This window comes from Dipteris shenzhenensis, chromosome 32 (assembly GCF_047967505.1).
Source record: "Dipteris shenzhenensis isolate YYH24624 ecotype China chromosome 32, Dip_SZ_1.0, whole genome shotgun sequence".
Classification (NCBI taxonomy): domain Eukaryota; kingdom Viridiplantae; phylum Streptophyta; class Polypodiopsida; order Gleicheniales; family Dipteridaceae; genus Dipteris; species Dipteris shenzhenensis.
Window position 1 is genome coordinate 40,051,384 of NC_141627.1, and position 72,089 is coordinate 40,123,472.

Here is a 72,089-nt window from a genome sequence, read left to right on the forward strand (position 1 = left end):
AGTTTACATAGACAATATTGTCACAAGCACTTTGAGTAAACTCGCACCATGTGTACATCTAGTAACCTCAATTTGGAGGCATATACTAAGACAAACAACTTCAACTATGATACATGAAAGTGTTAGATGAAGGCCATTCTTGTTTTGTGAGATAAGTGAGATTAAGTATATGGGTCTACATCTAGACACCATTTGGCAATCACGTAGTAGATCCTACCATTGCTTGAGCATAGGCAGAATGGGATAAGAAAGAAAAATATGACTATCACTTCATCAAGAAAATTGTTAAAAATGTCATGCTTCGCTAGCTGAAGATGATCAAGAATCCAAGGTAGCACAATATACGCTCTCAACTCTTTATGATATCCAAGAACACTTTCTAATTATGATCCTAAAAAATGAGATCAACTAGAGTTTTTATAACAAAAATGCATCCGGTCATGTCTATGTATGTAGAATCAAAGACATCAACATGATTAGGAAGCCAACATAAAAGGTTTAAGTCATCCTCAATGGGCTAGGTAAAGGATATGAGAATCTAATTCATATTAGTTCTATTCAAAACCAAGTCCCTCACTTGAAGAAATACAATCGATCTTACTTGGTGAGGAACTGAAGATGCAGTCCATTCAAGCAAGTAAAGGACAATCCAATGACCAAGCATTTCTAGTCTCAAATAGAGGTAAAGCCAGAGGTAGATAACCTCAAAGGAGTGAAAGGGAATCAAGTAGTTGAAAGAGCGATGAAAGAAGGAATTTTATTGAGAATGCTAGCTTTAGTAGCAAACTTGCATGCCATTGTATTTGAATATCAAGCGATGCCACTTTTTGAAATATGACATGAGATATGGACGCGTAAACTGCAAACGTTTGATGCCATTGAGAAATCATTATATGATGTTTGAAACTTCAAATTTCAAAGCTCCAATTTCCTAAAATAGTTGGTCAAGCATGTTGCTTTGGTAAACAATCACTAGCCAATTTTGGAAGAAGCACCTCTAATCTTGATTTGATTCATATAGATGTCTAGGATTATGCACAAAAACATAGCATAAATGGTTTAGTGTACTGCTTGACTTTCATAGACGATTACAACTAATATTGTTGGGTTTATTTTTAAAATTTTCTCAAATTTCAAGAATTCAAAGTCATGGTAGAGAACGAGACAAGCAGAAAGATCAAATTTCTCAAAACAAATAGACAAGGTGAATAGGGGTGTGATTTTTTGGTGAGCTTTTTGTCATAAGCTTTTTTTCAATTTTCATGAATATTGCGAGCTTTTCATTCACGAGAGAGAGAGAGAGAGAGAGAGAGAGAGAGAGAGAGGGGGGGGGGGGTTCATGGAGTAGGGTGGGTTGAAAATTTGGGTTGTGGTTGCAATTAAGACGAGAGAGGGGGGGAGGGGAGATAAAGGAAAGGGGGAGGGATGGGCACATGGATAAGGTGGCATGGAGAAGGGAGGGGAGGGGAGTTGAAACATATATTCATTATCATAGTGGAGAACGTAGAGGGGGAACTTATAAGGTATGCAAAGAGGAGTGTAAGGAGGAAAGAGAGGATGAGGAATGTGAAAGTTATGTTCATCTACTAAATGCAATGGGGAAGGGAGAGTATGTGGGAAATTTGTTCATTTTCAAAGTGTATAATTTGACAGGTTTGACCTCATATTTGGATTCCTCGTCGAATTCCGGTCATTTTGAGTACCAACATGACCATATTCCGATAAAAATTTAAAAAATGGTGTTTTTGTCACGAATTCAGTTTTGGCCTGGGCCTACTTTGAGTCTGCGCTAGCGCAGACTCAAAGTAGGCCCAAAACAGGCCAAAATGACAAATACACCATTTTTTCAATTTTTATCAGAATATGGTCATGTTGGTACTCAAAATGACCGGAATTCAACGAGGAATCCAAATGTGAGGTCAAAAGTTTCAAATTATACACTTTTAAAATAAACATATCTCCCATAGTTCCTCCCTTCTACTTTGAATATGGACATATCTTCCATAATTTTTTGCCTCCTACTGCCACTCATATTCGCCCCCCCTTGTGCATAGTATACATTCTTCCACCCCTCCCACATGCTATGAAAATGAACATATCCTATATCCTCTCCCCCTCTTTCTAACCTCCCCAGCTTTCTTATAATAAAAACACGTATGGATTTCTAAGAAAAGCTCGCAAAAACAAAGGAAATGGTAGAAAATCTCACCTTAAAAAGCTCACCAAAAGATTTTCCCCGGTGAATAGATGTCTTTTGCATTCATGAACTTTTGCAAGAATAATGGAATTCAAAGACAATTCACATGTGTAAATATTCATCAATGGAATATACTAAGTGAAAGCAAGAACATAACTTTAGTGCTAAAGCAATGCTTATTGAGAAGCAAATCATTAGGAATGAAGAAATGGATGCTTTATACATGGTTTCTGTGACTTGCTCCAAGGAAAGAAGGCAATTGAGAACAAGTGTGTTTACAAAATCAAGTACAATTAGATGGCAACATTTGAAAGGTACAAAACGAGTTCAAAAGGTTTTGCACAACAATAAATACACAATTATTATGAGACTTATGCACTAGTAAGCAAATATGGATTCCATAAGACTTAATATCTCTATCCACACTCAAAAAATAAAATATGTACCAAGTAGATGTTGAAAATGCTTTCTTAGACAAAGAGTCTACATGCAACAACCATTCGGGTATGTTAAAGTCTCTATGACTAAAAAAGACCTAAAAGTTGGTACAATAGAGTTTGACAAGTATTTTCTTGATTTGGGATACATAAATTTCAATATAGATTACAATCTCCACTACAAAGTTCAATGCATCAAGTCCAATGGAGATTACATTCTCTACTTTGAGGATGCAGTTGTTTGACAAGCTAGTATGGCAAACTATTATGAATGAAGAAATGGATACTTTGTAAAAGATTTTGTGACGTGCCACAAGAAAAGAAGCCAATTGAAAACAAGTGGGTTACAATGTCAAGTGCAATCTAGATGGAAACATTTGAAAGATACAAAGCTAGACTAGCTACAAAGGTTATGCACAATAGTACAGACATAATTATGATGAGACTTATGTATTGGTAGGGAATCATGGATTCCCTAGGACTTTTAATATCTTTGGCTACACTAAAAAATGGATTATGTACCAACTAGACGTTGAAAAATGCTTTTTCCAATAAATACTTAGACCAATCGGCTCAACAAGCCATAGCCAAGAATCCAATATATCATTCAAGGACAAAGCACATTATTGTGACAATAAACAGAATGTTGCAGACATCTAACAAACTACTTGGGAAAGAGCTTTTCAAGAAACATCGAGAACTCTTGGTTTCACTCAAAGAAAGGATATTCTTATTAAGGGGGTGTGATGAAATGTAATGTTCAAGTCCTCCTTCATTCTCCATAATCATCATCTTGGGGAAAGACCTTCTTCATGATGTGCACATATTTTACCTCTTGGGATCCTGGGTCACAGAAGATTTGAAAAAAGCTAGCAAGCAGACAAACAAGGACTAGTGGTTGAGATGTTGACATGGGGAGGAGGCAAGATAAAGGGAATGCTCATCACACTCACGAATACATTTTTAGAGGAGGGATTTCCTCTAAATGGCAGCTCAACAAGATTCTACTGATCCACAAAGGAGGGGACTTTAAGTTGGCAAAAAACTGAGGAATCATCGTAAGTAGGCAAATGGCCAAACTGTACACGACCATCGTTGAACAAAAATTCAACAGATGGGAAGAGGCACAAGGAATCAGGGCACCATCCCAGGAAAGTTTTCAGCAGTGGATCATTTAATCACTATAAGAGCAACAACAAAGGGAGCCAAGTTGCTTTGTAGACTTCAAGAAAGCTTTCCACATAGTTCCACATGTGAAAATCTATGGGAGAGACTAGAAAGGATCCAAGTCCCCCAACCACTCAAAAAGCCATTATCCGACTATATGAGAGGGTGTGGGTCTAGCGTAGCCACTAGTAAATGGGCCATGCTCCAAGGACAAGGTCATCATAAGTAATGGCATATGGGGGTTGTCTTGTCTCAAGAACTCTCTTTGTCCTATTCATTGACGAATTGGAGACTAGATGAGAGTACACAACAACCAGTGCTCATTTACATGATGGATGATGTCATCTTCTTTGCAAAAGACAAGAGGGTCATGCAAGCGCACTTGGATGCACTAGGCAAATTTTGCAGACACTCAGACATGCAAGTCAACATCGCCAAGACGAAAGAAATGGTAATCAAACCTCATTGGACTTCAGGGGAGCCTTTCGACACAACGACCTCATACAAATATCTCGGGTTGGAATTTGAAGTCAATTACAAGTGGAATGCATGTGTGGAAGGGAGAATACTCGAAGCTTTGAAAGATTTATACCAATTTCAAAATAAGTGCAGGCACACGTATGGAGCTACGAAAGGAGAATGGTCATGTACAACATGCTTGTGAAAATAGTGATCCTCGATGGATGTCCACCCGGGCACCCTGGCTCTCTAAAGATTATTGGAGAAGAATAAAAACATTACATAAACACGAGAACTAGGGGTCAAGGTACAAACACCTTTTCCTATCCTACTGGTTGAGACTGGTATGATACCTTTTGAAGGGGAAGCATCGTGCTAAGACATGGTCTACCTCAACAAGCTTGGATGTAGACAGGGTCCCATGCAAAGCAATGGAGGCTACAACACCACTGGATGGCACAAGGAGAGGGGGAAATGAATGAAATTATGGGGCATACAGGCTACTAATATCAGGGAAAATTTGGTCACACAAAAAATATTACACAAATTATGGAAGCTCATCGAGGACAAAATTATAGTTCTATAGTAGAGGAAATTAAAATAATGGATGGATATGAATTGCAGAAATACCTCGAGGAGGATATACCAATGTTCAAAAGGCATTTAGTTGCAACAAAAGGATGAGCTCCCATGACCTAGAGGTGGAAAGGGGTAGGTGTGTCATTTGTTCCCTTTTAGAAAATGCATGGTTGTCCCTCTTTTGCCCATATCTTTCATATAGATCCTTGACAAACTGTGTCATATCGTCCCAAAAGCTTTCTCCACCTAATATTTGCTACTGTGTAACTTCTAGAAAAACTGTTTGTGGTTCTTTTTAGCTCCCCAAAATTTTTAAGATGTTTGTTCTCGAGTAATCTTCTTTTTTTTCCCCTTACCACCCATTTGTATGCGCTAACTTTGTACTCTTTCTTAGCTATGTCTTCTATTTTCAAGTATTATTCGTTGTTTTGCACTCTTGATCATACTAATTGTTGCAAGGCATGCCTATGCTTCTCCCCTTTCTTTTTGTGAAGCATATACCAACAGTATTGTTTTCATACACTCATTCATAGATTGGCATGCATAAGGCATTTGACAAAGTGACATTGTTGTTTCTGGCTCCCTCTCATAGATGTGTGCCTCTTTCAATTCATTCTCATTCGAGGGCCTTGTCCTACTATTCCTTCTATTCTCTTAGTGCAAATGTTAGCTCATCCATTTTGCTATTGACTAAATCATCAACGGTGGTGCTAATATATGATTTTGTCATTTGTGGAGCCACTCCCCCCTGCACTATTTTCTCAAATATTTCTACTCTTTTTGTTCTTCCATGTTACTAACCTTGGGGAACCCATCTCCATCTTGTTTTCCATTGCTAGCATCTTTTGGGATAACTCTCTCCTGCTATTCTTCAATTGATTGACTTCTTTGACTAGCTCAGTGTTTTCATTCTACTATGTAACCATTGCAATATACATATGCCCTTCGAGAACTCGTAGAAATCGAGGTGCAAGGTTAAATTGCCCTTCAATTATTTCAGGGGTAAACATTTTCGAACCCCACAATTTGCTTGTCATGCTATGGGATGTGGCCTACAAAGAGCCGAGTTGTTTGAAATGGGTTGAGCTTAGGAGAGCAGAGAGAACCTATGAGACGAGCGACAAATACAACCTACACACAAATAGAGACAACCCAAGATACAAACGACAAGGGCAACCTATGACCCAAAAACCTATGACACACACAGAGACGGTAACGATTGATGCACCAAAGACTTATGACACACACACACACAACCAATGATGAACCAACATCATTTGCATAGCCCAAGGTGGGCATCAATGCATGCATATGTGTGTGCATGTGTGTGTGTGTGTGTGGTGTGTGTGTGTGAGAGAGAGAGAGAGAGAGAGAGAGAAGGGGGGGGGGGGAGGGACATCTGTGCACTATGTAAGGCATGGCATCATGCATGATACTTGCGGAATCTGGAGACCTGATATGTATAAAGTAGATTGTAGACAATACTATCCATTAAAATATAGTGTGCACATATATTCTATAGAATGTAAGCGTGTATGCATACATTTTTTACTTTCATATATATTATTGTATAATTATATACATAGACTAAGCACATAATGTTTCTCAACAAAACTCCTAAAACAGGTTTCACGAAATGTTTCTCAAAATGTTCTAGTAACTGCGTTCAACACAATGGAAAGAATTTACAGAAAGGATACAATAAGAACCGATAGATTGAGGGGCCCTTGGTTTAAAAGAATGATGAGCATCCAAACTTATCACGTGGATTTTAAGTCTATTACAGCTCAAAACTCAAGTGGTCTGATCCATGGAAAACTGGTAAGTCCTTAGGTTGAGAGCACTGCCTTGTTATTGGACTTACTGTTCTTAATTGAGATACGGAAGTGTCAGAAATTATATCTCCCTTCAGCATCTTTAGGAAAAAGCTATGCCTGCAAAACAGAGAATTGTTTAGTACTACAGGAGGATTAAAGATTCCAAAACTTGAAGGGGATGTCTGTGATGAAAATGATAGTATGGTAGGAAATGACATAATCACAAACAGCAATGGGATCATTACCATCGAGTATCTGATGTTAGCTCCGGGTGAAATGCAGTCCCTAACAGGTTTCCTTGCTTTACAGCAACGGTTACTTTCTGTGCTGCTATGTTTGGCGCCTACATTATAACAAGATTAATGAAGCATGTAAATGCAAAACAACTAGCTATAGTAGATGCCAATCAACAAACGAGCGACCACAAAATCAGGCCATTATCCACATGATTTCACATCTACAGCTTGACTTCATGTAAATTCCATCTGACAAAATTAAGACTGCCCCTTTGTATATTGTTTACGACCCATGCAAATAAATGGTAATGCTATCACAATCCGAAGAGACAAAACATGTACTACTAAGGCATACTTCAGCAGACACCAGCTAATTTGCAGTCCTACTCAAACTTTTAGTAGATAATTTTGATAAGGTAAAGGTGGATTTCCCGAGGCCACGTCCTTCGACCACAAAAGTCAATCTTAAGAATCCCATAGAATTTCAGCTAGAAATCTACTTGGTAGCATCCTCAAAAGAACTACAGTCTATAACTGACTTTACATGCAAAATAATACAGTAATCACTAGGGGGTAACCCTACAGCAACAGCAGCAGCAGCAGCTTCATTTGTCTGTTGAAGAGTATATAACAGCATGATAAAACATCAACAAGTTACAAGATACAACTAACAACTTACAACTATATTCACCAGTTATAACTTATAATTTGGACACATACAAGACACACATACAAGACAAAGGACGCAAACCATGGGGCTTGCATAAAAAAGCTGCACACTCTCCTGTCAAGAAATCATACAGCATACCGCAGTTTCTTTTATGCGTCCCCTCATAATATTAGAGTGTATCCGATCTTATAAGTTGAAATTAGAAAAACAGGATGGTAAAAACAGAAAGAGAGAGAGAGAGAGAGAGAGAGAGAGAGAGAGAAGACTTAAGCTTCAAAATTCTCTATGGATGATGCCTTGTGAAAAGATCTGCAACATTGTCATGTGTAGGACACTAGATCAGGTTGATCTCTCCTGCATGTAATCTCTCTTTGACATAGTGATAGTGTATCTCAATGTATTTCGTGTGAGGAAGACTTTCGTATCTCAATGTATTTCGTGCAAGGATGAAACACAGGATTGCGTGCTACGGCAACAGCACTCTAATTCTCAACAAGAATAAGATTGGGTGACTACAAACTTCCATGAAGCTCCCCCAAGAATATCCTAATCCATACACACTCAACTATGGTTGTGAATTTTTCCCTGTACTCAACCTCACATGACGACACCACCATATTGGGTTGCTTCTTGCTCAACAAAGATATGCATGAGCTGCCAAGAAAGAAACAGTTTCCACTTGTGGATTGACTACCATCATAGTCACCAACCGAATCCAAATCATTGAATGCGTGATTGAATGTCACCCCCCTAGGATAGAACAATCCAAGATGCGGGTCGCCCTACAAATATTGAACATGTGTTCCAATACCAGTGCTTGGTCTTAGGACTCTGCATATATCTGCTCACCTGTCACATCCGAAATCAAATGTCAAGAACATGTGTTTACTAGTAAATGAGACAGCTAACAGCCTGGCTGTATAGAGTGGGCATCAAAAGGTTCACTATCATACATTGATATCTTAAAAGCCTAGGCAACTGGAGTTGAAATCAGCTTATAATTCTGTATTCTTAACCTATGTAACAGCCCTTCTATATACTTGGACTATTTCATCAAATATGCCCTCGTTTGACTGCATAAACTGAATCCCCAAGTAATAGTGCTTACAGTCCCAAATCTGACATTACAAATGAGGATTCAAGATCAGTCTTAACTTCTGACCATACAATGCTTTACGCACCTTACACATTTACCTCCGTGTCCAAGAGTCACAAATCCAATGCGCTGACTCACATAGATTCCCTCATGCAAGTCCCAATATGGGAAAAAGGTCTTGATGCACTTTTAGACCAAAACGAGCAGCCAACACTCTAACAACCTGATGGTTATCATCCTGGAGGTGGAAGCATAGGTCTCATCATAATGTAACCCTTTTTGCTGGGAATAGCCCTCCGCAACTAGCCTTGCCTTGTACCTATCAATGGCACCATTATATATATTTTTTTATAAACCACTTTGTCCCAATTATGGGCAAGTCCACCAGATCCCATGTGTTGTTTTGTTGGATTGAATCCCATTCAGCTCGCATAGCTCTCATCTAATGCTCACTCTTTTGAACGTCCTCAAAGTTGCTCATCCAAGCAGCATCAATGTGCATCACCAGACCTTTTAGAACGAGCCCTCGTCTTGCTAGTGAGAGGAGCTGTAAGCCTGGAGAGTTTGAATCAGCCACCTGGGGACTGATCCAGCTTCCTGAGTTGTTGTTCTCTCTTCCTTATAATATGTTCCACATCATCCTGAATATTGGGTGGATTATTGATCTGATCTGGGGCATCCACATGCTGCTGTTTATGTTGCATTTGCTGATTTTCCACCTACTATTCTGAACTCTTCTCCACTGTCTGGGAGGAACCCATCAAACACATGATGTGAACCTGCTTGCAGCTTTTTTTCGAACTCAGTTCAACAAATACCACTGTCAAAAATCCTTTGTGTCAAAGGATTGTAGAGGAGAGGTTACTCTCATTGCTATAGCCAACAAAAAATGCACGTGACAGCTTCATCATCGAATTTGCCTCTCATCTGTTGAGGCACATGTGCATAGGCTAAGCATCCAAACACCCTTCATCAAGCACTTGTGTGTTAACCCCTTGCTTTGATCATGCATCTCACCATCTCAATCAAAATCTATTATCTCTCTCAGCCACACCATTTTGCCGAAGTGTGTAAGCCAATGTACACTAATGCTTGATGCCTTTCTCATCCACGTGCACTAAAAGCAGCAGACACATGTTCCCCCTTGGACTTGTACGAAGGGTTTGCACATTGCAACCTATTTCGTTTTCAAACCTTGGAACAAAAAGGTGAAAACACATCAATACCTCAAAGCTCACAAAATATCACTGATGGTGTCCTCATGGAACTACAGACATCACTTTGAAAGAGCTGTAATTTCCTCTCAGTTCTAACTATCCATTCTCAGGGGAAGCATTCCGATGCATTTGGCCCAAAATGCATCCCTCACATACATGTCCGGGAGGTGATTGTAGCAAAGGCATATTCATACCATTTTTCTCTGCAATAGTCGTAAATTTGCATAGTTTCCATGCCGAAATCTAGCATGCCATAACTCTGCCTCTTTCATGGCAGGAGTAGAGATTGTTGCCAAACAAGCATCATGCTTGTTGCTGTCAAATCTGTCTGGCTCGTATAACCCCTAATACAAAGTGCCACTCATGACCAAATATATGATAATCCTTTTCATGGTCCTTGACTACGCACTTATCATCCTCAAAGGTGACCAAATAACCTATTTTCCGAAAAGAGGAAACTGAAAGGAGATTCTTCTTAATCCTTGGCATAAGAGGTACATCTGGAAGAGACAAATCAATTCCATTAACTGATGACAACATTATCTTCCCAAGTCCTTGGATAGAATAAGAAGAATTGTTGGCACATGACACTTTCTTGCCCGGTAAAAATCTGCAAATAACTCCCTCTAATAAGAGGTAATGTTCCTTGATACACCATTATCGCAGTACCAAACATATCTAGATGAATCCAGTAACATGCCCAAACTAATCCTCGAAAAACACGACACAGTGTGCAGTTTCAATCCCATGACAATCACTCACGAGGTTGAAAACCATAACTCCATCATGCATAGCAGGGACTACCAAACTGCACCTGAAGTTTCAGCCACACTGAGTGATGCACAACCACCCCACTAATTCCTAGAATGTGAGTGGGTTAGGTTTACCCCTCAAAGACAAGTTGAGTAACGTGTCTACAGGGTGGCTCTACGAAGGAAGGGTGACAAAGCAGGCTGCACACAATATTGAGGTGATGGTAGGTCACGAGGATGAATGGAGCAACGGAGCATCTTGTGCAAAATACTGAGGCCAGGAAGGTCGTGAGAACAAATGGAGTGTTGGGGAGCTCTCAAATGAAGAAAATAAAAAGCAGGCTGCGCAAAATACTGAGGTGGTGGCAGGTTGCAAGGACAAATGGAGGATCTCTAAAACGACGGATAGAGCGAGGCATACTACACCAAGCGCTGTGGCGGAGGCTCCTCATTTATGTAAATCCTCACAAACCCTAACAAATGGTTGCATCAACAACTAGAGGCTACTCCCACCCTTCATCGCACATCGGGCCGTCTCCCATCTACACATGTCAAGCACTTTTCCTTGAAAGAAAGATGCTTTGCTGGAGAACCTTCTTCTGAGGCAAGATTAGCTTGAGCTGGTAGGGCTGTGATACCAAGTGTTGGGAATGGGGGTGAGAAGAAAGCACCAAAACGTGGAGATATATTAAGAATGCAAGAGATGTGCTTACAAAGAATGACCAAAACGAGAATTATATCCTCTGCAAAAAAAGCTAATCCTAATACCAACCCTAGCAGGGAAAATGTCCTAATTGAACGATTCTGGCTTCATGCAGGCCAGTTGCAGCCTGAATCCGAACTAAGGCCGAGTTTCTGAGGTTAGCTTGCCCGGTGGTGTTGCGACCCCTTGTCTTGGCCGTTGTAGCACGTGTCGCCTAGGGCATAAGGGGCATGCTGCTGACTTGACATCATCCTTAGTGGGAAAAGTGCCACCAAGGGTGTGTTCACACTAGAGTAATCATAATCCAACAAATGAAATCTCTATGCTTTCTTGTTCTTGCTGATGTTGCTTGTATATGAGACCTCAAAAAATAACTTCCAATACCTTTGGTGCACCCCTCCTGGATGAAATTGCAAAAACTATCATGAAGGGATATAATAATCATATATATTTTTCCCTCACTTGAGAGTACACCAGAGATTTTGTGAAAGTTTGGTGTTATGATTCCACCACTCCTTGATCACACATTTGCCAAGCCTTTCTTCGGAGAGGGGGGCAGGGGGTAGATGTCTGGGGGGGGAGAATTGGAAGGGCGGTCTTTAGAAGGACATGAAACAAACTAACGCTATAAAAGATATGATATCGACCAAAAAACAGTGCTCTACCAATTATTTGACCGTTTGCAACACACACACCTTCATACAAAAGTAGGCACTTGTGCATGAAACACACCTTTTCTACTAGTTCATTTGAAGGGACTGTATAATCTGCAAGCACTTCAACAGATGGTCCTGTTTCTAAGATGGCAGGAGCTCGTATGAAAACTGCACGGAAACTTGGAGGGCCCCCTTCTGCTGCAGCTAGTTCTGGCACAGGAAGCTCTGTTTCAAAACTATCGAGCTGCAGCAAGACATAAGAAAATTCAATTAAATCTCAAAAGATATTCCCACAACATTGGACACTGCAGGACAGAACTTCACCTCACAAGACGGCTAGGACTATAATCTCTATATCATGGAGCTGCAAGACACCATACAAAATGTGATAAACAAGGTATTGCCAAAACAGCATAGTGAATATAAAGCCCGAATCCAAAAGGAAGTGAAGATGCATGAATGTGTTCACACACAACATAACCTCATAAATAGCACCACCCAAATAGACATAATCTTGAGTATGTGGATTGAATTCAACCAAGACACATACATAACCTTTGCAAATGTATACGATTGCAAGAAAGAAACTTGCAAATTTGACACATTTGTAAGTTAATCACACTAAAATGTCTACCATGGTTTTGGAAACTCAAGAACTGCTGAGAAAAGATGGGGATCTAGTAAGAAGAACTCTAGGATCTAGTAATCACTGGTCACCAAAAGATGGCCTGCAAAAATAAAAAGGGCCAGACATCACTATGGGAATGGAAAGATGAGGAGAAAAGGGGAGACAGGGAAGAGAAAGAAGGCTGGGGAGGGACAGGTTGGAAGGAGAGGGAGAGGGAAAGACAAGGCAGGGGTCGCCAATGAGCCTTCCTTTTTAAAGAGACCTTCCGAAAAAAATAAGATCTTTTATTTCTTACAAGAGGAACAAGTGAGGATCTGTTATTCTTGCTAACAAATATTTGATGACAGATTTAATGCATATGACGTACATGGATAAAAAAGAATTCCAAAACAATTCCGCACCTCACACCCTCATGATCAATGTATACCAAAAATACTTATACACTCAAAACTAATGAATGAGAAAAACAACACATAAGCACAGCATAGTTCTTTCATAGGCACAACTGAGAAATAACTCTCGAACTGGTTGAACCACAACACTAGGGGTTCGGTCTTACCATCATACCAAAGAAAATTGAGCTTCACAGGGAATGAAGCTTTGACGGGGGCTGCAGAACCTTCTCCCTTTCCTCGTCTCCCTATGGGCGGAGTGGAGAAAAGAGGAGATCCCGATCCCATTCTTCCTTTGCCTCCCGCCGAGCTGTCCGCCCTCTAAGCTCCTCCTGAGCTGCTCTCTCGCGCTCCCTAGCGGCCTACTCACAATCATCCCACACCTCATGGAGCTGAAGGCATGCGTGCCGAAAGGCTTTCTGACTGCTGCATACAACCACCTGAGTCAGTGGGAATAACTCCTTGTGGCTCAAGATCCTGCATGAAAGCCTACCTCGATAAATAACTCCCTTCCCGTTGCACCTATCAGCAGGTCTCGCTGCCACAAATAAGCAAGCAATCTTCCATCTGGAACCGGAGAGGCTGCTGGCATCCCTATGCTACTAGAAGGCTGGAGTATACGTCGTCGTGGCAGTAGCAATGTTGGTCAACTGGTTACTGGGCCCATCAACATTCCTTTGGGGACACTACTGCCAACAATGACCTTTCTGGCCACATTAGTTACATGTACAGGATGCCTTGAGTGCTTCTCGTTCCTTGGCTGTCAACTGCTTTCTACCTTTTTGCTAAGCTGCCAAAGCCTCAGGCTGACTCTTATAGGTACGATCTACAAAGCGCTCCTCCTAGTCAAGCACCGTCGGGACCAATTCCTCCCAGGTCAACTCATTCATCCTACCACTTGTGATCAAGGACGAATAGAAGGCCCCATACTGAAGTTTCTGTAACTTGCTGATGTGGTCCCGCATCGAGGAAGACTTCTTGGGATCCAACAACCGCATCTGGACTTCTAGCGAAACCCTCTTCATGGGAAAGGTTCGATTATACATGGACACCCAATGCTCCCATATACTCTTGGCCACTGTCATATGCTTCACCCGATTAATCACCTGAGGAGTACAGTTAAGAAAAATGAACGATCTTACCCTTGCATTGACTCGGGCCCAAAGCTGAGACAGGGTCTCGGCCTCCTTTTGCTCTACGATGCCAAGGTCCTTCGCAAGGGGATCTGGTCTGGCAACACCTATCAATATGAAATCTGCCAGATCGTATGACTATAACACAGACTCCATCATCACCCGCCATACGCCATAATTGAGCCCATCCAACTGCCTGTCAACCGGGAACGTGGGCAACACTAGAATTCTAGTCTTGTTCTTTGCCATCTCGGACAAAGTCACCATATCGGGGAGAGCTGAATTGAACAAGAGGGTGGATGGGATAGACAGTGACAGAAGGTGGAAGAAACGAGAGGGCTGGAGAAGCGGATGAAGGGGCTGACAGCCCAATAATGTACCTTCATACCTCGCTCTCTGTCCCTCGGTAACACCTCCTCTCTGATCTGAAAACACCCTTCAAAGGCCCCCTTTGCTGGACCCTCTAATAGTCCACTCCTCGCACACGCTCCCCAAAGACACCTCCGAACAGCACCCTAAACCTCTCTCTGTGTGCTGGCTCAACACTCCCTCCACTCCTCAGGTCTCGAGCCAACCGTGGCTCTAATACCATGTGAGAAGTGCAGCGGAAATGAACAGAAGAGAGAGAGAGAGAGAGAGAGAGAGAGAGAGAGAGCACACCTCACACACGGAGAGGAAGGAACAAGAGAACTACAAGTGATCTCTACAAAAAGCCCGGCTATAACTGGGGAAAACCTCTGCACAAACAGGCTGCTCGAGAGCTCCACTGGACACCTCAACAACCTCACCAATTGGAAGCACAAAGCAGTGGATGAACTGCTCTACTACCCTGCCCTAGAACTGCTCTACAGGGATGGCTATGCTGCTCTACAAGGCACCATATGAGTGAAGAATGAGGGATGAGGGGGGCCTATAAATAGCCCCCAACATCTCCCTAGAAAACGGACCTACAGGGGGACAAATAGCCGACCCCTGCCCTAGATGGCCGACCCATCAGGCCATATGGCCCTGACTCAGCAAGAGAGGGTAGGCCGACGCACCTCTGCCCTATAAAAAGGACCTGGGAGCAGCCCTCCAAGGGGCTGCTCAGGGCGCCTCCATGGCCGACTGCCCCGCCTCCACACTGCCCTATAAAGGGTTCAAGGACAGCCCTAACGGGAGCCTCTCCTCCTGCCCCTCAACCCTGACCAGGTTGCCACTGCCTGCAGTCCTACACGAGGTTGCCCCGCTCCAAATATGGACAGACACATGGTGACCAGCCTACCCTAGACTACCCTCACCGGGGGCGGGCACACCCACAACACAGGCCCTCACTCATCTACACTAGCCTCACTCACTGGACGGGCACACCCACAAGCAAGGCCCTCTCTCTCTAGGTGACAACAGGAGATGTTGACCTCTAACACTTCCTCCACACTGGAATTGTTGTTACTAGCATCCATGGTGTCCTTTCCGGATCTTGTCTGTACCATAAAACGATGGTTGTTCCTGACTGAGCCTCACTATCTTAGGAAAAAACTGAAGTTCTGATACCAATGTAGCAGGGAAAAAGACTACTCACTCTCTCTCCTACTAACTTCGGACTGAATTGAGAGAATAATACACTCACAAACACAAGTGTGAGCTGTGAGGTGAGTGAGGCATCACATGGTGGCACAAGTGATAGAAGGGCCACTATGATGCAGACCTCGAGAAACCGCATTATGGGTGGACAGAATTTAGTGAAGGACTTCAGGACACGGTTCCTACCATCACAATACCTGGACAAATTGCAGAGTCAATTCTTTGAGATGCACCCGGGGGACACCGAGTCGGTGTACCATTATGGCAACAGATTTACCCAGGTGTCCATTCAGATGCAACAAAGAGAAGCTAGGTAAGTTTCTCCATGGGTTCCGTATAGATATCCAGTGGTATGTCAAAAGTTTCACGCCACGATTATGAGAGTGTTTACGAGCTTGCTGAGTACTTTGAGCTCATGCGTAAGGGTCAAGGATCCAAGGCAGCCCACAGCAAGAAGTCCCAAGACTCCACCATGCTAGGAGACGGTGGGAAGAAGTCTGGGAACAAGCAGAAGAAGAACTGGACCACAAAGGCAGCCCACAGCAAGAAGTCCCAAGACTCCACCACGCTAGGAGATGGTGGGAAGAAATCTGGGAATGGGCAGCAGAAGAACTGGATGACAAAGGATAGCAATGGCTATGGCAGTTTCTTGGATTCAGCAACCCGAGCGACCTCCGCCAAAGAGAACCGGTGTTTCCATTGTCATGTGCAGGGCCACAAGACGCGGGATTGCCTGCATGACAAGAAGCTCAAACCAGAAGCAGCCATGTCGACGACGACTCCTAAGACTGAAACAGCTGCCAATAGAAGTCCATAATCAGCTCAAGGATCCCCTGAGGGCCCGTGTGCACCTGTCCCTGCATGCCTCGCACTGCTGGAGCTGGGTCCCTACTGACCGTGGCCTAGTGGTCCGGAAGAACTACCTGGTCATCCTGTCCCCCTGCTACACCCATCTACCCTGGGAAGAGTGGTACAAGAATTCGGCCCAACGGACCTCTATAGCCTGCAAGTCGAGCCACACAGACTTGGATCCTGAGCCACTAGGAGCCTGGATCTTGTTCTCTAAGTCTCTCTATGGATGCTAGGTCGCAACGAAGTGCTATCTCCCGCCCCTAAAGAGCACGCCTCTGACTAAGGGCTTGAGAATGAAGCTCCTGGCTGCTCCACTGGATCGCATCTAAAACCCAAGAAGCCCAGCCCTCTTTGGGCCCCTCCTTTGGCTACCTCCGAATCTCCGCTATTGCCTGCTACACCTCTGTCTCCTGGAGAAGATCATCCAAGATGCGGACACCCTTTTGGGATAGTTTAAGGCAAGGCTGCTCTAGATGAATTACAACCGAAGAGTGATCTGACATCGTGGTGCCCCCTAGAATGCCAGTAGAGCCTCCTTTGTGCAGCGCGCCTCACTGATGATGCGCATGGTGGAGGCTAACCATGGCAAAGGTAGCATTCATTTTAATGCATCCGGGTGAGCCCAGAGAAATCCAGTGGATTGGATATAATCTTGGAGGAATTTGGCGATGTGATGCCAAAAGAACTTCCCAAAGGAATATCACCGCGGAGGCCTGTCAACTATAGAATTGAGTTCATTCTAGGTAGCACGCCACTAGCAAAGGTGCCATACCGAATGAACGATGAACAACTGAAGGAGTTGAAGAGGCAACTCAATGAGCTAGTTTAGAGTGAATTCTTCAAAACAAGTAAATCACCATATGGGGCTCCAGTCTTGTTCGTGACAAAAAAGATGGAAGTTCCAGATTATGTGTTGACTATAGAGCTCTCAACAAAATCACAATCAAGAAACAAGTATCTAATGCCACTATTGGATGACTTGATGGATCAGCTAGCTGGGGCTAAGTATTTTAGCCGTATCGATCTAAGATCTGGATACCACCAGATAAGGATTACAAATGAAGATGTTAAGAAAACGGCTTTCAGAACTAGGTATGGGAGCTATGATTTGTTAGTCATGTATTTTGGACTTACCAATGCTCCGGCCACGTTCTGTACCATGATGAATGACATTTTCAGGGAGCACCTAGATGACTTTGTCATTGTTTACATTGATGATATCTTGATTTTCAGCAAACAATGGAAGAACATCAAGAACATCTACATAAGGTGTTTACCAAACTTCGGGAGCACAAGCTGTTCGCCAAGCGTGAGAAGTGCGAGTTTGGGGTCAGTGAAATAAATTTCCTGGGGTTCGTGGTGGGAAAAGATGGGATCAAAATGGGCCCATCCAAATTGAGGCAGTTAAAGAATGGAAGTCATCAAGAACAGTACGTGGAGTACAAAGCTTCTTGGGATTCTCTAACTTCAATCAAACATTCATAAAGGAAAACAGTTGAGTTACAGCTCCTCTAAATTATCTACTACAAAAGGAGGAGAAGTTCGATTGAAATTATGAATGCAATAAGGCATTGGCCGAGATGAGGGAGATCATGATCTTGTCCCTTGTGTTGAAACTCCCGGAGTATGGCAAGCCATTTGAACTACACACAGATGCATCAAACTTTTTATGGGTGGGATGCTCATGCAGGATGGGCGCCTAGTGGCTTATGAGTCTCAAAAATTGGATGCAGCACAGCATCGGTAGACGACGCATGAGAAAGAAATGTTGATAGTAGTGGAATGTATTCGGAAATGGAAACACTACATGCAGGACAAGCACACAAAGGTGTTAACTGATAACATTTCGCTGAAGTCCTTCCAAACTCAACTAAAACTCTTTGCAAAACCAGCACAGAGGCAAGACTTCTTGGCAAAGTTTGATATTATGATTGAGCATAAGCCAAGCAAGGCGAATGCAATGCCAGATGCGTTGAGCAGGAAGGTTGAGCTAATGGCGATTAGCATTATAAAAGGGTCTCTCATGGAGCGGATCAATGAGGCCATGGAACGAGATGCGAAATCTCAAAAATTGCTTCAGGATGTGAAGCAGGGCGTAGTCCCTTGGGGGATGTACAATGAAGAAAATGGGTTGCTCTCTGTTTATGAGAACCGCTTGTACATCCTAGATGACTTGGATTTGAAGAAAGCTCTGTTATGGGAGTGCCATGACTGTAAACTTGCAGGCACACAAGGCAAAATACGACACTTCTCTCTCTCCTCAACCTCCTTCTCCTTCCTACTCTTCCCTTCTACTAGTTTAGTTCTGTTCCCCGAATGCCTTTCCCTCTCTTACAAAAATCCACATGTGAGGACATCCATTCGATAAAACAGAAAATTATCTCATTGCATCGGCCCTCTTTCACAACAGAGTTACATTCCAAAGATATTAATGAAGACAAGGAAGCAGTATAAGCAATTTTCCTCAGCCAGCCACAGAGACAATCATGCAATCTATTAACCTTGATGCAAATCTTTAATGAGACTCTACGGTTGACAAATAATAGTTCAGAGTACAAACACCACTACTAAGACTTTTAAAAATATCAGCACAAGAATAGAACTGAATAGCAAAGATTATACTCAGTAAGAAGGATTTACACCTGGCCACCAAAAAAATTACGATGTACAGTGCAATCTAGACCTCCTAGGAGCTCTTGTCCCCCTTTCTTTTGTCCTGCATAAACGATTTTCATTCGTCCAAATGCAGACAGGATTTCAGTTGAGCCCTCCAGATGCTCCCATTTATCATAATGAGATAGATAAAATTGCAATATTTGCGTCCACTAGCTTACCAACAACGTTGTCTGCTAAGAAGATGAGACCAGCACAAGTCCCCCATATTGGTTTCCCAGATATTCCAAAGTTTTTCAAAGCAGGAATCTGAAATTGAATACATTTAGATCGGTCATCAGAAACCTGATATAGAGAACATTAATGCCCCTGAGCTCTTAATAAATGGAGATGACCTCCTTGCTTGGCCACCCAGAAAAACTATACAAAAGGGCACTTGCGAAAATCCAATAAGAGCCATGATGCAAGATGAACAAATATGCTTTCCAATTCAAAAACAGAAATTTTCAAACTGTTCATCCAATAGTAATTGATTAGATCAAGTGAATATCAAGTATTAATCTAATAGTAATTATTTAGGTCAAAAGTAAGTGCTGAGATCACAGAGATATATTTTAGCATACAGTGTAATAACATTTCATCAATTCATAAAAGTGAATGCAGGTCGGGATAACACCAAACGTGTGAACTTCTGACAAATGCATTGTAACCTTTCACTTTTCCATTGTAGCGGCAGGTATGAGAGAAGACAACTCTCTCCCTCTCTCTCTCTCTCTCTCTCTCTCTCCACCCCTCAGCCCTCCTCGCCACCCGTCAGCCCACCCCACCACACCCCTCAGCCTACCACGCCCGTCTTGCTCCCCTGCCGTACACCTTTGCTCCTGTCACGCCGTACGCTGTTGCACCCGCCACCTTGCCTTGCCGCGGCTGCAACCTCTCCTGCCCATCGCGGGACTATCACGAGGGCATGAAATTCTAAGTACTTTAATGTACTACAAGACCGTGACAACTTTGGTTTTAAAAGTCTAAGCATGGTGACGTGGCATTTTTAATGGGCCCTATCATCTAGCTTCAACATGTATCCACTTGCTTGATACTATTTCTTTTTGTTTTTCAATAGTATGCTTATTAAGAAATGAAATGTTTTCCTACTGTTCAGTTACGGACAATGAGGACTAGGTCTAGCATTTGAGGGTGAACCCCCTTGCTTGGGGTTATGGGCATTAGTGACCCACAAGAGTGATTGCCTCTCTTTGAGAGGGACATCTTACAACCGTAATTGACGAAGGGTGATACAACAGCTATGGCTTATACAACCCAAACTGACGAAACAGCTTTGTCTTTATTTCCACAACGGAAATTAACTCTCCAAAGGCTCTCCCTCACTCTCTCTCTCTGAACATACACTAGGGCCCAGGACAATTTGTCGGGCTGGACCCCCCCGAAGGTCTTTATTCATTTCAGAAAATCTATTACAGAAGTTCAGCTTCAAGCTGTCTCGTAAGTCTCCCTCTCTTCAACGTGAAAAGAATTCTTCTTTTACAAGAGCTTCAAGCCCCATTCAAATTGGCAACATGCCACTTGTCTAAAATCTAGACTAAAACCTATTACAAGCCTCTAAGGGCCATTCTGGAGTCTTCAAAGCTCTCGGTCACACGAACCGCTTCCTGGATGCTTGTCAGGCTCCCATTTCGCTTAGGAAAAATAATCCTTCCTAGTACCTGCAACAATTAATTAAAGCGCACCACCATGGTACCCATTAATTGTTAGCACTTTGCATGCAAATAACACACTGTGGACTAATCCTAGTCACGGTGGGCGTCCCCACTGAACACATGTGCACATCTAAATAAATATATATACAAATAAATATATATATATTTTCTCTGGTTGACCGGAGTCAACACTCTTGATTATAATTAAAGAGCTTTGACTAAGGGTCAAGGCGCCTTAATTATAGCCAAGTCTCTCCAACCGGAGTTGGCACATCTTGGTTAACCGGGGTTAACCCTCTTGGCGCATGCCAAGTCTTGTTGACCGAAGTCAACACTCTCTGACCGCAGTCAGGTTTACTTGACTAGAGTCAAGTATCTTTGACCGTAGTCAATCCTTTGACCATTAAAATAACTCTTTGACCGTAATTAACACATATAAAACTCTTTAATTATGATCAAATAAATGGTCAACTGTACTTTGACTTAGGATATTTACATTGTGGTGACATCCCCTCGGCTTCTATTCAGTTGACCTCAACTGAAAAGCTTCCTTGTAAACATCCAAAAGCTGTGGATGATCGGATAACATGTCTTCGTCCATCCACTTGGCATCTAATGCCGTATAATTCTTGAATTTTACAAGATACCTGCAAAATTCCTTACCCTGAGGGCCTTTACGTACAGTATGGTACACAATTTGCTCTGGCTGAAGGACTTCCTCCAACTCATCCACTTCTGGTGGATCTTCTGATACTGGTTCTGTAGGCTCTGGTCCCTGAAATTTCTTTAGAAGACTCACATGGAATGCATTGTGAATCCTCCAATGCTCTGGCAATGCTAATCTGTATGCAACCTCATTTATTCTCTCTGTAACCCTGAAAGGGCCATAATATCTGGGAGATAACTTTGCATACACTTTCTGTTTGCCTTTAAACTTGCGGAGCCTAGCTTTTTCAAACCTCAAAAGTATCCAGTCCCCTTCCTTGAGATCTAGCTGTCTCCTATGTTTATCTGCAGCCCTTTTATGTTTCTCTTGAGACCTTTCAATTGCTGTCCGGACTTGGCTGAAAGGTGTCTGGAGGTCTCTTACAAACTGATCAGCTGCAAATATTTCATCTTTAGTCCTCAATATAGGTGGCAAAATCACCTTCCCATATATGACTTCAAAAGGGGCTTTCCCTGTAGAGCTATGTACTGTATTATTGTAAGCAAACTCTACTAAGGGTAGGTACTTTTCCCAGTCTGAACTCTGGTCACCCACGTAGCATTTTAGCATATCCAAAATGGTAGAATTTGCTACTTCACTTTGACCATCTGTCTGGGGATGGAAAGAAGAAGAAAAATTCAGATTCGTCCCCATGTTATCAAATAAAGCTCTCCAGAATAGACTGGTCATTCTGGGATCTCGATCACTAACAATGGACTTAGGCATACCATGATGTTTAAAGATCTGTGCCATGAACAGCTTAGCCATATGATCTGCCTTTATGGTTTTGCGAACCGGAATGAAATGAGCTTGCTTGCTGAATCTATCAATGATAGTCCAAATCCCATCATTCCCTGACTTTGATCTCGGCAAATCAAAAATAAAGTCCATTGTAATATTTTCCCATGGTGCCTGAGGCACAGGAAGAGGCATAAGTAGGCCAGGTGCCTTCTGTCTATCATACTTCATTTTCTGACACGTAAGGCATTCAGTAACAAACTGATGTATATCTTTCCGCATTCCTGGCCAAAAGAAATACCTCTCTAGTGCTAGAGTTGTTGCTATAATTCCTCTGTGTCCAGCATAGGGAGGTGCATGGCATTCCCCCAAAATCTTTTTCCTCATCTCCTGGGTGATGCATAGGCAATCATCTTTCATTAAATACCCATCTTTCAGGGAATAGTGACTGGTAGATTGTCCTTCTTGCATCTGCTGTAAAATTTCACCAAAATCAGAATCATGAGCATATTGTTCCCTCATGCCTTCCAGGTCCTGATGATATGCAATAGTTACATTATTGACCTGGGGTCTTCGGGACAAGGCATCTGCCACTCTGTTCCGAATGCCTGGGGTATGGACAATCTGAAAATGATACATTGACAGCATGTTTGCCCATTTCATATGCTTCTCTGAAAGCTTGGTCTGAGTCAAAAAGTATTTCAGACTTTGGTGATCTGTTTTGACAGTAAAATCTGCACCCAAAAGATAATGTTTCCATGTATGGATGGCATGAATTACAGCCAATAACTCTTTCTCATAGATTCCTAAATATCTTTCCGCATCCCGAAGTCGTCTGCTTTCATAGGCTACTACATGACCATTCTGATGCAATGCAGCCCCAACACATTCTCCACAAGCATCGCAATCCACATCAAAAGACTGATACAGATCCGGAACTACCAAAATAGGCTCTGTAGTCAACTTTTCCTTGAGTGTATTGAATGCTTTCTTCTGTGATAATCCCCATGTGAAGGCTGCATTTTTCTTAGTGAGGTCATGTAATGGAGCTGCGATATCAGCAAAATGTCTGATAAACCTTCTGTAGTAAGAACACAAGCCTAAAAAGCTTCGAACTTCATGCACAGTTTTCAGGTCTGGCCATTCCTGAATGGCACGGATCTTCGCTGGATCCATTTGTATCCCATTCTTGGATATTATATGCCCCAGATAGTGGATTTCTTCCAGGAAGAATTCACTTTTCTTGCTGTTGGCATAGAGCTGATGATTTCTCAGCTCTTGAAACACTATAGCAAGATGTTCTCTGTGGTCTTCCTCTGTCTTAGAAAAAACTAAGATATCATCAAAGAAAGTACCCGTAAAATGCCTGTACTTCCGGAAGATGCGATCCATCATTCTATTGAATGTGGCTGGAGCATTTGTCAATCCAAAAGGCATCACTAAGTATTCATACAACCCGAATGTAGTGCGGAATGCTGTCTTGTGCACATCCTGAGGCTGTATCCTCACTTGGTGGTAGCCACTCTTTAAGTCTATCCTGCTGAAAACTGAAGCTCCATTTAGCTGATCCAAGACATCATCAATACGCGGAATAGGGAATCTATTCTTGATGGTCATTTTGTTCAGTGCGCGATAATCGACGCACATACGGAATGAACCATCTTTCTTCTGTACTAACAGTACAGGGGAACAAAAAGGAGACGAGCTGGGCTGAATCAACCCTTTGGATAGCAAGTCCTGTACCTGAGCCATAATCTCCTCTCTCTGAGTCGCACTGACTCTATAAGGGGGTCTGTTTGGTGGCTCACTACCAGGCATTAACTCTATCTGATGATCTTCTGGTCTCTCCGGGGGTAACTCCCCTGGCAAAACATCAGAAAAGCAATCTTTAAAGTTTACAAGAAACTGGAACTTATTTTTGTCTGCATCATTCATTTCAGCATGCATAACATTCTCTTTCTCTTTTACAAAAACCATGTACGCAGAAATTGCAGACTTTATTGCTTTACCGCACGAAACATCAGATACAATGGGGATAGTATCCCCTTTATTCCTGGCAATCAAACGCTGATTTTTCCCCCTATGTACAAATTCCAACACTCTTTCAGGAAGAGTCAACTTCACTGCCTTGCGGTGAAACCAAGGCATCCCCAAAACTACATCATAATGTTTCAGTGGAGAAATGAAGAAGTCTTCCTGATCCACATAACTCTGAATATGAAGACGGAGCTTCCCTATCAAGGGAGTAACTGGCACAGGATTCCCACAAAACATTTGATCGGCATCCAAAGCCCTGCCTAGCTCTTCCGTCTTTATTCCCAGCCTCAGGGCTAGATCCTCTGATATGAAATTATCAGTAGCCCCTAGATCAAATAAAATTAGCGCTTGCTGGTCTCTAACTTTGCCCCATGATAGCAGCAATTCTCGTTCTTCTGGGTTCAAAGCATGACCCAGTATATCAGGAATTCCCCCCGCCATTGGCTTTTGCGGTCCTCGTGGCTTCTCTGCCTCTTTTCCCTTCAATGTTGAAGGCTTTTCTGGGCACTGGGCAGCCACATGCCCCTCTTTACCGCACCTGAAGCATTTCCCATCTCTACGGAATTCCGCTATCTGTTCAGGGGTAAATAGAGATTTGCCCTTATAGGTCTTCGAGAACTGAGTACCCCTCGGCTTCTGAGGCTGAAACCCTTTCTTTTCAGCCTTAGGGGACTCTTTCTTTTCTGATTTTTGAAAATCAGTTTTCTTTTTATCAGCACGTCCTGCATGCAAGGATGGCACTGTAGATGGATCTTGTAGCGGCACAAGACTCGCTACTGAGGCTGAATGCATAAGATCTTGAATATTCTTTGCCCCCAAAGCATTCACTACTGCCTGAATTCTTGGAGTGAGACCTGCTCTGTACTTTCTCATCTGGGTACCTTTGGAGATCTTTTTGAACAGTGCAACCTGCAAATAGGCATCCCAGAACTTTTGGTTGTACCCATCCACAGTATCTCCTGCATCCATGTGCAAACTGTCCCAGTCTTGAAGAACATGGTCTCTAAACTGTTTAGGCATGAATTGCTGGTAGAAGGCTTTCTTGAAGCCCTTCCACTTTCTTGGGGCTGATCCATCTGTGGTCAGTGCACTCCACCATGCACTAGCCGTTGCTGTTAAGTGTAGGCTGACCATTCTTAACTTGGAGGATTCTGAAAATTTCTCAGTACCGAATGCAGCATCAAACTGTCTGATAAACTGCAATGCTTTGTCTGTATGACCATACTGTCCATTGTAGGTCATAAACTTAACAGATTTTCCTCCCTCTTTAAATTCCCTGGTCGCTTTGGAAGACTTTCTCTTCCCAGACTTCTCGTGTTTCCTTCTTTTCCTGGATGGTTTATCTTATAAGGAAGAAGAAGACACAGAAGTCGAACTCGAGGTAGACGGTGATGGACTAGGAGATCGGTGATGACGCCTCGATCTCTTTTTACTATGGGACCGTCTCCTATGAGATCTATGAGATCTCTCTCTCTCAGACTGTACACGAGAGTGTGCCTCTGGCATTGGCACGTCATATACTGGATTAGGCATAGCTTCTGCTGGAAACAAATGCTGAGCCCTCGGATCCCTTTTTAGATTTTCCAGCTCTTGTATACGAGTGCGTACCATTTGTTCAAATTCTTGTTGAGTTTGTGGCACATTCCTCTGTCTTGGATGGACATCCCTATCTTGAGAATCCCACTGGATAGGTGATTGATCCATATTCTGAGATCTGCAGATTTTTCTCACACTGTGCAAGTAACTAATGCACACTACCTTTGCTTTTCCAACAGAAAAGGTACCTCAACAAGAGATGTTTTGCATTCACAATCTATGCCAGTACTGGCTGTCAGTTCAAGGCATATACCCACACAATTTCCAAAGCATTATCAACTATATTGCCCTTTTCTGGCTGCTGCAGATGGCTTCAAAAGGCATCTGTTTTTCCCTCTTTTTACTGCTCAAAGGCATGCATACTCCTTTTTCTGCAAATTTCTGTTTTCTCTAGTTTTCCCTGGTTTTCTGCTACTTTTCTGACAGTAAAAGTCTGACAGGCAGGAGAAAATTGATAGCCAAAACTGTCTCTGCAACTGTCTTTTTTTTTTTTTTTTTTTTTTGAAAGAACAGTAACCAGATGGGTAACTACTGGTTACATTAACCAGATCAGTCCTGTTCTGGTCTGGTTAGATGACTGTAACTTGGCCACTAACTGAAGCAAACTGGTTAACTGCACCAGTCCAGTCTGGTTAGGCTGTCCTCTGACCAAATCCCTAACCAGGGTCAGCTAACTGCAGTTAGCTTGAACAAGGTCACACTAACCACAGGTCTGCCAGCCTGGCTGCCACGTGTCAGAGTGCCACGTCAGTTCTGAGCTGGATGCCACGTGTACTGCCACGTCATCAGCCTGCACATGCTGCCACGTCAGCATTCACACGTGTCTGCCACGTCAGCTCTGTGCATGCCACATGTACACCTGTGCCACGTCATCTGCCCTGCTGGTTGCCACGTGTCTGCCTAGGTGGCACCCTGGCCACGTCAGCAACAGGCAAAGGTTTCAAACCTTGGCTGTGCAGGAGTCATCGCGCGTCGCGCGTCGCTGGCTCGAATACGAGACGCCGGTGCGTGAGGATCTCCGAAGCACCTTCCGCCACAATAATGATCTGCTAACAGCGTAATAGTTTTTGTCGCTAGCTCGTCATAGGGCACAGAACTTGTCCGTGAAGATCATCCAACGCAGGAGCTCCCCATCGCCAGCCATCGTCTCATGGCGTTATTTGGCTCTATCAATCCCATTGACTGCGTCTGTAGTTATTTGTGTCTACGCCCTCGATTTTCCTTCACCGCTCCATCGCAGGGTCTTCCCTTTTGCTCTTGGAGATTCGCCTACACGCTCAACAGCAGCACCATTCCTTAATCGCTCCATCGCAGGGTCTTCCCTTTTGCTCAGATCATCTCTGCCTAGAAAGACAAAGAGCCTACGCTCTGATACCAATACAACCGTAATTGACGAAGGGTGATACAACAGCTATGGCTTATACAACCCAAACTGACGAAACAGCTTTGTCTTTATTTCCACGACGGAAATTAACTCTCCAAAGGCTCTCCCTCACTCTCTCTCTCTGAACATACACTAGGGCCCAGGACAATTTGTCGGGCTGGACCCCCCCGAAGGTCTTTATTCATTTCAGAAAATCTATTACAGAAGTTCAGCTTCAAGCTGTCTCGTAAGTCTCCCTCTCTTCAACGTGAAAAGAATTCTTCTTTTACAAGAGCTTCAAGCCCCATTCAAATTGGCAACATGCCACTTGTCTAAAATCTAGACTAAAACCTATTACAAGCCTCTAAGGGCCATTCTGGAGTCTTCAAAGCTCTCGGTCACACGAACCGCTTCCTGGATGCTTGTCAGGCTCCCATTTCGCTTAGGAAAAATAATCCTTCCTAGTACCTGCAACAATTAATTAAAGCGCACCACCATGGTACCCATTAATTGTTAGCACTTTGCATGCAAATAACACACTGTGGACTAATCCTAGTCACGGTGGGCGTCCCCACTGAACACATGTGCACATCTAAATAAATATATATACAAATAAATATATATATATTTTCTCTGGTTGACCGGAGTCAACACTCTTGATTATAATTAAAGAGCTTTGACTAAGGGTCAAGGCGCCTTAATTATAGCCAAGTCTCTCCAACCGGAGTTGGCACATCTTGGTTAACCGGGGTTAACCCTCTTGGCGCATGCCAAGTCTTGTTGACCGAAGTCAACACTCTCTGACCGCAGTCAGGTTTACTTGACTAGAGTCAAGTATCTTTGACCGTAGTCAATCCTTTGACCATTAAAATAACTCTTTGACCGTAATTAACACATATAAAACTCTTTAATTATGATCAAATAAATGGTCAACTGTACTTTGACTTAGGATATTTACATTGTGGTGACACATCTGGAAACCACACCCCACCTGAGTACCCAAACATGGGACCAATCAAACGCACAGATTGCATACTGACCTAGGAACCATTCAAGAGAATGTTCCCTGAGCTTTCGGTGTGGGCCTGGCAACATGCCAAGAGTAATGGAGATACAAGATAAGACGATAAACAAATGAGCTCAGTACGGCTCAATTATGACCTTAGAGTACGTCAATAGATAGTCCAAGCTGTTAGGAATCCGTGGGTGTGATCAGAATTGAATTCTGACAACTTTGAAATTTTAGGGTTTTTGGGAGTGACGTGGCAACTGACACGTGGCAGACTGCCACATGGAATCTGAGCTGGCAGGTCAGTCCACCTATCCCACACATGTGGCAGCATGCATGGCAAGTGGCAGGGCATGTAGGCCAAGTGTCTGGCCCCAAATCTGGTAGATTTGGGGCAGGTTGTGGGCTGTCCTCTTTGGGACTGCAGCCCACCAAAAATCTGGGACAAGTGTCCACCTTCCACTCTAAGCCTGGGGGGGGGGCTGAGCCTATAAAAGGCCTCTCCCCTTCATTCCCTACATGAAAAATTCGTCACTTTTCTTCTCTCTCCTTTTGGTTGAGGCAGCAGAACCTCTCCAGCTCCTTGGGTGCAGCCAGCTTCTCCCCCGGCCATTCTCTCACCTCCGTAGCACTTTCTCTCTCTATAGCAGCACATTCTCTCTCTACAGTTCCAGCCCTTCCTCTCCAAAAATCTGCCCCTCTCTCAGCTCTTCTGGAACAGCAGCAGCATCCTCTCTCCTTCTCCTAGCTTGGAGCAGCCACAGCCTCTTTCTCTCTCCTGCTGCAGTCTTTCTCTCTCTACTGCAAAATTTCTCTCTCTACTGTTCCAACCCATTCCCCTTGCAGAAATCTGCCTTTCTGTGCACCTCTGGAACAGCAGCAGCTCCTCTCTTACATCCCCTCCCTTGGGATCAGCATTGACACTCTCTCTCTACAGCTATCACTCCATAAAGACTTTCTCTCTCTAGCCTACAGGCTGTTTTTCTAAGTTGTTCTCATTCCAGCCCCATTTCCACACTCTCCTCACCCAAGGTAGCTTCAGAGGCATCAACGACTTCATCTACAAAAGGGTCAAGTCACGAAGGGAGCATGTATTGTCAAGTTTATCTCATTTACAACACTATTTCATGTTGTTTCTACTATCTTTCTAGAAACTAGTGCTTGCCTCTAATGTTGGATGTAAGTGGTGATTGTTGCAGGCTTCTTCCTTGTGGATTGGGCAAGCCAAGAGTTGAAACCTGAGCTTGGAGTCCTCCTTTTTGTTGTCTACCTTGCACATATGCTCTTGAGTCTTGTATCTAGGTCCTAGGTTTTCACTGAGTTCATCAGTTTGGAAGGTGCATTGCACCTTGGTCTTGAATCTCCATTTTCAAGGATAAAGTGAGCCTGGATAAGGGGGGGGGGCCGTCTTGGCCCCTCAATCATATTGCAATTTCCAATGATGTCACTTCGTGTTTAAGCTGTATAAGTCTTAATTCCAGCGTAATTGCAAACTCTTAAGTTCAAGTATATGTGTTTGGCAACTCGCAATCATTTCATTCAAACGCCTCTGCAAAATCCGTTGTCTGAATTGATAGAAAGCACCGAGTAGTTTACATTGGTGTCAGAGCTTAGGCAGTGGTCCTGTACTCTGTGCTTTCTCTTGTTGAGTCTCTCCTTCATTGAGTCATCTTATCATCATGGCAGCCAATGGACCTGACCCTCCTCCTAACCTACATGAGTTGAGTGCTCTCTTGTCAAACATCGCTCAACAGGTTCAAGTGCTGGAAAGCAACTAAGCAGAAACTCATGACATAGGGCCCCAATCCCAAGGAATGTTAGAATTATTGTTATAATTTAGCAGTGACCACCCTCATTTTAGAGGTTTTTCCCCTAACCACAGTTAGTTCACTAACTACGGATAGTGAAGGATAAGGTTTTGTCACTTAGACAAAACCTATCCCACTCTTCAGGTGTAACACACTCTTCTATTGCAGCTATTGCTTTCAGCTCTCACTCTCCTACTCTCTTGCTCTCCTGCTCACACACTTTGCTCTCTCTCCCTTAGCACTCACATTTGGTATCAGAGCAGCAAGACCCTGCTCCCTGCTCCCTGCTCTTTGCCCACAAGCTCTCCCTACTCAAAGCTCCCTGCCCGTCCGTACCTGCTTGCAGCTTTCGTCCGTACAACTTGTCGTCCGTACAGTCCTCCGTACAATCTGTACGGACTCAGCTCTTGCACCGCCATACCAGCTCCTGCACCGTACAGCTCTTGCCGTCACGTCCGTACAAGCTCACGGAGCTCCAGCACTCCGTACATCGCCGTACAGCCCGCCGTCTGTACAATCGTACATTTGCACTAGAAAAGCCCCAAATGTTGCACAAATTGCACTCTGCCTGCAAAAGCCCCAAATTTCACTGCAAAATTGCAGTGTGATTGCAAAAGCCCCAAATTTTTGCAATTTTCTGCAACAAATGCAAAGTCTGTCCCCAAATACGAAATGCCCCAAATTCTTGCAAGATCTTAGCCAAACAATGGCTCTCTGCGCAAATGCCTATCACGAAACACCTTCCAGAGTCCGCTTATAAAGAGAAAATCTGCAGAAACTGACAGTACGGAACTATCAGTACGAAATCCGTACAACGTACGGCTGTACGGTTGCTTGCTGTTGCTGCTATACGGACGACCAACTGTACGGACGACGGTACGGCATACGGTTGTACGGGCTGGCGTAGATGTACGACGGTATGTTGTACGGTTGTACGGTTGTACATGCTGGCGCATTGTACAGTTGTACTGCCCCTTTCTGGTTGCAATTTCAAGCCACAAATTGGGGCTTTTGTGTTGGGAGAGCAATTTTGCAGGTTTCAATTCACACTGCCTTTCTGTAAGTGTTTTGAAGCACTTTTGGCAGGTTTTGGGAGAGATTGGATGCTCTGGCAGATTTCTGACAGAGACATTACAGAGATTTGAGTTGCATTTTCAGCCAGTGTGTTTGGCTGTATTTTTTTGGGAATTGTGCACTCCATTCCCAGCAAGGGAATTCAGATTTGCATTTGCTGTATTTTCTTTCTCAGACATGGCCCAGCAAAATCAGAATGATATCCAGTTCAGTGGTCTCTCACAAGAGGATAAGCTGGATGGTACCAACTACTCCCTCTGGAGTTTTATGGTACGCAACATTCTGATTTCCCGTAATCTGTGGGACTATGTAAATGGGGATGAGATCTGGCCAGCAAATGTGGCACCTAATACCCCTCCCCAACAAGGAGGAGGCAGAGGTCGTGCACAGGGTACAACTGCAGGACAAGTTATTGGTGCAGCTATACCTACTACTCCAGAACAAAAGGGATGGGATTCATGTGATGCTTTAGCTTTGTCGTGTATTTCTCTTTCAGTGAAAAGATTCATCATTCCACATATCCGGTCGTGTAAGACCTCAAAGGCAGCATGGGATATTTTGGAGAGCATGTATGCAGCTCGAAATGATGCCAGGGTGTCTTTTTTGAAAAGAGAATTGTCTCATACACATATGGAAGAGGGTGACTCCATGTCAGTGTACCTCACAAAGCTACAGGATTTACGAGAGCAATTGCTGAATATTGATGAGATCATTCTTGATTCATAGATGATTACCACTACTCTGAATTCTCTTCCTGAGTCTTGTCTCAGCTTTCATACCTCGCTAAATTTGTCATTGAGGGGGGGGTGCAAATCCTCTCAATTTTCACGAGTTGATAGGACTTCTGTTGCAGGAAGAGCAGACCACGAAAACCATGGCTTCACGAGCAGGTGAACATGCCGTGCTAAATTCAAGCCTAAGGGACAAGCAAAGACATCAGCAAATCAGCCTTCCAGTGGTTCAGGACAGCCTTCTCAAAAGGCTAAGGGTGATGCATGTAAGCCCAAGAAGAAGGGTATATGTCATTACTGCAAAACGCCAGGTCATTACATTGGAGAATGCAAGAAGAGGCTTGCAAAAGAAAAGAAAAACAGCTCCGGTATGGCTGTTTCAGATCCAGCTCCTCATGCATCTGACAATGAGCAAGCTACAGCCAACTTTGTGCAACACGACTATGCCTTCTTGTCTTGCATTTCAGACTCTCAGTTGGCTGCTCCGGATATTACAGCCACTTGTAATGATGACTCTTATGCTTTTCTGACATGCAGTTATGATTCTTCCAAGGATGCATCAGCTTTCAGTATAGCGGTGCCTCAAAGCGTATCACTTCCACGAAGTGTCTTTTCACATATCTGCATCCACCTCCCATTGGTAAAAAGGTCACATGTGCCAACAACTACTCCTATTCAGTTCATGGTACAGGAGAAGTTGAACTTACAGCCATTGATGGCTCAACATTCAATATTCTTGATGTCTTGTATGTGCCTGGTATCACAAAAAATCTACTTTCAGTGTCCACTCTTAACAGAGCTGGATTTCAGGTCATTTTTGAAGATGACAAGTGTGCAGTCCATGACAGAGAGAATGACTATGCCTTGAGATTGTTTGTCACTTTGTTACGTGGTCTTTTTCAGCTCGACGTGTATGAGAAAAGACCAGCACATGCTCTTGCAATTTCCACTCCTACTACTGCTATGCAGAACGCGGAGTTATGGCATGCCAAATATGGACACATGCATTATGGCATCTTGATGACACTTCAAAAACATGCTATGGTTGATGCATTGCCTCCTCTTGAAACACCTCCTCCACATGCCTGTGAAGGGTGCATTCTTGGTAAAATGCACATATTTTCTTTCAAGAAGGATGGATCAGTAAAAGCTGTTCGAAAATTACAGCTTATTCATAGTGATGTATGTGGTCCCATGAGGACTCCATCATTGGGTGGTCATCTTTACTTTGTCACTTTTATAAATGACTACTCCAACTACGCTTGGGTTTATGGGCTGAAACGCAAATCAGAAGTGTTTATGGTTTTCAAACACTTTGCAACCATGGTTGAGAATGAATCAGGACTCAAGATACAGACATTACGCACAAGTATACAGATTTTGATGCATTTTTTAAAGACAAGAGCATTGCACATCAACTTACAGTGAGGCTAACCCCTCAGCAAAATGGCAAAGCAAGGAGGAAAAATCGTACTCTTATGGAGATGGATAGATGCATGCTAAAAAGCAAAAAATTGCCTCACAAATTTTGGCTTGAAGGTCTCATGTGTGCCAATTATGTTTTGAATCGGGCTCCCACAAAAACTTTGAAGACCAAGACTCCCTATGAAGTTTGGAAAGAGAGAAAGCCTTCTGTGGATCATTTTCGTGTTTTTGGATGCCTTACATATGCTCATGTGCCCGTTGTGTTTCGGCATAAGTTGTCTGATAAGGCAATCAAATGCATTTTTGTTGGGTGCAGTGCAGAGAGCAAGGGCTACCGTCTCTACAATCCTGTCACACGCAATATTATTGTCAGTAGAGATGTTACATTTTCAGAAAATTCAGCTCTCACTCAAGCTGAATTTGATATGCCTACTTCTTCCGATGATGTCTTTGAGGGATTACTACCCATTGCCTTGGGTTCCCCTGCTGATATATCTGATGCAAATCAAAATTTCCAGATACCTCCACATGCTCCAATTCAGCCACAGGATGTCTTACCACCTCCACAAGCAGTGGAAGAGGTTGTTCAGCAAGAAATTGCAGATATACATGCAGCAAAAACAGTTCCAAATTGGCTGTTACAAACTCTCAGGGAGAGTAAAATTGATGCTCCATTACCTGGCAGAACTCGTAGTGCAATAAGGCATGGGGGGGGAGCTCTTTCAGTAGAATTAGCTTATGCAGATACTCTTCTTGATGAGGAGGAGCCTGAGACATTTGAAGAAGCACAGGATAATGTGCATTGGATGAATGCCATGCACAATGAATTGCAGTCTATTCAGAAAAATCAGACATGGAAAGTTGTCGATTTGCCACCAGGTAAACATGCCATAGGTACACGGTGGGTTTTCAAAGTCAAAAGAAAGCCAGATGGGTCCATTGATCGGTACAAGGCAAGGCTGGTTGCAAAAGGATATGCTCAGAAAAAGGGCATAGACTATGAGGAGACTTTTACTCCTACATTCAGAATGACAACCATCCGGTCAGTTATAGCCATGGCTGCAAATTTTGAATGGAATGTTCATCAGTTGGACATTAAAACAGCCTTTCTTAATGGAGACTTGTTGGAAGAGGTTTATGTCAAACAACCTCCGGGCTTTCAAATTTCAGAAAATGCACTTCAGGTATGCAAGCTGAATAAAGCTTTGTATGGGCTGAAACAAGCCCCACGTGCATGGTATGCCAAAATTCATGCCTTTCTGACCAGCAAGGGGCTGCACAATAGTCCAACTGAGAGCACCCTCTACATCAAGAAGGATGGGGGGGATATTTTAGTCATCATTCTTTATGTAGATGACTTACTGCTCACAGGGTCAAATGAGAATAATATTGCAGATTTTAAAGCTGAATTGCAGACCACTTTTGACATGTCAGATTTGGGGCTGCTACACTTTTATTTGGGGATCCAGTTCACTTAAGAGAAAAGTGGCATCGTTATGTCTCAATCCAAGTATGTGCAGAAACTCTTGGACAGATTCAACATGTAGGATTGTAAGCCCATAGCTACTCCCATGGAGCCAGGGCTGAAGCTTACAATGCATGATGCAAGTGAATCAATGGATGTCACACTCTATAGTCAGGCTGTTGGATGCCTCATTTATCTCTGCAATACACGACCTGATATTCAGTTTGCAGTTTCTGAGGTGAGCAGGTATATGCACAGCCCAAAGACTATGCATTGGCAGGCTGTAAAACGCATCTTCCGTTACTTGCAAGGTACAAAGTCTTTTGGCTTGATGTTTCCCAGGGGGGGTGACTTGCAGATGCATGCCTACAGTGACTCACATTGGGCTGGAGACTATGATACTAGGCAGTCTACAGTGGCTACCTCCTCATGTGAAGCTGAGTACAGGGCAGCTTTCACAGCGATAGTTGAGAGTGTTTGGCTGCGTTGTTTATTTGCTGATCTTCATCTTTCATTGGAGGGTCCTTCTCCAATTCTCACTGATAGTTAGAGTGCTATTGCAGTGGCAAAGAATCCTGTGTTTCATGCTCGCACGAAGCACATTGAGGTTCACTATCACTACATCAGAGAGAAGTTGCATGCAGGAGAGATCAGTATGATCTATGTGTCAACACATGACAATGTTGTAGACATTTTCACCAAAGCACTTCCACGTGAAAAGTTTGAGGCATTTCGCAGTGCCCTGAACTTATCTCCTTTTGGTGATTGATCATTTCCTTGTACATGACATTGGTACTGCAGGGGGGTGTTAGAATTATTGTTAGAATTTAGCAGTGACCAATGTAATGTAATAAGTAGGTTAGGGGCACTTTTCCCTCATTTTCGAGGTTTTTCCCCCTAACCACAGTTAGTTCACTAACTACGGTTTGTGAAGGATAAGGTTTTGTCACTTAGACAAAACCTATCCCACTCTTCAGTTATAACACACTCTTCTATTGCAACTATTGCTTTCAGCTCTCACTCTCCTACTCTCTTGCTCTCCTGCTCACACACTCTGCTCTCTCTCCCTTAGCACTCACAAGGAAGAGGCCGTGCAGACAACACCAACTCGAACAAGGAGGGAAGATCATCCTCTTCTTCCCCTCCTCGAGGTAGACGGCGTCATCGGAGTCCATCTCCTTCGAGACATCCACGGAGACGAAGGTATGCAAAGCATAAGGTACCTCTTGGAGATAAACTCTTCAAGTTTACCAAGTACAAGGGAGAGGACAAGCCCGAGGTCTTGCTGGCCTGGATCAGAGACCTCAAGTATTTCTTTGAGGGGGACAAGTACGAAGACAAGGCGAAGATCCGGTTTGCCGTCCTGCACATGCAAGACCGTGCTTCACTCTCGCGGGCAGCTATGGTCAACACTGGACAGCAAGCCCACACCTGGAAGCGCTTCAAGAAGAACTTGATGAGGCACTTCCTGCCTAAGGAGTTTAAGAGAGATACAATGGTGCAGTGGGACATCCTCCGCCAACGCCAAGAAGAGAAAGTCAGTGAGTATGTTGATCGTTTTTGGGATACTTTGTTAAAAGTTCAAGCATTCAGTAGGAAGGATAAAAAAGAGCAGCAAAGGAAGTTCTTTGCTGGCCTACGGTATGTCGTTCAGCATGAGGTGGACATTGCCACTCCTACTTCTCTCGAAGACACCATCAACATCGCCTTGAAGGTGGAGAAGAAACAGTCTTTCTCCAACAAGCGGAACGGCAGCAACAACAAGCGGAAGTCCCAGGGAACCTCTTCCAAGAAACAAAAGGGTAAGGAGACAGCAAAGGACGCACCGAAAGAGCAAAAGTCAGCCAGCTAGCCTCCTTCAAAGAAAGCAGCCCGCACTTTCAGCTCATTGTCTCCACAATAGAAGCAAAAGTATTACTCCTAAGGGCGGTGTTTCAAGTGTGGCGAGCGAGGCCACAACTTCTACGAATGCCCTCAAGCTGCCAAAAACAACAGCAACAAAGAAGCAGCCCCCAAAAAGCCAGTTTTGGTAGTTAACAAGGTGGAAGCAGCTCCAGAAAAGGGAGCTATAAACAACACCCATAGTTTGTTGAAAACATGGGGTCACGTAAAGGATCAATCCGCTTTGTTTTTGTTCGATAGTGCAGCTACTCACAACTTTATTTCTCATGAGATGGCATAAAACTTGGGGATAGCCCCAGAGGATAAAGGAGAAGCCTTGGAGGCAACTGTAGCCTTCAAGAACCAAGAAAAGAAGGTGTACCCCATCATCGGCAAGCTTCGGGTACACATCCAGGGGTACTTGGATCATCTACCCTTCATGGTGGCACCACTTCAAGGATCAGATGTAATTCTCGGCGTGCCCTAGCATAAGCAAGTCAACCCCCGAATCAATTATGTGAAGAATATTCTAACCCTCCAACATAAGGGTAGAGATGTGAGCATTACAGCGGGAGTTTCAGGAAACACCATTCCTATGGTAAGTCATGCACGATCTCCCAATTTGCTTAAGAAAGGAGTATGTTCTTTTCTAGTGTTTGTACGCGATAAGCAACCAAGTGAAGAAAAGTCGGATCCTCTCACAAAAGAAAGATTAGATTTCCTTCAGGAATTCTCTAGTTGCTTCTCTCAGGAACTTCCTAGTGACCTCCCTCCTGAGAGACCAGAGGATCACAAAATTGACATAGTTCCAGGATCTTCACCTCCAAATAGACCCCCATATAGAGTTAGTCAATCTCAACAAGATGAAATCTTCAAGCAAGTCCAAGAACTCTTGGACAAGGGATTGATCCAACCCAGTAGTTCTCCTTTTTGCTCTCATGTCTTACTAGTCCAAAAGAAGGATAGAACCTTTAGGATGTGCATAGACTATAGATCCTTACACAAACAGACGGTTAAGAATCGTTTCCTGATTCCTCGTATAGACGATATCTTTGATCGTTTAGGAAGATTTGAAATTTTCAGCCGCATAGATCTTAAGAGTGATGGCGCAACAAACAACATCAACTCGATGAACAACATAGAGCTGCTCAATCAAAGAGGAATGCCATCAAGCCTGAGGACATTCATAAAACAGCCTTCCGAACCACATTTGGGCTGTATGAATAAATGGTAATGCCATTTGGCCTTACCAATGCCCCAGCCACGTTCAATTGGCTGATGGAACGGTTGTTCAGGAACTATAGACAGTTCACTGCCGTCTTCTTTGATGACATCCTCATTTTCAGCAAGAATGAGGAAGAGCATAAGGAGCATCTAAAGATTGTATTTCAAATCTTAGCTGAAAATGCTCTTCACATCAATGAGAAGAAAAGTGAGTTCTTTCTTCCTGAGATTCACTATCTTGGTCACATTATCTCACGAGAAGGTGTCCGTATGGAGCCAGCCAAGGTACAAACAATTGTAGAGTGGCCTGACTTGAAGAATGCCCATGAGGTAAGGTCTTTTCTAGGCCTATGCTCATATTACCGAAGGTTTATTTGGCATTTTGCTGAACTTGCAGCTCCTCTACATGATCTCACTAAGAAAAATCTGAAGTTCAGATGGACCCAAAAAGAAAAGGACTCTTTTAATTCTCTAAAGCATGCCCTGACTACAGCTCCTGTACTTATCATTCCTAACTTAAGGAAACCATTCCTAGTAGCAGCTAATGCCAGTGGCGATTGCCTTGGGGCTTCTCTTACCCAGGATGGTCATACTGTGGCCTTTGAAAGCCGATGGCTAAGAGATGCTGAACTTCATTATGATATCTATGAAAAAGAACTCTTAGCTGTAATTCATGCTCTCAAACTTTGGAAACATTATCTTTTAGGGATAGATTTTCTTGTAAAAACTGATCATGAAAGTCTTAAATATTTTCTAACTCAACCTCTGATCAGAGAGAGACATATGAAATGGTCTACCTTTCTGCAATCATTTCATTTTCACATACAATATACTCCTGGAAAAGAGAATGTAGTGGCTGATGCCCTTTCTTGTAGACCACGACTTCACCATATTTCAGTTCCCTAGCATGATGAGCTAACAGCCCTCAAAGAATTCTATGAGGAAGATGCTGATTTTGCTCAGCCATGGGCACATTTGAAAGATGGAGGCACCCATCATGCCTACCACATCAGAGATGGCTATTTATTCATGGAGAACAAACTATGTATCACAAAGCAGCTTAGATCTAAAGTGATGGAGGAAAGCCATAACCCACCCTATGCTGGTCATAGGGGTATTGTGGCCACTTTTTCAGCCATGGATAAATTTTTCTACTGGCCTAACATGAAAAAGGACACTGCTACCTACATTTCAGCTTGTCTCGCATGTCAAAAAGCTAAGTATGAGAGAGGAAAACCCAAGGGTTTACTTCAGCCCCTACCCATTCTTGAGAGACCATGGGAACACATCACCATGGACTTCATTACAGGAATTCCCAGGACCAATCAAAATCATGACATGATTTGGGTGATAGTAGATCGATTCAGCAAGCAAGCCCACTTCATTCCTTGCAGAAAGAATCTCAAGGCACCTGAAGCTACCCATTTATTTATTAGACACATCTTTAGACACCACGGCATGCCCAAGTGTCATGTGCACGGATTGGTATCTGACGTGTACTAGGTACACAGAACTAGCTCAGGTTAGCCTGGGGAGGCTTAGAGCTAGGCAGGCTTGATTCTCGGGTTGAGTGGCAAGGGTACGAACTATTTATAGGTCTTCGCTATTTTTGGCGCCGGGGCCCGAGTCTATAAAAGAGGCCCAGGGGGTTCAGTTCTCAGAGTGCAGTTGGGAGCAAGTCTCGTTCCCAGGTGCTAGGTCTGATCCTGGATTGTGTCGCGGACGCGCCTGCATCCTAGCGTAGCCCAAGGCCCAGTGGCAGATCCAGGGCTTCACAGCGCCACCTGGTGGTATGGGACACCAGGCTGGTTAGGATCTGATTGGGAGTTCGTGCCAGTAGCTCAGCTCGTGGCTCGGAGGGGACATCTTCTGATTCGGGATCACATCCCGTAGATGTCACGGTTGGGTGGTGAGCAGCCTGCTCAGTTCTGATGTTGTGTGTGGTTATTTTGCAGATCAGGGGTTTCAGGAGTGCTGGGACGTGTCAGTATGTCATGTGCACGGATTGGTATCTGACGTGTACTAGGTACACAGAACTAGCTCAGGTTAGCCTGGGGAGGCTTAGAGCTAGGCAGGCTTGATTCTCGGGTTGAGTGGCAAGGGTACGAACTATTTATAGGTCTTCGCTATTTTTGGCGCCGGGGCCCGAGTCTATAAAAGAGGCCCAGGGGGTTCAGTTCTCAGAGTGCAGTTGGGAGCAAGTCTCGTTCCTAGGTGCTAGGTCTGATCCTGGATTGTGTCGCGGACGCGCGCCTGCATCCTAGCGTAGCCCAAGGCCCAGTGGCAGATCCAGGGCTTCACAGCGCCACCTGGTGGTATGGGACACCAGGCTGGTTAGGATCTGATTGGGAGTTCGTGCCAGTAGCTCAGCTTGTGGCTCGGAGGGGACATCTTCTGATTCGGGATCACATCCCGTAGATGTCACGGTTGGGTGGTGAGCAGCCTGCTCAGTTCTGATGTTGTGTGTGGTTATTTTGCAGATCAGGGGTTTCAGGAGTGCTGGGACGTGTCAGTTGGTATCAGAGCCAACTCCTGAGGTAGGAACTTCTGATGCGAGAATTTTGACGGATTTCTCTTCCAGGTATGCCCTAAAATTTGAAATTTCCTGCTACGTTTTTTGCTGGCTACCTGGGGTAGAAGGGGTGGAGAAAGATCTGGAAAAGAAAGAAGAATAGGAGTGAGAGAGAATCGAAATCTCTGAAGGCTTCGGAGAGAAGTTTAGAGGGAGGAGTAATAGAGCAGAAAGGTAGGAGGGATGTGCAGGAAATAGACAGCAAGGGAGGAAGGGATGCAGAGCCTAGGAAGGGGCGGAGTAGACGAGGCAATAGAGGTTGGACAGCCTGTGTAATAGGCTGTCCACAGCCAGCGCAATAGGCTGTCCACAGCCTGCGCAACAGGCTGCGAACAACCTGCGCCTAGGGCTGCGTGCAGCCTGCGCAGGAGGGAGGTGCTTTTTTCGAAAAAGCACCCCTCCAAAGCTGGAGGGGCTTGGCCTTTTTTGGAAGCCCAGCTTCCAAATCAGGCAGCCCTGCACCCTATATAGGTGGGGGCTGGGTGCTAGGCTACCCACAAGCAGCCCCAAGATTCGAGCCTCTACCTCGATATCTGTGCCCAGCCAGCCTCGTCCGTACAGCCTGCGTCAGCATCGCCCTGTTTCGATCAGCTTCCCTGCATCTGCCCTTGCCTGCGTCAGCCCTGCACGGTTCCCGAAGCCTCTGCAACAGTCCGTACAGCTTCAGCGACAGCCGTACAGCCTGTACGGACTGTTCCGCCAGCTCCTGTACCTGCTGCTGCACCGAACAGAGACTGCGCCAGTACCTGCAGCCACCGTACGGCCTGCGCCAGCAGCCGTATAGGCCACGTCAGCAGACCGTACAGTTTCTACTGCAGCCTGCGCATCCGGTTTGCGGGTTCGGGGAGGCTCCGTGACTCTGGGTCTTCCGATTCGCCAGATTTCAGCATCTCCTTCCGTCAGCTTCATTCGGGACGGTTTTCTTCTGCTCCATCTTCCTCTGTGCTTCGTTTCAGTCAGTTATTTCTCTCCGTACGTAATCAAATCAGATTTCAGCCATGTCTGATGCTCCAAATCCCGAGTTCACTATGGGAGAGCAGGACTTAGATTACACTCCAGTGGGAGAGGATGATCAGGGTCTCTATGACGACCTGATAACTAAGAAAGCCTTCAGTGAGTTTACGACTGCTCTTGATGGTAAATTTGAGCAAGTCAATGCTAATCAATCGGGGTTGACACAGCAACTCCAGGGGATACAAGCAACTCTGACTCTTCTGGCTAGCACGGTTCAGGCACTCACGCATGTGGATGCCATGGCTTCCGTGCTAGGCCCGAATATCACTCCGGATCCCTTTCCAGGTGACCAAAAATCAAGAACAAAGGAGGTAGTTGACACTTGGTTGCACAAGTGGCAGGTACACTTCCAATTTCACCCCTATCCAGATGAGAAAAAGATTCAGCTAGCAGCAGGGTTTATGTCAGGTAAAGCCTTGCTTTGGTGGAAAGAACTCCAGCCTAAGCCTGATACTTGGACAGAATTTGAGGGTATCTTCAGGAAGGAGTTCCTGAAGAAGGAAGATGACTACGATATCGTCGGCAAGCTCAAGGCCCTCGATATGTCAAAATTGAATTTAACTTTTGAAGTTTATCTTCAAAGATTTAGGGATCTGCAAACCAGGGCCACTAAAATGGATCCTGTAACCTTGTTAGGTTTTTTCGTGGATGGTTTGCCAGACTCCTATAAGTTACAGATTAAGAATAACAAGTGCACAACATTGCAGGAGGCCATGACATATGCGTGCATATATGATGATACCATGGCCGGTACCAAGGCAACCACAGTTACCGAAACGAGTGGAAAGAACAAACGCAAGTTCTAGTAGATGCGCTTTTTGCCCACTTTGGTTTTTAACCGGGCTTTCTCAAATTTCAATAAGACCCATTGGCCTTCTTTCACTGCAAACGCCCTCCGTCTTTTATTTGCAGCTGCTCTTTGTTTCTCCTGTGCCTTTTGAATGGCTGCTCGAACCGTGGCATAAGCAGAGTCATAATCCTCCACGAATTGATCAGCGGCAAAGATTTTCTCTTTTGTTTGCATGAGTGGAGTTGGTAAAGATCTACCATATACAATTTCGAAAGGAGCTTTTCCAGTGGAGGAATGAATTGTGTTGTTATAAGCAAACTCCACAAGAGGAAGGAATTTCTCCCAAAAGGTTTGCTGGTCATGCACATAAAATTTCAGCAAATCCAAGAGTGTACTATTCGTAACTTCAGTTTGGCCATCCGTTTGAGGATGAAAAGCTGAGGAGAAACTTAGAAGAGTTCCAAGGTTCTCAAATAAAGCCTGCCAGAAGTTACTAGTGAACTTTGAGTCTCTATCTGATACTATAGACTTGGGCATGCCGTGGTGTCTAAAGATGTGTCTAATAAATAAATGGGCAGCTTCAGGTGCCTTGAGATTCTTTCTGCAAGGAATGAAGTGGGCTTGCTTGCTGAATCGATCTACTATCACCCAAATCATGATTTTGATTGGTCCTGGGAATTCCTGTAATGAAGTCCATGGTGATGTGTTCCCATGGTCTCTCAGGAATGGGTAGGGGGAATGGGTAGGGGCTGAAGTAAACCCTTGGGTTTTCCTCTCTCATACTTAGCTTTTTGACATGCGAGACAAGCTAAAATGTAGGCAGCAGTGTCCTTTTTCATGTTAGGCCAGTAGAAAAATTTATCCATGGCTGAAAAGGTGGCCACAATACCCCTATGACCAGCATAGGGTGGGTTATGGCTTTCCTCCATCACTTTAGATCTAAGCTGCTTTGTGATACATAGTTTGTTCTCCATGAATAAATAGCCATCCCTGATGTGGTAGGCATGATGGGTGCCTCCATCTTTCAAATGTGCCCATGGCTGAGCAAAATCAGCATCTCCCTCATAGAATTCTTTGAGGGCTGTTAGCTCATCATGATAGGAAACTGAAATATGGTGAAGCCGTGGTCTACGAGAAAGGGCATCAGCCACTACATTCTCTTTTCCAGGAGTATATTGTATCTGAAAATGAAATGATTGCAGAAAGGTAGACCATTTCATATGTCTCTCTCTGATCAGAGGTTGAGTTAGAAAATATTTAAGACTTTCATGATCAGTTTTTACAAGAAAATCTATCCCTAAAAGATAATGTTTCCAAAGTTTGAGAGCATGAATTACAGCTAAGAGTTCTTTTTCATAGATATCATAATGAAGTTCAGCATCTCTTAGTCGTCGGCTTTCAAAGGCCACAGCATGACCATCCTGGGTAAGAGAAGCCCCAAGGCAATCGCCACTGGCATCAGCTGCTACTAGGAATGGTTTCCTTAAGTCAGGAATGATAAGTACAGGAGCTGTAGTCAGGGCATGCTTTAGAGCATTAAAAGAGCCCTTTTCTTTTTGGGTCCATTTGAACTTTAGATTTTTCTTAGTGAGATCATGTAGAGGGGCTGCAAGTTCAGCAAAATGCCAAATAAACCTTCGGTAATATGAGCATAGGTCTAGAAAAGACCTTACCTCATGGGCATTCTTTAAGTCAGGCCACTCTACAATTGTCTGTATCTTGGCTGGGTCCATACGGACACCTTCTCGTGAGATAATGTGACCAAGATAGTGAATCTCAGGAAGAAAGAACTCACTTTTCTTCTCATTGATGTAAAGAGCATTTTCAGCTAAGATTTGAAATACAATCTTTAGATGTTCCTTATGCTCTTCCTCATTCTTGCTGAAAATGAGGATGTCATCAAAGAAGACGGCAGTGAACTGTCTATAGTTCCTGAACAACCGTTCCATCAGTCGATTGAACGTGGCTGGGGCATTAGTAAGGCCAAATGGCATTACCATATATTCATACAGCCCAAATGTGGTTCGGAAGGCTGTTTTATGAATGTCCTCAGGTACAACTCGTACCTGATGGTAGCCACTCTTAAGATCTATGCGGCTGAAAATTTCAAATCCTCCTAAACGATCAAAGATATCGTCTATACGAGGAATTGGGAAACGATTCTTAACCGTCTGTTTGTTTAAGGCTCTATAGTCTATGCACATCCTGAAGGTTTTATCCTTCTTTTGGACTAGTAAGACAGGAGAGCAAAAAGAAGAACTACTGGGTTGGATCAATCCCTTGTCCAAGAGTTCTTGGACTTGCTTGAAGATTTCATCTTGTTGAGATTGACTAACTCTATATGGGGGTCTATTTGGAGGTGAAGACCCTGGAACTATGTCAATTTTGTGATCCTCTGGTCTCTCAGGAGGGAGGTCACTAGGAAGTTGCTGAGAGAAGCAACTAGAGAATTCCTGAAGGAAATCTAATCTTTCTTTTGTGAGAGGATCTGACTTTTCTTCACTTGGTTGCTTATCGCGTACAAACACTAGAAAAGAACATACTCCTTTCTTAAGCAAATTGGGAGATCGTGCATGACTTACCATAGGAATGTTGTTTCCTGAAACTCCCGCTGTAATGCTCACATCTCTACCCTTATGTTGGAGGGTTAGAATATTCTTCACATAATCGATTCGGGGGTTGACTTGCTTATGCCAGGGCATGCCGAGAATTACATCTGATCCTTGAAGTGGTGCCACCATGAAGGGTAGATGATCCAAGTACCCCTGGATGTGTACCCGAAGCTTGCCGATGATGGGGTACACCTTCTCTTCTTGGTTCTTGAAGGCTGCAGTTGCCTCCAAGGCTTCTCCTTTATCCTCTGGGGCTATCCCCAAGTTCTGTGCCATCTCATGAGAAATAAAGTTGTGAGTAGCTCCACTATCGAACAAAAACAAAGCGGATTGATCCTTTACCTGACCCCATGTTTTCAACAAACTATGGGTGTCGTTTACAGCTCCCTTTTCCGGAGGTGCTTCCACCTTGTTGACTACCAAAACTGGCTTTTTGAGGGCTGCTTCTTTGTTGCTGTTGTTTTTGGCAGCTTGAGGGCATTCGTAGAAGTTGTGGCCTCGATCGCCACACTTGAAACACCGCCCTTCGGAGTAATACTTTTGCTTCTGTTGTGGAGACAATGAGCTGAAAGTGCGGGCTGCTTTCTTCGAAGGAGGCTGGCTGGCTGACTTTTGCTCTTTTGGTGCGTCCTTTGCTGTCTCCTTATCCTTTTGTTCCTTGGAAGAGGTTCCCTGGGACTTCCGCTTGTTGTTGCTGCCATTCCGCTTGTTGGAGAAAGATTGTTTCTTCTCCACCTTCAAGGCGATGTTGATGGTGTCTTCGAGAGAAGTAGGAGTGGCAATGTCCACCTCAAGCTGAACGATATACCGTAGGCCAGCAAAGAACTTCCTTTGCTGCTCTTTTTTATCCTTCCTACTGAATGCTTGAACTTTTAACAAAGTATCCCAAAAACGATCAACATACTCACTGACTTTCTCTTCTTGGCGTTGGCGGAGGATGTCCCACTGCACCATTGTATCTCTCTTAAACTCCTTAGGCAAGAAGTGCCTCATCAAGTTCTTCTTGAAGTGCTTCCAGGTGTGGGCTTGCTGTCCAGTGTTGACCATAGCTGCCCACCAGAGTGAAGCACGGTCTTGCATGTGCAGGACGGCAAACCGGATCTTCGCCTTGTCTTCGTACTAGTCCCCCTCAAAGAAATACTCGAGGTCTCGGATCCAGGCCAGCAAGACCTCGGGCTTGTCCTCTCCCTTGTACTTGGTAAACTTGAAGAGCTTATCTCCAAGAGGTACCTTATGCTTTGCATACCTTCGTCTCCGTGGACGTCTCGAAGGAGATGAACTCCGATGACGCCGTCTACCTCGAGGAGGGGAAGAAGAGGATGATCTTCCCTCCTTGTTGGAGTTGGTGTTGTCCGCACGGCCTCTTCCTTGGGATTGGGGCCCTATGTCATGAGTTCCTTCTTGGCTGCTTTCCAGCACTTGAACCTGTTGAGCAATGTTTGCCAAGAGAGCACTCAACTCATGCAGGTTAGGAGGAGGGTCAGGTTCATTGGCTGCCATGATGACAAGATAACTCAATGAAGGAGAGACTCAACAAGAGAAAGCACAGAGTACAGGACCACTGCCTAAGCTCTGATACCAATGTAAACTACTCGGTGCTTTCTATCAATTCAAACAACGGATTTTGCAGAGGCATTTGAATGAGTTGATTGCGAGTTGCCAAACACATATACTTGAACTTAAGAGTTTGCAATTAAGCTGGAATTAAGACTTATACAGCTTAAACACAAAGTGACATCATTGGAGAATGCAATATGATTGAGGGGCCAAGACGGGCCCCCCCCCTTATCCAGGCTCACTTTATTCTTGAAAATGGAGATACAAGACCAAGGTGCAATGCACCTTCCAAACTGATGAACTCAGTGAAAACCTAGGACCTAGATACAAGACTCAAGAGCATATGTACAAGGTAGACAACAAAAAGGAGGACTCCAAGCTCAGGTTTCAGCTCTTGGCTTGCCCAATCCACAAGGAAGAAGCCTGCAACAATCACCACTTACATCCAACATTAGAGACAAACACTAGTTTCTAGAAAGATAGTAGAAACAACATGAAATAGTGCTGTAAATGAGATAAACTTGACAGTACAGGCTCCCTTCGTGACTTGGCCCTTTTGTAGATGAAGTCCTTGATGCCTCTGAAGCTACCTTGGGTGAGGAGAGTGTGGAAATGGGGCTGGAATGAGAACAGCTTAGAAAAACAGCCTGTAGGCTAGAGAGAGAAAGCTTTTATGGAGTGATAGCTGTAGAGAGAGAGTGCCTATGCTGATCCCAAGGGAGGAGATGTAAGAGAGGAGCTGCTGCTGTTCCAGAGGTGCACAGAAAGGCAGATTTCTGCAAGGGAAATGGGCTGGAACAGTAGAGAGAGAAATTCTGCAGTAGAGAGAGACTGCAGCAGGAGAGAGAAAGGGGCTGTGGCTGCTCCAGGCTAGGTGAAGGAGAGAGGATGCTGCTGCTGTTCCAGAAGAGCTGAGAGGGGGCAGATTTCTGGAGAGGAGGGGCTGGAACTGTAGAGAGAGAATGTGCTGTTGTAGAGAGAGAAAGTGCTGCTGAGGTGAGAGAATGGCCTGGGGAGAAGCTGGCTGCACCCAAGGAGCTGGAGAGGTTTTGCTGCATCATCTAAAAGGAGGGAGAAGAAAAGTGACGAAATTTTCATGTGTGGAATGAAGGGGAGAGGTCTTCTTTTATAGGCTCAGCCCCCCTCCTAGGCCTAGAGTGGAAGGTGGACACTTGTCCCAGATTTTTGGTGGGCTGCAGTCCCAAAGAGGACAGCCCACCACTTGCCCTAAATCTACCAGATTTGGGGCCAAACACTTGGCCTGCATGCCCTGCCACTTGCCATGCATGCTGCCACATGTGTGGGACAGGTGGACTGACCTGCCAGCTCAGATTCCAAGTGGCAGTCTGCCACGTGTCAGCTGCCACGTCACTCCCAAAAACCCTAAAATTTCAAAGTTGTCAGAATTTAATTCTGATCGCACATACGGGTTCCTAACAGCTTAGACTATCTATTGACGTACTCTAAGGTCATAATTGAGCCATGCTGAGCTCATTTGTTTGTCGTCTTATCTTGTATCTCCATTACTCTTGGCATGCTGCCAGGCCCACACCCAAAGCTCAGGGAACATTCTCTTGAATGGTTCCTAGGTCGGTATGCAATCTGTGCATTTGATTGGTCCCATGTTTGGGTACTCAGGTGGGGTGTGGTTTCTAGATGTCCCTCTCAAAGAGAGGCCATCACTCTTGTGGGTCACTAATGCCCATAACCCCAAGCAAGGGGGTCCACCCTCAAATGCTAGACCTAGTCCCCATTGTCCGTAACTGAACAGAAGGAAAACATTTCATTTCTTAATAAGCATACTATTGAAAAACAAAAAGAAATAGTACCAAGCAAGTGGATACATGTTGAAGCAGGATGACAGGAAACCACTCAAAGAGAGTGCAGTTGGGGTGCAGTGTGATTGCATCCGGACAGCCAATGGAATTGCACTCGGAAAAGACAATGCCTTTGGGTTGAGCCTATGGGTTAAGTGCACTTATGTGATGGTATTCTATGCTTGAAAGCCTTGTGAAGGCTCAGTGAATTGGGGCTGCGTGCTCAATTGCAAGGAAGGTCTCCCAAATGTAACTTGTAATCATGTCACTGTGAAATATAAAGAAATACCAAAAGGGGCGCCACAGTGTTTGGGGCCAATCGGGTGCACTTGTCTATGTTTGTTGAGCAGAGGCATTCTAGCCTCCATCCCTTTTTCAGTGGTTTTGTTTGTGAACAAATGGGTAAATGCCAAATGGTGATCATGCAATGGTTAATGGTTGTGATATATGCTTTGTGAGCTGTAAATAAGTGCTGAAGTGATTAAAGGTTTAGTTCCACTGCCCTCTGAGTGATTAGAGACCGGTTTCAGGGACCCTCTCCTTACTGCACCTGTGGTCGTGGATAGGCAGCAGCCCATTGTGGCCTCTTGCAAACCACGCTGCTGCGAGGACCACCAAGGGCTGCCTTGTGAGCCGCCTTGCTGTTGGAGGCCATCAAGCAGGCCAGCCTGCTGTGAGGTTGCTTTGGGCAGCCTGCTCAAGCCGCCTTGGCTGCCGCACCACCCCCCTTAGAGCGCTGAAGAACCACTCCAATACCGACAAGGAGCTGCAGGACCTGCATACACAGAAAAGGGGAACGTCAAGAAAATCAAGAAACATGTATGTCACAATGAATCTCAAAGCTACCTGGTAAAATGTCTACAAGAGGATATGAGGAAGATATTTGGGGAAATCAAGCCTTGGCAACAGCCATGGCAGCCCTACCAACAGTAACAGCACACAAGAGTACCTCAATGTGATCACCTGCCTCAACAAGATATGCCTCGTGCTGATAGAAAAAAATTGGCAGCTTGGAGGCTACAATTTTGGCCTTGCAGGCTGAGAAAGCTCGTGGACAAGACACTAGCCGAGATCAAGAAACAAGGAGGGAAAGTACAAGAAGAGTGGAGGAAGGAAAAGGCCAAGACAGATGAATGGGAGAAGGAGAAAGCAAGATGGGTAAGTGAGAAAGTCAAGCTACAAGATAAGGTGCAGGCACTTGGGATTGAATTACAGCAAATGAAAGACACGCAAGCAAGCTCAGAAGGGGGCAGCAAGGCCATGAAAGAGCTAAAAGCAGAAAATGAGACTCTTAAGAGAGAGATGGTTACCATGCAGGCCACCATGAATGGTAGGTAAGCAAGCTGAATTTGCACAACAGCTCACCAAAAGGAAAGAGGAGATGCTCGAATGGACAGTAGTGGTGTAAAAGGGATCTGCAGCCCCCAAGAAAGTGCTTATTTCTGAGACCTTGGAGGAAGAGAAAAGGAGAACCAGCAAGGCAATGAATGTCTTAGTGAGAAGCTTAACAGTGGGAGATACTCCAATGGCAGATGCCCAAAATTTGTTCACTAAGATGGGCGTTAACCTCACACGCGAGACAGCTTGGAGACTTGGCAAAACGGAGCTACCCACAAGACCATTAGTGTTGAAACTCCGGACAGCAATGGATAGATCTACCCTCATGAGCATGACGGCAACTCTGAAAGGGACCAAAATATACCTAGGTGCTCACACTCCTGCAGCAGGAACATCGAAGGGAAGGCATGGTACGTGTTATGGCAGCCAGAGAAGCCAGGAAATGGGCTGCCTACAGAGATGGTAGAGTGATCATTAGGGAGAGAGCAGACAAGGAGGAGAAAGAAGATGGGGAATTATGACGGTGTCGGACCAATGGGCTGGGTGCACAAAAGGGGCTGAAAGTAGCAATGTGGAATTGCAATGGTACCCTTTGGTCCAATCCTTGGGGTTTCTTGGAAACATACACCGACAGAGACATGGTCTTCTACATCAAGACACACGAAAGCCTGGAAAGAGGGCTGCCAACAGTGACGGGATACATCTGGGAATCAGCCCATTGGAAGGAGATGAGGGGAGACTGTGGCATATGGGGGTCCGGAGGCGTGGCTGTCCTTTTTAGAGCACACCTGAGACCACTCATATCTGTGATCCGGAGAGAGGAGCATGCACGACATATGTGGGTGGCGAGTTCGGCTACCAAATACACGTCCGGATTTCGTTGCAGTGTGTCACTTCCCCCTAGATACATCATCTTATGCATGAGAAGTCACCACGGAGGGGCACAGCCCATATGAGACTATTGGTGATGACATCATGGAGCTCTCCAGATAAGGGGATACTCTCCTCCTTGGTGACTTCAATACACGTATTGGGGACAGACAATTGTCAGCTACCGGATACACGTCCGGATTTTGTCGCAGTGCGTTACTTCCCCCCAGATACATCATCTTATGCATGAGAAGTCACCACAGAGGAGCACAGCCCATATGAGACTATTGATGATGACATCATGCAACTCTCCAGACAGGGGGATACTCTCCTCCTTGGTGACTTCAATACACGTATTGGGGACAGACAAGTTGGCTGGCTAGATTTCGATGATGATTCCCTCATAGTACGGGAGATAGATGCTATAGAGCTGGGGAAAGTGAGGCAGTCACCAGATGCACCAGTGACAGCATGACAACTACTAGTCGGGGGCTATCCATGACTTAATCATATATAACAGTCTCTGGAGATGGCCATCATCTGGTGGGCTCACTTGTTTCCCACATGATGGGGGAAGAAGCACACTGGACTAACAATTGGGTCCACTAGCTTTTACCTCACCAATACGCCATTCTACTATGCCCTCTCCTCCACTCAATGCCGACCACTCATATCTAGCCTTTTGAATCTTGGCCACCATGCCAATCACAAGGAGGGCCGCCTTGCACCAACTCATGTTCAGATCCATTTTGATCGTGCTCTTGGCCTGAGCCACTTGGCCTCAGAGCTTCCAGCCCTACTTGGAGATAGGATGGACCTTGCTCATGCCTCAGATACCCTTGTCTCCCTGATACAGGTTGCTGCCACCAGATCCTTTCCCACGACTCGATCTGCACGTGTCCTAGATAGGAAGATGCCCCAACACCCTTCGTTTGAAGACGAGTGCAGAGAGATGAGATCCCACCTCACGCATGAGCGAGCATTGGGACATTTGACTTCACCAGAGGCACAGCGGATCTCACGTTGAGTGACACGGCATAAGAAGCGGGATTTCTGCATACACAAGATGGATGAGATGATCGGATCCTTTTGTGGAGGGAATCCTACATATAGAGATGAGCCAATGGAGATAGTGCAGTCTTACACATATATAGGGGCAATGTTCACCGGACCAGTTTTCACGATGACCCATGCAGCTACAACACGACTTACACGACGGCGGGGTGCTCTGGCCTGACTAGAGAGGCAGTGCTTCCAGGCACACTTCCAGGACCCCCCGACAAAGGGCTTTTTGACACACCTTGGTGAAACTAATTGCCACGAATGCAGCACCTTTTTGGGGAAGACATTTCAGCAACAGAGCGGAAGAGAATTGAGAGGCTGCAGGTAACTATGGGATCTAGGATGATCTTGAGTAAGCCCTTGGTCCCCCATCGGATTTGGGCCTTACCCCAGTGGAGATCACCGAGGCTAGCACTACAGTCTTCTAGGCAGTCTTCTAGGCAACTGGCAGAGAGCGGTGTTGATATAGCATGGTATGCACAAGTGTCCACATGGTTTGATAGCCATGGAATTTAGAAAGACGGACTTCCCCTCTTCAAGTACAGCATGGATGCACCACCCAAGCTAATCCCACGAGATGAGATCAACCGTATCATACGATTGGATCTCCTCCAACTTCATGCGTCTCAGGCTTGGGGGACCACGAGTTCCCCACCAAGGTCCAATTCTACCATGACCACTTCCTGAGGGTCTCGGAGTATGGTCTCGTCATCAAACCTCAATATCTCGAAGATAGTAGAGTCTCACATGCACTGATGATTGCCATGGGACAGTTGCGAGTTTCGTCACATCAACTGAGGATTGAGGCAAGGAGAGCTACAGGCATGCCCAGAGAGCGGAGGATCTTCAGACTATGCACGATGGGAGAGGTTGAGACAGAGAAGCACTTTATATGTCTCTGCCTAGTCTATTATGAGAAACGGGAACGGTATCACTGCCTCTTTCAAGAGGAGCATGGCTTTGGTCCGCTTACATGGCTGATCCATTTCCCCGACCAGGTTTGTGTTGGGCTCTATTTGATTGAGATGTGACAACACAGACATATACTAATGCAACATACCAGAGAACAATAGGGGGCGATGCCACAGGTCATCGAGATCGACCAAGCACAGACACATGTCATAGACTTCTATGCACCTAAGCCAAGCTCCCAGGGAGGCCGAGGAAGAGGAGCTAGATGAGATGAGGGCATCATAGATTAACAATGAGCGCCACCGCCACGATGCTGCCAGACGAGAGGCGCACATTCCACGTGTGGCACGGAGAGTAGCCAGAGCACACAATCGAGGTCCAGTCTATCTCAGTCCTCTTCAGAGGAGACCGCCAAAGACGAGGCGTCACCCTTGGCGTAGCCCATCAGATTTAGAGATCGAGGAGACCATGCCCTCCGCCACCTCAAGAGACAGCTTGACAGACACAAATACGAGAGCTCCTTACATCCCATTAGAGAGCCACCGGGATGCCTGGATACATGGAGCCTGTGTGTGTACTCAGAGCATTAGCTTTGCGTACCTGATGCTATTTTGCTATTTTGCTGCTTTGCTATTTTGTTCACTACTTTAGCACTTTAGCATTCAGCAAGCGCCTTAGTGAGCCCTTTGCTTCAGCCCATAGAGGCTTGTATGAATTACTTTTGGTTTGCACTTTGTCTAATAGGCCCGCAAGGCCTCCCGTAGATGTTAATACATCTCTCTCTCTCTCTCTCTCTCTCTCTCTCTCTCTCACTCTCAGATGCAGTGCCCATGCACACATCAGAGAAATATATGATGACAGCAGAGGCAGCCTGAAAATCTATTGGAACAGCCAGCTACAACGCTAGGAAGCTATGTAAAAGATGTTTTGGAAAACCAAAACAAAGTACTTGGGCTAGCACACAAAGTAGCCCAATACATACAAACTAATTAGCAGTCTATATAATTCATCTTAACCGGATGTAAAAGATCACTATTTGTTGATAGTGATCACCAGTCCCATAGATCCTGAAGGGTCTCAAGAGGACTTTAATACAATCATCTCTCTCTCTCTCTCTCTCTCTCTCTCTCTCTCTCTCTCTCTCTCTCTCTATCGGGACACATAGACAACACACACACACACACACACATATAGAGAGAGAGAGATTACAAAAGCGCAAATAACACTCACTGATCAGTGAAAGTTGTGTATATTGGCATCTATATGCATACGGATGAACATTTAAGTCATGTACCCTTAAATAACTTCTTGGCGGAACTGAGAAATCGGTGCATGTAGGCAGCTTCGTGTGTGTGTGTACGAGGAGAATGAGTTAATCCATGAAAAGTAAATGTGGTAGATAAGACCCAAATCCTAAATGGCTACTCCTTCAAAACCCAAACTGAGAGCTCTTAATCAATAACTACTTGTAGTTAAAAAAACCCTCACCCTACCAAACCGCTCAAGCCTTAGAGTAATGAAAGGACACAAAGTAATGACATATATTGCGTGTAAAGAATTGTGACATGGAAATGCAATAGAAAGCTGAGGCCATTGCTTCTGTGAATGGTCTTTCCAGAGTTTCCTCATGCTTTTCTGCTCCATCAGTTTTTGGCACCCCTAGAATATTCTCTTTCATGCATGTTTTGGAATTTGATTTGCACAGCAGCCTCATCTTGTGAGAGCAATCTAATCGTATATTTATTTTGTCAAACCTTTCCCGTGTGTGCAAGGGTGTGGTGGGTGGCGTGGGGGGGAAATGTGAAAGTAGTGCATGATAAAACAGGAGGGGCAGTCATATACAAGGTTATGATGTGCTGCAAGCTTAGCCATAGTTGTGCTCTCCCCTCCTGGAATAATAAGTGCAGAAAGGCCCTCAAGCTGTTCAGGTTTCCTTACTTCCATTGCGTCCACTCCAAGCTTTCTGAGTACTGGAAACAAAACGCAAATGTAAGTCTGCTGCAATCCTACAATTGACACTACTGATAACATATTGTAATAAGAGAAATTTGTCTTCAATACAAGAAACAGCCAACAGCTTCAATAAATTAATATTTATCAGAGTCTTTGTTGGACACGAAAGACAAGAAAAAGGATCAAGGACAGATGTCGACTGCATGCTGACACCGAGGATCAAATACAGTCTTCACCCATCATTATCCAGCAATTAGTTTAATTTGATAGAGGGGACAGAAAGGTGACAAAAACGCAATTATAATAGCGTGAAGTGAGCGAACTGAGTAAAACATCTCTCAAGCAGAAAGCATGCAATGTGTGGGAGCGTGAAATCTCAATGAGCTAGCAACACCAGATACGGGCATAGCTGACAATTGATGATGAATCTGTTAAACGATAGTAGATAGCCTGAGCCTTTAAAAATTAATGCTGTCTACCAGAAACGATTGATTATATGCTCGTATTCCAATACTGATAAGGGAAGCTTCTATCTAATTCGTTGTCGTATATCGGGACTACCCCATAACAGTCCGAGGAGACAAACTTAGAATACAGTGCTAGCACAAGTGGTATAACCCCGAGACGGAGCAAGATCATTCACTGGCGTAGTGAAAGTAGCTGAGAGAGAGAGAGAGAGAGAGAGAATGGGAGCAATTCACTCACTGGCAATGTGCTCATGGAAAGAGCCTTGCAAAGCGAGCACCCCAACAGACATGTTTCCTTAGTTGTGGAGGTCTTTTAGCACGAGGTAGTGGGTTTATGTTGAAGTGCACTATTCGAGGAAAGCTGAGAGTGAAATTGGTGGTGACAAGGTAGAAGACGTGTATGGGTTGTTCAGCACCACTTCAAAATTGGACGGTTCTCCCCCACTTTAACTTGAATCTTTGTGAATCTTTCTTTATGAAATCATGAATATCTTGGAAACCTTCACACTCTTCATTACATATTAATTTCCTCACTAACAAGAAGAATTCGCCACTTGCTCACAAATGAGTGTGGAGACTACATATAATTAAATATAATATCCCTCTTCGAAAAAAGCTTCATGCTCCCCCCCCCCAACCAAAAAATTCAAAAGTGCCATACATAAAACCAGAAAATTACCTTAAAGTCATACATTTGACTTATAGTTTTGCATTTGACTTAAAAAACACACTCTACTCATGCATCCTTTTTTTCCTCCAAGGAAAGTTACCTAGATGCAAAATTCTACCAACACAAGTGATGATGATCTTAGCTTAATTCCATGGGAAGGAAAGGGCAAGACCTTAGTATGTCTTGTGCTTGGGAAGATTAAATTATTTGGGCACTACTCACTTTTAAGTACAACGTTAGGGTTCAGAGTGAGATGAGGGTTGGAAAGGTGTGCTAAAGTGGAGTGCAAAAAGCATAAAGCGGCTTAGCTTCCCATTGAATGTTCATCGAGGTTGTAGCATTTGAGAAAATGAACTTTATCAAACCCATAACAAAGCTTGTGGGTCCTAGAGCCAACAAGAGGGCAAGCAATACCTCAAAATATCATGCCATCTCATTAACGAACTCTAATACAGCAACTTATGTGCATAGTGGTGACCATACGATAATAAGAACTTAAGTGGAATCAAGGTATTGGGGTTAATCAGCTTGATTAGTCCATTAAGATTCGACTAGGAGATACATGTCTTCCATGATCATGGTATTGTGAAGGATCCTAACTACCAACGCTAGAAATCTCTTCTAATTCCATGTGTTTGAATGCGGATGCAACCATGAGTCTCCCACAAGCCATTTTCATAAGCCATGACTATAGCATGTTGATTTGTTGCACTCCTCGTTTCTTTAAATGCTCATTCGCATTAGAAAAATATACAAATGTGAATTCATAATGATAGAACCTACACCAACTACTTAAAGGCTTAACAAATGTTTAGACGTAAGAGGTGTTCCAATCATTCCTTAATCATTCTCTGCAAGGCAATTATAGCCGACATTGCCATACTTAACACACATGTATTTGCCTTACAAAGCTATCAACTGTCTCCCAATCATTCAAACCCATAGTACTACTAGAACTAGTAGACAAGCAATACTACCAGAACTAGTACACAAGCAAACCACTCGAATCAATAGAACAATGGCAAGAATTATCTCCTCACAATGACCACTCATCCTTTTTATACTCTCTCCCATTGGCATGGCTTTTGATTGTTTCTTGCTTAGTGTGCTAACTTCATCACATTTGTATCTTGATTGGGTGTCGCCTTCATTCACTTTATCTAGTCCTTCACTTCATTTTTGGATCCCTTTGGTAACAGATAGGATTATGCATGATCCAAGCCCATGATAATTTTTAGAGGGGATATGAAGAACTAAAAGAATATGTGTTTTGGCAATACCGAGAAGGCACAAGATACTTGGTCTATGAGGTAACATGGGAGATAAGTGAGCATGATAGTCTTCAAGCACTCAAATGCATGCATATAGTTTTCAAGACGATCAATTGGGTGAACTACACTAAGTGACCACATAGAATGGGTGGATTCTATGGAAAGCTAAACTCGACAATTTGGCCCTACCCCTATTGTAGACAACACATTTGGACTTGGACCTAAAGATGGGCACTCTATAATGAGAGGAGTTAATTGGTGGATCTACTTCTTTGCTTGTTGCTAGGTGACAATGACTTATAACTCCGTTTGCTTGCAAAACGCGATGCATGAAAGTCAACTATTAGGAGAGCTTCTATCTACAATTTTTGGTGAGTCTTGCTAGGGAGTGTCTACACTAGGATATGCCAATGAAGGAAGATGGTAGGATGGAGTCTGTAAAAATGGCAAAGAACCTTGAACCTATAAAGGAACAACATGGTGGAAGTAAGGCACTAAGAAGCCTAAGACAATGAAGATCCAACCCCCTCCACAATGAAGTTGGCTACCAATAGCTACCAATTGGCTTGAGGTAAGTAAATTTACGTAAAAGAAGCATATGTGAAGCTTATGTGTTGATGACTATCAAGTTCTTGAATGAAGATGACAAATCACCATAGGGCCATAGATTGCCATGGATTGTTCCCCAATGGAGATTGGCTACAAGGCCAAAGCTACGTCATGAGTAAGGCCAAGTAAGCCGAGGCAAACAATTTCTTTGAGCAAATCAAGCCCATACCGAAGTAGCTGATGCAAACGGTGCTCAAGTTAAAAGAGGGAACGAAGTTCAATGGAGGTGAAGCTACTCATAATGAATATCAATGACCAATGTGAAAAGTGGGGACAAGCATTTTTTGAGCGAAATCTTCCGAGCGAAGGGGAAAAAAACCTTCCAACTATGCAAAAATATGGCAAAATTGGATCAGAAGAAAACATAGTTTCACTTAGAAATATGCAAAGTATTATAGCAATGCCTATTGTATACAAAAATCTTTACGTGAATCTTTGGGAATGGTGAGAACATAATGGGATGGCTTTTGAAGAAACCCACATGTAGAGCAGACTTCTCTATGAAAATGCCCTTATGATCCTTCTTACAACTTTTACTTAATAGGGGGTGACATTGAAAAACTCTCTCAACCTATTTTCATGAAAGGGTTTCTCCAAAGAAAACTCATTGAAGCAAGCCATCAAGGTAGTTTGGCCAGTTAAACCCCTTTGAAGTAGGTATTCCAAGGTAGTTTCGCGGGCGAAACTACCTTGGACAGCACTTTTAAAAGTGACATAACTTTCACATCCAATATCCAAAAATAGTCATTCAACCACTCAAATTGATCAGAAAACCCCATTTGAGCACATCTAAGGGGTTATATTTTGGAAAATCTTGCATATATAGCATTCAATATTATGTGTATTTTATGAGAGTGATATATAAGCTCAATTTAATACTTATTTATAGTAATTTAAACTTATTTAGAAACATGTCCATAAATATCTTGTTATTTATGCTATAAAAACACTAGAAAGATATTGCCATATAATATAAATGTGTTTAATAAGTAATTGCATATGTATAATATTATTACATTGAGAGTGATTATGAGGGATGTTTCTTAAAGGAATTATTATTCAACACCTTTTTTAGGTAATAATAGGGGTACAAAGGGATGTCTATGAATAAGAAAATTTATGTTATGTAAAAATGAATGAGTGACTAGTCTGTATATTTTTATAGTAAAGGAATCTAGTTCTAGTGAAAATAAACATGTAAAAACCATGTTTCCTAAAGAAATACAATTTTTTAAATCTCTTGAAAAACACGCTCGGATAAACCTGCTCATTTGTTTTTGCTCGTAAAATTGACACATCCCTTGAAAAGCTAAAATCACTATTGTGTATTAAATGAGAACTATTGCTTGTTACCCACTTTTAAGATTCTCTTCAAAAAGAACTAGATATTAACGAATTTATAGTCCCCTACTTTAATCTCTTCCCACCCCCCTATGAATTGAACTATATAGCAAAAGGTGAGAGAGAGCTGACCATATTATTTTATTTTAGGATTTTAAAATTGCATGTTTTGAGTCAAACATATCAAAAGTAAGCTTCCAAAGGTGGCAATGTCATACGGTTGCACTAATGACACTACCACCTCTTTGCTACTTGAGTATCATGATAAAGGCCAAAATTTTATATGTGGACATATGAACAAAAAAGAGACATTATATGTAAGACAATCAATGACACTTTCATATTGAAGAAAGGTAAAAACACAAAGAGTCATATTCTACATACTTTACACACTTTACATTTGGGACCCTTCATTAAATTGGATCTTTTAACTCTGAGGTTCAAACTTGAAGCATTAAATCATGCTAAACTTTTTAAAATAGAAACCTTCTACTCAAGCAACTATTAATCTCTGAAAAATGATAAAACAAAGACAATTTAAAAGCATAAAGATATCAATGTATAAACATTCTTCTTTGCTTGATTATACCTTTTAAAAGTATACAATTAAATATATGAAAGCCTAATCACTTAATTCATTAATGGATAAATACTCCTTTTTAAAATTATCCAGAGCAAAGTGAAATAATAACAATTGGTCAAGAACTTGAGAAGCTTAATTGTAATGACATGTGTACAATGTAAAATAAAGGAAAGAGAACTAACTCTAATAAATTAGAGCTTACTCAATTATTGGATAAACATTCCAATGAATTTTTGAAAATTAATAAGAACAAAGTATAATAATAATAATTGATCAAGAATTGTAAAAAAATTAATTAGAATGACACATGAATAGTATGAAAGAAAGGAAAAAGAACTTATATTTATCAAAGGTTTTAATTATCAGTACATTAATATGGCATCCTAGTCATTACATTTGATAGAGTATCCCAAACTCTAAACATCTACAAGCTACTCATCCTTAGCATGCTTCTCAACATTCTCTTAATCTTCTTGCCCTTTAGTAGCTAGATGAATGACCACTTTACGTAGTGTTTAGTCTAATAGCTCTACCAACTTAGATTCTTTGTACTTATAGATAGGCTAGGGCTCTTCAAAAGCCAACTACACTATTGCCTGCATGGCTATACTTTGCTCCCATTTCTTTATAACCATAAGGCATATCAGTAATTGCACATACCCTTTACAAGATGAATACTACTTGCAAAGGATTCTTCTCGACTGCCAAATTGAGGTCATCCTTATCTTGGCAAAAAAATCATAGACCTAATTATCTTGAATTGCAAAAAGTTCCAAAGACTCATTAATTAAATGATGTGGCTTTTGGCACAGGTTGATGATGGATTTACTGCATAATGTAGCTTTTGAGTCGTCACCTCGTAGGAAAATGAAAAAACATTATTGGAATTTGTACGAGCACAATGTATAACTATTTTATACTTCTCCATTAAGGAGAAGTAACCAATGCTCATCTTCTCAAAAGCTTTTATCATCTTGTTTCTTAGTACTTGCTTCAGATTGGTCTTTACCCAAGAAGAACAATGATTATTGGTGTAGTCGTTGTTCTTCTTGATTTGCTTATTAACTAGTTTAAGACTTCTCTAAAGTATATACTAGGCAACAACATTATAATCTAAAGCGTGTCGCAACACATCTAGCATACATTAGAAATGATAGACAAAGTCATAGAAAACTTATTGCATCATATCCCCTAGTGAATGGATATGTTCCATCAATGCTCTTTTAAACAGATGTTGCCTGGGCCATGGAATGAAAAATGGATGATGCTACAAATGGTAGCCTTTTTGTGTGCCTTGAAGGCTAGCACCATCAATCTATTTATGACCTAGAGCTATATCATTTACACTTCTCTTTAATTTAAAACCATAGTTATAGCTAACTTGTAACCTTGTTTAGGGAGGATGGCTACAAAATCTCTTATATCTCAACCCTAGACATTTTAATTGTTAACACTTAAAGGGTTAAAGAGAGGGCTAAATTTTTTTGTTTTCTCATCTTTCTGTACAATATGTAGACCATCTCTCCTCTCCTTCTAAAGCGTGCCCCTTCAATGTGAGCTGTTGGATTTTGCTCTTGTTTTCTGTAGAATAAACAAAGAAAAGTTAGACGATGCTTAGTTTCAATTATGCAATATTTTCAAATAAGATATTTGATTATATACTTACAATTTTTTTAAATACTATAAATAATGGCTTCAAAGACTCAAATGCACGAGAGATTGGATAATCAGCTACTATTTGGTCCCATGATTGCACATAAAATTGGACCATGAGATATTTTTACTCTTTCATTCTAAAATATGTCTTATGACTGCACAAAAAGAAGAAACATAGAATTATTCCTATACATCTTAAATGGTGATAAAAACATACACAATAACATATTTATTTATAAAAAAGAGTGTGAGAACTTACTCTTTAAAAAATGGCATTTCATTAAGGTGAAGCTCTCGTGCCTCGCCTTGAGTCAATGCAAAAAGAATGAGCTCCTCATTTTTTACCCCTTGCATTGATATCTGGATCATGATCTTCATCTCATTTGATAGAGTCTTTAAAGCTACATTAGACATTTTACTCTACTTTTCAAAAGGATGTTTGGATCGTCCTTTGCCTGTGGTTGCTTTTGTCCCTTTACCTCCCTGCTTTCCCACATAGTGAAAAACTCTTGCTATAAAATCTTGGTTGGGATAGAGCTAAAGACCATCTAAATAATTGATTATGCTGAAAATCTCTATAAATTCCAAATTGGGTGAGATATAAAAGCCAATTGAAAAGGTTGATCATAACTTCTCATTGCATCTAAACACTTTGACTCATCAAAAACCACTCCAGCCTCTCGAGTCTCTGCAACATTAGATCCTATATGCTAGAGTTACCTTGTCATTAGACCAAGGCACTCATTTAGGAAGAAATAGGTACTTTGGGTAAATCGAATCTCTTGACGGTAGTCATTATCATTACTATCATCTCATGCAAGAAGAGTGGCCTCCTCCTTTGTAAGGCCTGCATAGAGTTTACACTCTACTATTTTGAAATGCATAGAGTCATAACTACCACTTGGACTCTACACTATGATAACCTCCAATGACAAAATACTCATAAGAATTGGCCTTTGAAAAATAAAAATGCTCATCAGGGCAATGAGTAGAATCAACCATCTCCAAGAATGGCATCACATTGGCAAATGGATTTATTGTCATCATAGCCCTCAAATTAGACATATGTAGAGGATGTGGCTCTCAGACTTCTAGTGGTCTCCTTCCAGTGTTTGGGTCAATAGGAGGCTTGTGGAGCTTCTTCACCTAATAAAGTGTCCTAGTAGTTACTAACTTTTTCTATCAAATTTCTTCTCTTAAAGTACTTTGTATGGTGGGGTGAACCCATGTCTCCCTACTCGAGCATGGTATTTTGTTCTTGTATGACCCCTCAAGGTTGCCTTCCATTGCCCCTGGTGAAGAATCTATCTTAGTCCTCTTCTTCTCCCCCTTTGAAGGCTTCTTACTCTCTGATTCCAAAGATACACCTAATAAAAATATGTACGAAACTAGTTCAAGCAAGAGCTTGGAATTTGTCCTTATTACCTTGTGTACTTAGGAGCTTTCAGAGTAATAGGCTTGATTCTTTCAAAGCCACAATTGATCTCAAAAACTAAGATTTGCTTAGGTGGAGATTCAAGTTCGTTGGATACTATGAACATCACAAAAGTATCTTCATCTTTATTGTATGTGAGACATCATTGGACCACAACACTTGTAGCTCCCCTCATAATCTAACAAAATTGAACCCATAGTCAAATATAACAAAAGAGCCTTGTCAAGGAACTCTAGAAACCACTTGTTATGATGGTACACTTGTAGTTCCTATCATCTTCATTGTATGTGAGTGACCTCACTGGACCATAACGCTTGTAGTTCCTCTCATCATTTGATGGATTTGAACCTCCTAGCCAAAAATAACAAAAGAACCTTGTCACAAGAAACTCTAGGAGCCACTTGCTATGAGGGCAGTGGTGGGTACATGTAGCCTATGCTTGGGGTTCTCCCTCTAGGAACTGCTCTACTGTCATAGCTATTTTTGTGAAGGAAACTTAAGTTTAATGAACCCTCTCAATTGACCTCTAGAAGCAAACAATTCTAGTTTTACAGGAGAAGATGAGATTCTTGTCCTTCTCTTCTTTGTAACCTTTGTTGCTGTTGGCTTAGGATAAAACCCTAAAGGATCACTTTCATATGAAGATTTGTTGATCTTAGGCCTTAGGGGCCTGCACAAAGAAGACAACACAATTTGTTAATTAAACTAGGATCAATTGTAAAAACTGAGCAGAAGTGCTAAGACAGTAGGAAATATGCACTCTCAAGGCAGGGCAACTATTTTTTTCCAAGTAAAGAACTTGTAAAAATGTGAAAAAAAAGTGAAAGATTCTATGGGAAAATTTTGACAAACTGGAACAAAAAAAAGCTTGATATGGAGGCTCAACGTTCAAGAAGTAAGCGAGAACTAAATGGAATATTCATTTTTAAAAGCAAAAATTTGGGACTGTTTTATCGTAATAAAAAATGCTATTGCAGAGTATCATTATGGAAAGAAAAGCATGCAAAAAAATGGCCTAAATTTAAGAGTATTTCTCATAGCAATTTGAAAATTATTTAAATATATGTAATTTTAAGAAGCATAATACATAGTGTTGCAATGGTTTGCTAACTTCATTAATGGAATTGAGAAGTTTGTCAATTTTTTGTACAATGCTGTCCAAAAAATATGAACTTTTGGAGATTTCTACATAGCCAAAAACTTTACGTGCAACCTCTCATTTGCAAGCACATCCTCTTCTATATAAGCACCTATAGTCTCATCATCATCAGGGTCATATGACTCGATGATGATTTAAAAGTAAACGATCCATCGTCCTCAAGACATTAAAGAAACATGAGATCAACATGAGTAAACATATCATGACACATTTGAAACTTACATTTAATATCATAAACTTCATATAATTATAAAAAACACACGATTCATTGGTTTTTTGGACTTGTGTAAAGTCCAATTTCACAATTGGACTATAACAAACTCCAAAAGTTATGAATACACTTGTAATGTTGTTTTTAAAGCTAGAACATCAATAGATGAGCATTTCTCTTAGAAATGTGGTGTACATATACACCTTCTTGGTGTAAAAATACACCCTTAACCTCCACCCAACCTATGTGCAATAGGTTAGGAGGAGGTAGTGGGGTGGTGGGCAATCCATCCTACCCCTCCCCCCCCCTCCCCCCCAACTTGTTGTGTGTGCACACACGAGGTGGGGGATGTACACAATAGGTTTGGGAGGGGGGGTAAATCCACTTCGGACCCAAATTCGAACCTTTTCCTCCACCGTTGGCTCCCCACGAGTGCCAACGTGTGTGTGTGTATGTGCACGTATGTGTGGGTGCGTGTGTGTGTAGTAGACTAATACAACACCCCTTTCCATAGTGAAGAGTAGACAAATTTGGAGTAGGAAAGAGAAATGTTTAACAGATAAACTTTGGAATAAACATCTGTAAAAAATGAAGTAGCATCAATCAAAGGATGAACAATTATTTTTAAAAAGAGGAAATGCGCGTAGTAGAGCTTTGATAAGTTGATGGTAGCATCACTTTTATTGAAGAGGGGACTTTGCCTACCTGTCACCATCCAACAAGCAAACATGATAAGAACTAGCTTAACTTAGGTTGGGAAGATAGGTATCATAGACGCCCCTCCCTTGTTATTGGGGTCACAATAAAATAGAAGCTTTGCCATATGCTTAACATGCTCAAAGTAAAGCATTGTAGTGTGGAAAAGGGTTAATCTAGGATGGTGATCTATTGTAAGGGACTTATAGACAAGTGGGGGAAGAAGGGGGAGAGAAGGGGGGAAATTTTAAGGAAGAAAGAAAGGGTCTTGGGTAGAGGGAAAAACCAGAATGAAAATAAGGTAATAAATAGAAGGGGTAGGTGGGAGAATTATATAGGAGAGGATTTAGACAAAAATTTGGGAACTAACAATTAGAAAACAAAGTGGGGGAGGGTAATACATTCTAATAGGGAAGGGAAAGGTGAAAAGACAAACTAAGCAAGGGGGAATTTTCTTGTGTGAGATGATCAAAAGAGGGAGAAGTGAAGGGGTATGGGAAGAGTGAGGACTTGGGTATTTATTGATGATAATAATTTGAAAAAATTTGGCCAAGGGAAAGAATGATAGAAAGAAGATGATTGAGAGGAAGAGGGAGAGAGAGACTTCACACACGGGGGGGGGGGGTTAATTTAAAAATTAAAAGATGGGGAAAATTAAAAGAGGGGGGAATTGAAAGAGAGAAAATTAAGGGGGGAAGAAGAATTTAATGAAAGAAAAGAAAAGAAGGGGGGTTGTAATTAAAACAAGGAAGTAAAAGAGGATCTAAGAGAGTCAAGGAGTGAGGTGACTGATGGCGAGGCAGAGAGCTGAGTGAAGACCCAAGCGTGTAAGTGAAATGCAATGCTTTTTGCGGTCAGACCATTAAATCCGTAGTCGTGAAGAGCAAGCACTGCACAACAGCCGAGGGGGTAGCATAGGCCATAGCTGGGTGAGAAATAGCAGCGAAGTAACTTTGACATGAAGCTTGGACTTGTGGAGAAGGTAGGGATGTGTGGCAAAGCGGGTCTGCATCAGTGTGTACGCAACATCAGCAAGGTACTAGTGCAGGGATAGAGGAAGAGAGGGGAGTGGCAATGGAATTGAGAGGACGGGAAGGTCACTAAAAGTAGTGATGTGGGTAGGATAGAAGAAGAGTTGCTTTAAATAACTAGTAGGGTGGGCAGTTGGGGAGTTGGGAAGATAGAAAAAAAGGCCAAAAATCATAGAATGGCAGGCAGGCAGGTAAGCACGGGGAGGGGGTTTTCTTAAATGATTGGTAAAAAATTAAAAGAATATTTCAATAGGGAGAAATAGGGGTTTATCAAGAGTAGGAAAAAATTAATAAATAGAGGGATAATTTTTAAGGATAAGATTAGGACAAATTTAGGAAAAACTAGGAGTAACTTAGGAATGTTATAGAAAAATAGTGGGAGAAACGAGATAATTAGAAATTAGGAAACAATTAAGGAAATAGGTTCGGGAACCCAAACATGGAACGAGGGCAAGTCAGGGGTCTGTGTAGGTCAGGTCTTGATAGGGAGTTGGGTCTTGTTATGGGGTAGTTAGGGTTAAAGAAAGGAGTAAATAAAAAAGTGGAAAAAACATTTGAATAACACGAGAAATTTTTTTTTGGAAAAAAGGAGGAATATAGGAGGGAAGAAGTAAGGGAGATTGCGGAAATTTTAGGTGTAGTAGGATAAATTAAGGGAAATTAGGTGTTGTAGGGATAAGTTATGAAAAAATTTGGCAAATAATGAGAAAATATAATAAACAATGTTTTTAAAGAAATAAGGAAAAATAGGGTAAAAGAATGGGGTAATTTATTATATTTGAAGAATGTGAAAAAGTTGGGAGAGAGAGAGAGAGAGAGAGAGAGAGAGAGAGAGAGAGAGAGCAAGAAAAATAGGCAAAAAATTAGGAGATTTTAGAAAAAAAATTGGAAATTTTTGAAAAGAAAAGGAATTTAGAAAAAATGGAAAAATAGGGTGAAATAGGTAATAATTAGTGGAATTAGGAAATTATGAAAAAATATATGAAGAACTAGGGAAAAATAGGGAAATATAGGAAAATTAAAAAAGGTGCTAGAGTGGGGTAAACTGAGAAATTTTAGGGGAAATTAGGTGGTACTTAGGTTAGTAGTAGTTAAAAGGGGACTAAATTGAGAAAATGCAGTCGTGCATGGGGTAGTTAGGGCTAGAAGAAAGGCAGTATCAAAGGATTTTCAAGGGATTATAAAGGGAAGAAAAGTGATTGGTATGTTCAAGAGGGAAGAAAAAAAGGGGGGGAAGGGGGGGAAAAGAAAGGGTAGGGGGAGAGGTAGAGGGGGAGAGGTAGTTTTAAAAGGGGTTGTCAAAGGATGTTATAAAGGAGAGAAAGGTAAAATGCAAGGATAAAATATAAAATGAGAATAGTATGTGTGTGTGTGTGTGTGAGAGAGAGAGAGAGAGAGAGAGAGAGAGAGAGAGAGAGAGAGTCAACTTGTTTGGAAATCAAATAATATTTAAAAACTTAATGGTTGGAAATGTTGCAAATTATGGAGGGACTGAAGATTATGCTACTTATACTTAACCCACATTAGGGAAGAAAGAGGGTCTCAAAAAAGTAATGGATTAAATGCTTTGCAAGCGAATCTACTATGGTAACCCATGTGCTAAGGGCCCCATAGCATTGACTCAATAGACATGGGTACCTTATTTTGAAATTGGGAAACCTTAGCCTTTGGTGGATGGAGGTGGTGGATGGATAGGATGCTCAAATTGGTGGGAGGAACCTTTGGTGGGCTCCAAACTGGTAAAGGTTGACAAAATAGAGGTGTAATAAAGAGAGAGAGGTTGCCATTTGTTGTGGGCCATTAGATCTTGGATAGATCTAATGGTGGAGATCAAAGGATCAAATTAAGGTCTTAGATTTAAGTGCATTTTGGAGGGTGTAGATGGAGGCATTTGAGATCAACGGTTGACATTTAGTCGCATATTCGGAGGTGCCAATTCAAGTGCCTTTTCCTTGCATATCCACCCTTTGATCTCCTTGAGATTAATGGCTCGGATTCCAACACCTTTTCCTTGTATCTCCACCCTTGGTTGCTTTTCTAGATGGATGGTTTAAATGAGCCCCCTTCTCTTTTGATGTCATCCATTAGATCCTTGCCATTTCAAGGTCTAAGATTTGATCCCTCTATCCTTTGATGGTATCCATTGGATCTACACCTTGATCTAATGGCTAGGAGGGTTGTACCATAAATTTGAATGTATCCCTTGGATTGGAGATTAGATGAAGGGCTAGGAGATAAGATCATGGCTCTAAACTATGGGTTAGAGATCTCCTCACGCATAAATACTTTTTTGAACTTCAACATACCATTGCCCCACACCTCAGAGCTCTCTCATTAGTACACCTCAAATTGCTCTCTAATCCCTTGAAATTAAGAAACACTAATTTGAGGCCTTTTTGAGACCCCATTTCTCCCCTAATGACTGCCCTAAACCTAATTATATCTCACCTCCCATAAAATCCTTACTCCCTCCTCATTCTCTTGTTCTCACTCATGATTTTCAAATCTCCCTCTTCCATTGCTCTCAACCTCCCTCTCCCGCTCCCTCTCCTGCTCCCTCTCCTTTCCCTCATCCCTCATTTCCCTCCCTCTCCTTATCCTATCCTTTCTCTCATCCCTCATTCCCCTACCTCTCCTTTCTCTCATCCCTCATTTCCCTCCCTCTCCTTTGCCTATCCTTTCTCTCATTCCTCATTCCCCTGCTTCTCCTTTCCTTCTCCCCCCCCTCTCTCTCTCTCCTCTCTCTCTCTCTCTCAAATTCGCCTCTCCTCTTCTCTCTCCCTCCTCACATCTCCTCTTTGGAACTCTCCCCCCCCCCCTCTGCTCTCCCTCAAAATCTAACCTAGAATTAATCGAGTTTCCTAATCTTCCTCTTATGAGGGCTCTTTTTTAGCTCAAAATTCTCCAAATGGAGGAGGTAGAGGGGGATGTGGTGAAGGGGGAGAGGAGGTGCCCTGGACCCCCCAACCCGCCTCCCACCACCTCAACCTATAGCCTACTCAATAGGTTGGGGGGAAGACAAGATTACCTTCCCACCCCCTCCTTGGAGAGAGGAGGGTTTACCCCCCTCCTAACCTATTGCGTACGTAATAAATTGGGGGGGGGGGGTGATGGGGAATTGCCCTGCTACCTCCCCAACCTGTTGCATGTGGAATAGGTCGGCGGGTTTGGGGGGGAAGGGGAAAATGAGAAATGGAACCCATGATCTCTCATTGGCCAAAATTCTTCACCACTAGGCTATCAAACATTACTTGTAACCATAAGGGCAAACATCGATTTTAAGGGTAGCAAAATAGTTTGGGGGGGATTCCCCCTTGGTTGCCTTGAGTCTCACCTACCCCAACCTCCTCTGCCCGCCCTACCCATGCTCGCCCTAGCCTCCTCTAACTGTGCTATGACCTCCTCCTGCATCTTCGTCTTTCCTACCCGGTCTCTACCCGCCTCAACCTCCTCCCACCTCTTTGCCTTTCCTACCTCAGTCTCTGCCCTCCCTGACCTCCTCTTGCCCCATGACCTCACTTGCCCCGATCTCCACCTACCCCAACATCACTCTCTTATGCCTCGGCCCAAGAAATAAATCAATAAATAAATGTTAAATATATTTAAAAAGTAATTATATTATATTATTTTATAAAAAATTATTAAAATTTTATTTTATTTTCATTATAGAATTAATTTTTTAGTTTTACTAAAGTTGCCACAATGTCAAGAAGCTTGGTTTAGTTTGCACTTTTTCAAACTTTTCAAGATATCAACGTTTAAAAAATACATAGTACAAAAAATTTAAAATTAATTTAATTTAAAAATATTAATATAATATTCTTTTATTAATAAATTTTAACATTTTAAAAAATTGAATTTGAGACTAAGAAAAATTTATTCAAAAAGTTGACGAATATGAGTGAATCATAAACGACACTTTATTCAAAAAAATTAGACTTTTTCTCATGTTTTGGACTTTTTTTCCAAACTAGTCACCTCCATTTGATATTGACCTAGTAGACGCATGCTTTGCAACACTACATATATTCACCTCCACACAATTGTGGCATTTAGAAACAAAAATAGAGGGGTGAGTGGGAAAGAGAATGTGAGGGAAAGGAAAAATCTTTTTTAATATAGTATTTTTGCAACTTATGTGGACACATAGGGCTTGATATTTGCCCACATAAGGTGCACACCTTATGTGGCCAAGGCTTAGGTCCTATATGCCCACATAAGGGGCGCGTTATGTGGGTGCATAGGGCTTGAGCCTTATGTGGGCACATAAGGCTTGAGACTTCTATTACTAACTAAATGTTAATTAATTCTTGAATTAATAATTAGTTCTTTAATTATTAATTTATTAACTATTATTTAATTTCTATACTAATCCCTTTTTTAAATCATTAAAAATTACGTATTAAATAAAATTAATTGAGGTAAATATGATAATTCAAGAGTTGTTGATATCACTAGAGAGGTGGTGTAAAGATACACCACCTTTTGAAAATGATGCATAATATATCTTCTCATATGCTTTTGAATCTCTTTATGAGTCATCAAACCCAAAGGAAACCACTTTAGTTCTCCCATCAATACCACATCCAACCCCTCTTCGAGATTAAAATCTTGTAATATGGAAAACACAGATTAGCGATGGAAATGAGAAATTGAATTTAATTGCTTAAAAATTTTACTTAGTTAAGATCTAATCCCTAAAACTAAATCCTAAGGCTAAAATAATATACTTAGTTAAGATCTAAACCCTAAACCCATCCTAAACCATAATTTTATACCATAAAATAAGAAAAAGAAAATCAGTAAGAAATTTTGAAAAAACCCTTATTTGTTGGTATTAAATTGATAAACAAAAATGAAAATGTGGACATATTTTGGAAAACTCTCATTTTTTATATAAAATTTGAAAATTTGATTTTTTTTAATCAATTGAAAAAACATTCAAAATCTAGAAAGAGTTCTTGATAAATCCTTATTCAAATTAGGATTTACATATATTTATTTAGCATTAAATCAAAATATATTAGGATATATATTTAATTTAACAGATGTTTAAATTTTTTATTATTAGGATTAAAATATAAGTATTTAAATTAGGATTAGAATATATTAGTTAGAATTAGATTAGTATTAGGTTACATTATAAATACAATTGATTCAAAATAAATTAAAACGTGATTGACATATATTTACATTACTTAGTATTAGGATCTATAATTTATTAGGATATATATTTAGATGAATCACAAGATGAAGCATGGGCTATATATCCACCAGATGAGGCACAAATCATAAGGAACCAACAAAGAGCTTTGTGAGAAGGAATCATTGTGATTATATCGACAATGAAGAGATGCAAGAAGCAAAGGAGTCCATTTCTTTTCATATAGAGAGTATTAATAGGCATGTTTTCTGGACTTGTAATAGTTATTGGAAGCCTTCTTGTCTACTTTTCAAAATAGTGAAGAAGAAGAAAATGTAAAAAAGAGAGACTTTAATATATGTGAATCCTATTTTGAGATAAAGATATCATTTTGATTTTCATAATGATGTGGATCAGTTTTGTTGAATAGTTTGTTGTAATATTGTAATGGTGGTGGATATTAACACCAAGGTGGTGTCTATGTTAAATGATATGGTGCACATGTAGCACACGCCTTATGTGGGCACACATGAGGCTTGAGCTTTATGTGGGAGGGAGATACACCCCACATAAGGCTCAAGCCTTATGTGGGGGGGGGTGTCTTTAGGCTACCTCCACATAAGGCATCAATCATAAAAGAAACAAGCAAATGATGGCATGATATGCACTAGAATTATTATCTGTTTATTGTACCATTGAGCATTTTGCATCTCATCTTGTTCTTGAATGAGTAATTTTCTACAAAGTCTATGATAGAGACAATAGTGTCATGGGAAAAATTGGCAAGGCACTTCTTGAACTGCTTATCTTGCCAGCTAGTTGCTATGAAATTGTGGAGCACATATTTTGGGAGGATTGATCTATAAGCTCCCTTGACTAAGTTGCTCTCATACAATAGTAGACATCTCTTTTTCTCCAATCTTTCAACATTAACACGTCTAAATCTCCTCCATTTTAGAGCAATAGAATTGCCTTCTCCCATTTTATTTGGGCAGACATCAAATTGCCTCTTCTTCAAACTGCAATGGATGTATGTACCATTAATGCATTCAATGCCATGCCACTCAGAGTCTCCCTTTGGATAGACAACTGGCTCCCATTGAGACCTTAGGCTACTAAACTTGGTCTCCCTTGCAACACATGATGAGGATCTTAGTGGCCTACAGACTACACATTCATATGTGAGACATGGGCAACACAACCAAATATCAAATCATTCAAACCTTGCCGAGCCAGGTCAAAGTCTATGTGTGTTTTGTAACAACACACATTTCTATCTTTGAGTTCCTGGCATACCAAGGTTGATAATGCTAGAAGCTCCTTTTCCCAATCTAAAGGTCAAGGTTTTGAGCCATAAGCTTTAGATACAACTCCATCTACA

At 42.6% G+C, this 72,089-nt stretch overlaps 1 protein-coding gene across 1 annotated transcript; it reads right to left on the reverse strand.

Annotated features, from left to right (window-relative positions):
* Positions 1–6,376: 6,376 nt before the first annotated feature.
* On the reverse strand, positions 6,377–55,357 carry PDX2 (pyridoxine biosynthesis 2). The gene is made up of 7 exons (XM_087370882.1): positions 55,142–55,357; positions 54,326–54,453; positions 19,389–19,476; positions 19,197–19,270; positions 12,063–12,230; positions 6,902–6,999; positions 6,377–6,773 (listed from the first exon to the last, which is right to left on the reverse strand). Exons 1-7 carry the CDS (start codon positions 55,191–55,193, stop codon positions 6,620–6,622), a joined length of 762 nt encoding a protein of 253 aa, XP_087227008.1. The 5' UTR covers positions 55,194–55,357; the 3' UTR covers positions 6,377–6,619.
* Positions 55,358–72,089: the final 16,732 nt, after the last annotated feature.

Coding starts and splice junctions, on each gene's coding strand:
- PDX2 (XM_087370882.1), bottom strand. CDS start 55,193: ATGTCTGTTGGGGTGCTCGCTTTGCAAGGCTCTTTCCATGAGCACATT. Junction 54,454..55,141: donor TTTCCATGAGCACATTGCCA/GTGAGTGAATTG, acceptor TTTTGTTTCCAG/TACTCAGAAAGCTTGGAGTG. Junction 19,477..54,325: donor TTGCAGCACATCATAACCTT/GTATATGACTGC, acceptor ATTCAATTTCAG/ATTCCTGCTTTGAAAAACTT.